General features: G+C 40.3%; 1 pseudogene; it reads left to right on the top strand.

The window, feature by feature from the left end:
* Positions 1-33,784: 33,784 nt before the first annotated feature.
* On the top strand, positions 33,785-66,274 carry LOC132229668 (E3 ubiquitin-protein ligase SMURF1-like; annotated as a pseudogene).
* Positions 66,275-72,089: the final 5,815 nt, after the last annotated feature.

Genomic DNA, 72,089 nt, shown 5'->3' with positions numbered 1-72,089 from the left:
TAATAGGACTATTATAGTAATTGTTGAGTATTAGTGATAAAATACAGATAGTAAAAATGTGGTATTATTCAGTATATTAGTCAACCATCTTGGCATGAGCCCAGTGTAGTGCTGAAAGGATCAACTCTGTGTAACAACTCACATATCCACCATATGAAATAGAAACTCATACAATTTTAGATATTTCAAAGCTTTGTTCAATATATGTATACATTTATATATAACTACTCTCCCTCCGATGACCACACACTGTACTCTTCTTGACCATCTACTACTTCACAAATCATTTCTAAAGTTTATAAGAGCTGCTGAAGATCAGAGAGACTGGCCCAGTGGGTGCTCCTTGAACACTTACTGAATAATGGAAGCGAGTTAAAGTCCTCACAAATCAATTATATATAGGAAAGGTCACACATTTTACTTTTCTTGTGCACAAATGTATTTAAATTGTCACTTCACAATTGGAGAAGAGAGCATTTTAGCATCCTAATGGTAGTCAATAGTCAATTTTTTTTCCGTCTGTGGCAAGACAGTTGCTAAATCTCAGAATAATTTATTGTCCATAAAATGTTTGAATATAGAGATGATCTCTATTTGTCTCTCTTGCTCTCCTTCTCTCTCTCTAAAATCAATCAACACATTTTTTAAATGTTTAGAAATGAGACATTCTCTAGAGAAACAGTTTATCTAACCCTTAGCAGAAGGATTATGTCTATATTTTGACACTTTTGCAAGTGCTTTCAAATCTCAGACAAAGTTTACAGTAGTTCCCAACTTTGAAACATCTACCCTCTGTTGATCCAGCTCAGCATGAATTGATTATCCTCAAAGACCAAAACAAATTTCAGAAATTGGTATGCTATGTTTAGGCAACTCTAAAAAGTCATTTTATTTTAATTCATATTTTAAAATATCTATGTTTATATTTTAAAACACATTTTATTTTTATTGATTAAATATAAATAAATTTCTCAAGTTATCTTATCAAAAATGTGCATGGAGGGAGAAAAAAGCTAAAAAATAAAAAGACCTTTCCAGCAGACTTAGCACTCAGAACTTAGCCTCTAATGCCAGTCTCCAACACAAGAAACCAAGGACTCCATGAAGACATGTCTGATCCTACAAGTGGGCAGGAAATGTACAAGAAGAACCCTGAGCATCTTATAGTTCCAGAAAGTAAAGAAGTGCAAAACAAAAACCAACAAACAAAAAACCACACACAATAATGGGATACATAAAACAGATATATGTGCCAACTGGAAAAGCTACCCATGGCCAAACCTGGAAAAATTTCAGGGAAAGAAAGAAAGAAAAACAGTTGGGGGTCACCAGGCCTGCAGGGGAGGGCAGTTGGTAGTGATTGGGCCAGCAGGGGAGGGCAGTTGGGGGCATTGGGCCTGCAGGGGAGCAGTTAGGCGTCAATCAGGCTGGCAGAGGAGTGGTTAGGGGGTGATCAGGCGGACAAGCAGAAATGGTTAGGAGCAGGCAGGCAGGCGGGCAAGCGGTTGCGAGCCAGCAGTCCTGGATTGTGAGAGGGATGTCTGACTGTCAGTTTAGGCCTGATTCGGTTGGACATCCCCCAAGGGGTCCACATTGGAGAGGGTGCAGGCTGGGCTGAGGGCCCCCCCTCACCCCCCCCCCCCCCGCCGCCAGTGCACGAATTTCATGCACCAAGCCTCTAGTATTTCTATAAATCAAAATGTTCTCAAATAAAACGTTATTTTTAAAAGACTAATTTAAATTATATTTGAGCAATTTAATATGAATTTCATGTTTCAAATTCAAGCAATTTTCATCAAAAGAAAAATTTTCTGTCATTTTCTAAAATCACACAATTATATAGTTTGATATCACTTACTTCCATATATAGACTCTGACACAATGATATTTAACAAATTATTTTAATGTGGTATAATTAAGCAGAAATGGTGTGTGTGGGGGGGTGGGGGGTACATTTTATGTATCACAAATGCAATTGCAATTGATTTCCTGTAATTCTCCCCCTGGGCAGAGTTGGTTTTGCATTTGAAAATTGCTCTTAGAGGAAAACTAAAGCCAAAAACAGACCTGCTATCTTATAATTGATATTTTAATGGAGAGGTAACCCTTGAAAAATTACAATTAATTGAATTTTCTTTCTCCATTCTTTTCCTCAGCTACATTGAAGGTAAAGGTGAGAGTGTAAGTACTTCTATCTGGAGAACGTTTTAGGAAACCATTCATAATAATTATTTTAACAGCAAGAACCCTTGTCTATATTATTCATTTTCCTGGAGCAATTTCTCTCCATATTTGGCTTATACAATTAACTGAAATGATAGTGAGCATTATGCCTTTAAAACAAAACTAAATTAAATGGTAATGCAGTAATCCATCAATTACAATGGGGCTACTGATGGATCCAAATGGCTTAGTATGAAAATATTTTGTTGGATTAATAATATATTTAAAACTATGTACTCGCCATTACAGCAGGGACTAAAATACTGTTTTAGTTAATCTCTTGCTGTCAGTGCCTGGAAGTTTTTACAATCAAAAGGATTATTCTTTACGCGCACATAAAGATGGGTGACATTATTTGACAGTCCCATTTAAAATATCTGAAATTCCTGATTAACAGTTACAGTAAATTGGGGATGGGGTGTCATTTGAATTTAACATCAGCTACCAAAATAACTATTTATGAGCAAATGTATTATGGTATTACATCCATATTCCTGGTTTTTTTTCCCCCATTTTAGTTTTCATAAGAAGTACTTTCAATGATTTGTGTATATATGTAACAAAATTCTAATATTTTTAGTATAGCTCTATAAACATATAACAATAAAATTCTGGCCTTAAATATGCTTTAGCTTAACATCAGCCCAAAATACCTACCCATGCACATTTTACATTTCATCCATAGATAAAATGGTTTTATTAATGTTTCCCCATTTCAACTAAACAACGGTCATTTTCATCAGAATTCTTTTTAATAATTCTAAAAGGTAACACAGCTCAGCAAAGGCTAAATAATATCCCCTGCAGCCTAGAATTCCCGGGAATATTCAAGGCCTTAAGTTGTTTTTAAAATATCTTTACTCCAGAATATTCAATACTTAAGGCCACATCTTATTAGCTCTGTTACATTTCCTGCAAAATTCAAATGGGGATGCTTCAAATAGCAAACCATATGGTTTGCTCCACATTTAGAAGTTCTTTTTCATTTCCAGAGGAATTTCTCTACATCAAATATGAACAGAAATATCTGAATGTACTTATTGTCCAGGAAAAAAGGCAAATTTGTATTTCTTTGCCCCTCCTTAACAATAAGACTATGAACATGGGTGGAGAGTCCGGAGGAGGGCTGTGGACTTACCAGTTCTTGCCATGGTTCCTACCAGCCTTGCAGAGCCCCCTCACCCACAGGAATAGACAAGCTCTGAACAGCATGCTCATGTTTTTTGTTTTTCCCCCAGTGAATTCCAATCATGGGTCACTTACAGTGAAATGAAAGGAAGACCTTTTCCTCCTTAATTGAAGAACACCAAAGGAGGAAAGGAGACACAAGAAAAATGACCACCTTGAAAAGGAAGTTAAAATTATTTTATTGAACTGGCAGCATTGCTAGCCACCCAGTGTATGAAGTAATAACCATCAGTCACATTATCACACATGATTAATAATTATGAGTGATCCTCAGCTCCCCCACCATCCATCCATCAGCATCTCAAGGAGACATTATCCATACTGCTCTCAGCATGGCTCTCTTCTGTGTTCACCTTCCTGGTATCACAGGTTGCAAAATGCAGGATTGAAATCCATTAAGCTTCGTAGAGAGTGGGGCTATTTTTAAATAGTGCACATAGCTTTTTAAGAGACATTGGGAAAATCAAGTAAATTGTAAAACCAAATTATTTTATTCTGAGGTGCACCTGAATTATTACACATGGATAAAATGTATCACCAAAGAACATAGTGAGAAAAAATTAAATTTTTAAAAATCTAAGTTTTTTCTTCTATGCCCTCACAAAACACTCTTGCCTTTGTTGTAATAAAATTTCATTTTTAGCAAAGTAGGGATTTAGGAATAGGTTTGCAATTGTCCTGGGTGTTCAGGATGCAACATTCTTTGATATTTACGGAAATAGCAGCCTTTAGTATTTGGTCAAATAATAACCCATAAGTTATGGGGTAATGATATTAGATTTCATTCGTACAATGCTTAAAGTTTCACAGTACTAAAAATATACTGTCTGATTTGGAAGCTAGGTTTTATTATTTCCCATTTTAAGTATGAGGAAAGAGAAGTTGAGAGATTATACTAGTATAACTAGAAAAGAATGAGTTTGTACTAGATCTCAGATCTTGACTATAAATTTTGAGTTATTTTCACTCCTTGATTTTTTTATGAACTGATAGAAGAAAAGCATTAATTTTCCATTATCTGTTTAAATTCAACAGAGAAACTTCTTCTGATTGTTCAGTATTTGCACATTGATTGAATTACTAAGGAGGAGAACCAAGATGGCGGCATAGGTTAACGCCGGAGTTTGCTGCTTTGAACAACTACTTCAAAAGTGAAACTAAAAGACGGAACGGACATCACGCAGAACCACAGGAACGCTGGCTGAGTGGAAGTCCTACAACTAGGAGGAAAGAGAAACGCATACGGACACTCAGAGGAGGCGCAGTGCTGAGGTCAAATTCTGAGGTGCAGAGTGCACGGAGCGGGCTGGCAGGGGAGGGCGCGGTTGGCGTTTTCAATCGGGAGGGAGTCGCAGACTCTGAGCTCCAGATACAGGCGAGTCTTTGGGGACCCAGACTCAGACGGGAGAGGCGGGACTGTCTGGCTTCGGTCAGAGCGAGTGCAGCTTTCTCTCCGAGCTTTGCAGCGGGTGCTGGAACTCAGAGAGGCAGAGCCCCTGGGGACAGGACTGAGAGCCGCCATAACTGCTCTCTCCGGCCCACCCTGTTGATCCTGTGCGACCCGCCCCGCCCAAGCCCTGCACAGAGGCATTTGCCGGATAGCCTCAGGCAAAGGCTAGATTAGCACCTCCCTAGAGGACAGAAGTTCTCTCACTGCTGACACAGCTGATTCTCATAGCCACTTGGCCTGGAGGTCAAACCCTCCCTGGAATTAGCTACAACAATCAAGATTTAACTATAAGACTGCGAACAAAGACCACTAGGGAGTGCACCAAGGAAGCATAACAAAATGCGGAGACAAAGAAACAGGACAAAATTGTCAATGGAAGAAATAGAGTTCAGAACCACACTTTTAAGGTCTCTCAAGAACTGTTTAGAAGCTGCCGATAAACTTAATGAGATCTACACGAAAACTAATAAGACCCTCGATCTTATATTGGGGAACCAACTAGAAATTAAGCACACACAGACTGAAATAACAAATATTATACAGACGCCCGACAGCAGACCAGAGGAGCGCAAGAATCAAGTCAATGATTTGAAATGCAAGGAAGCAAAAAACATCCAACCGGAAAAGCAAAATGAAAAAAGAATCCAAAAATGTGAGGATAGTGTAAGGAGCCTCTGGGACAGCTTCAAGCATACCAACATCAGAATTATAGGGGTGCCAGAAGATGAGAGAGAGCAAGATATTGAAAACCTATTTGAAGAAATAATGACAGAAAACTTCCCCCACCTGATGAAAGAAATGGACTTACAGGTCCAAGAAGCGCGGAGAACCCCAAACAAAAGGAATCCAAAGAGGACCACACCAAGACACATCATAATTAAAATGCCAAGAGCAAAAGATAAAGAGAGAATCTTAAAAACAGCAAGAGAAAGAAACTCAGTTACCTACAAGGGAATACCCATACGACTGTCAGCTGATTTCTCAACAGAAACTTTGCAGGCCAGAAGGGAGTGGCAAGAAATATTCAAAGTGATGAATACCAAGAACCTACAACCAAGATTACTTTATCCAGCAAAGCTATCATTCAGAATTGAAGGTCAGATAAAGAGCTTCACAGATAAGGAAAAGCTAAAGGAGTTCATCACCACCAAACCAGGATTATATGAAATGCTGAAAGGTATCCTTTAAGAAGAGGAAGAGGAAGAAAAAGGTAAAGATACAAATTATGAACAACAAATATGCATCTATCAACAAGTGAATCTAAGAATCAAGTGAATAAATAATCTGATGAACAAAATGAACTGTTGATTATAATAGAATCAGGGACATAGAAAGGGAATGGACTGACTATTCTTGGGGGGGAAAGGGGTATGGGAGATGTGGGAAGAGACTGGACAAAAATCATGCACCTATGGATGAGGACAGTGGGTGGGGAGTGAGGGCGGAGGGTGGGGCAGGAACTGGGAGGAGGGGAGTTATGGGGGGGAAAAAAAAGGAACAAATGTAATAATCTGAACAATAAAGATTTAATTAAAAAAAAATAAAATAAAATAAAAAAAAGATTTTTATCAATTATTATACATGTAATAATATTATTTTCCATAATTAACTTTATATAAGTGACATCATACTATATGTATCATTTTGAAAGCTTTTCCAGTCAATATTTTGTTTGTGACTTGAATAGTCATATTTGCATAGCTCTGGTTTATTCATATGACTGCAAAATATTATGCTGTTATACAAACATATCAAAATGTATTCATTCTCCTGAACATCCACATTAAAAAAAAAAAAGTATAGCACATGTAATTATGGTAGTAGCTATACCATCTAGGTTTGAGTATGTACACTCTATGATGTTTGGAAAATAATGAAACTGCCTAATGATGCATTTCTCAGAATATATCCTTGTTGTTAAGTGGCCTGTGACTGTAATTTTTGTATATGTTTTAAGCTCATGATTGAGATTCATTTTTTTTCCATAAGGCTATTCAGTTTCTCCGGCACCATTTGTTGAAAAGACTATCCTTTCCACCATTGACTTAATTAACTTATCACCTTTGTAAAAAATAAGTCAACCATGTATGTGAGCAGTGGTATGATGGTAAATGTTTAACAACTGGCTCTTTGGAAAAGGAGGGTCCTGATCTGTAGTCCAATTTCCTGATATAAATACTTGCACATGGATGACTTCAAGCTACTGAAATTTTAACAAATGGCTCTGTGAGCTAGTATATGCCAGCTCCAACAACTACTGTATGCAATGACCTATTTCTGAATTCTATTTTTCTTCTTCTTCTTCTTCTTCTTCTTCTTCTTCTTCTTCTTCTTCTTCTTCTTCTTCTTCTTCTTCTTCTTCTTCTTCTTCTTCTTCTCTTCCTCCTCCTCCTCCTCCTCCTCTCCTCCTCCTCCTCCTCCTCCTCCTCCTCCTCCTCCTCCTCCTCCTCCTTCTTCTTCTTGTCTGATGGCTGTGGCTAGGACTTCCAGTACTATGTTGAATAAGAGTGGTGAGAGTGGACATCCCTGTCTTGCTCCTTGTCTAAATAGAAATAGTTTTAGTTTTTGCCCATTGAGTATAATATGTTGGCTGTAGGTTTGTCATATAGGGCTTTTACTATGTTGAGGTATGATCCCTCTATTCCCATTTTGTTGAGAGTTTTTATCAAAAAAGAGTGTTGGATTTTGTCAAATGCTTTTTCTGCATCAGTTGATATGATCATGTGATTTTTGTCTTGTAATCTGTTTATGTGATGTATCACATTTATTAGATTTGCTAATAATATTGTACCAGCCTTGCATCCCTGAAATAAATCCCACTTGATCATGGTGTATGATCTTTTTAATATATTGCTGTATCTAATTTGCTAATATTTTGTTGAAGATTTTAGCATCTATGTTCATCTGGAATATTGGCCTATAATTCTCTCTCTTTGTAGTGTTTTTATCTGGTTTTGGGATTAGGGTAATGCTGGCCTCACATAAAAAGCTTGGAAGTATAGCTTCCTCTTGAATTTTTTGGAATAGTTTGTGGAGGATAAGTGTTCTTCTTTGAATGTTTGGTAAAACTCTGCTCTGAAGCCATCTGGAGCAGGGCTTTTGTTTGTTGAAAGTTTTTTCATTGCTGCTTCAATTTCATCAGTGGAAATGGCTATTCAAATTTTCTGATTCTTCCTGATTGAGTTATAGACAATTGTATTTTTTCAGGAATATGTTAATTCCATTCATGTTGTCCAGTTTGTTGGAATATAGTTGGTCATGGTATTTTTTATGATCCTTTGTATTTCTGGGTTCACTTTTTACTTTGTCTCTTTCATTTCTGATTTTATTTGGGTCCTCTCTCTTTGTTATTTCTTGATGAGTCTGGCCAGAGTTTCATCAATCTTGTTTATCTTTTCAAACAACCAGCTCTTGGTTTTATTGATATTTTGTTTGTTTGTTTGTTTTCTTTAGTTTAGTCTCTGTCATTTATTTCCACTCTGATCTTCATTATTTCCTTCCTTCTACTTACTCTGGGATTTTCTTGTTCTTTTTCTAATTCTTTAAGTTGTAGGGTTAGATATTTTCTGAAAAGTTTTTCTTGTTTTTAGAGGTAGGCCTGTAGTGCTATGAACTTTCCTCTCAGGACTGCTCTCACTGTGTCCCATAGATTTCGGTTATCAGGTGTTCATTTTCATTTTTTTCCAAGATGTTTTTTTTTCTTCTTTGATCTGTTTAGTTCCCCATTTATTGTAAAAAACATAGTATTTATCCTCTGTCTGTTTGAATATTTTTTAGTGCTTTTATTGTATTTGCTTTTTCATTTCATGTCATTGTGATCTGAGAAGATGCTTGATAAGATTTCAATCTTCTTAAACTTGTAGAGACTTAATTTGTGTCCTAGCATGTGGTCTATCATTGAAAATATCCCATGTGCACTTGAGAAGAATGTATATTCTGTAGCTTTGGGGTGAAATATTCTGTAAATGTCAATTAATTCTATCTGATCTGGTGTGTCATTTAGGATAGCTGTTTCCTTGTTGATTTTTTGTTTAGAAGATCTATTCAGTGATGTCAGTGGGGTGTTAAAGTTCCCTATTATGATTGCATTGGTGGTGATGTCTCCCTTGGTATCCTCCAGAATTTTTTTTATATATTTGGATGCTCCTGTTGAGTACATATATGTTTATCAGGGTTATATCCTCTTGTTGTATTGATCTCTTTACTATTATGAAGTGGCCTTCCTTATCTTTTATTATGGCCTTCATGTTGAGGTCTATTTTGTCAGATATGAATATTGCTACCCTAGGTGGGTTTTTTTTGTTTGTTTTGTTTTCATTTCAATTTGACAGGGAAATTTTTTTCCATCCCTTCAGTTTCAGTCTGTGTGAGACCTTTGTTCTGAGGTGGGTCTCCTGTAGACAGTATATATATGGGTCATGTTTTCTTATCCACTCTATGTCTTTTGATTGGAGTATTTAAGCCATTTTCATTTAAGGTTATTATTAATAGGTACTTAATTATTGCCATTCTTATTCTTTATGCCTGGGCTCTTCTCTTTCTATTTCTTCTTCTTACACCAGGCCCTTTAGCATTTCTTGCAGTTTTGGTTTGGTTATACTAAACTCTTTTAGCCTCTTTTTGTCTGCAAAGCTCTTTATTTCACCATTAATTTTGAGTCATAGCCTTGTTGGAAAGAGTAATCTTGAGTTCAGTCCCTTGGTTTTCATTACCTTGAATACTTCATGCCATTCCCTTCTGGCCTGAAGTATTGCTATTGAGAATGAGCTAACACTCTAATGGTAGCTCCCTTGTAGGTAACTTCCTGTCTCTCTTTTACAGCCTTTAGGATTCTTTCTCTGTTTTATTTTTTGCCATTTTCATTAATATATGTCCAAGTGGAGGTCTTTTAGGGTTCATCTTGTCTGGGACTCTATGTTTCCTGGACTTGAGTAACTTTTTCTTTCACCAGGTTAGGGAGATGTTCTGCCATTATTTCTCCAAATAGATTCTCTCTTTCTTTCTTGGATTCTTCTCTTCCTGGTACCCCTATGATATGAGTGTTATTATGTTTCATGTTGCTCCAGAGTTCCCTTAAACTCTCCTACTGTTTTTTAATTTTTTTTTCTATTTGCTGCTCTGAATGGGTGTTTTTTCCTACCTTGTCTTCTAATTCACTGATTTAGTCCTCAGCTTCTTCTAGTCTACTGATGATTCCTTCCAGGATGTTCTTTATTTCAGCTATGTTGTTCCTCATTTCCAATTGATTCTTATTTATTCTTTCAATCTCTCTTTTCATGTTGGTGTAACTGTCATTAAGTCACTTAATATCCTCATTTATTTCTTTATAATTCTTTTTGAGTTGCTTTTTGTTCTCACTGAATTGTTTGAGCACCCTTATTACCATTACTTTGAATTCTTTTTTAAAATAAATCTTTATTGTTCAAATTATTACAGTTGTTCCTCTTTTTCCCTCCCATAGCTCCCCTTCACCTGGTTCCCATCCCGCCCCATGCCCTTACCCCCCACCCACTGTCTTCGTCCATAGGTGTAAGATTTTTGTCTAGTCTCTTCCTGTTCCCCCACATCCCTACCCTCCCCCCGAGAATTGTCAGTCTACTTCCTTTCTATGCCCCTGATTCTATTATATTCACCAGTTTATTCTGTTCTTCAGATTTTTTTATTCACTTGATTTTTAGGTTAAGTTGTTGATAGATATGTATTTGTTGTCATTTTGTTGTTTTTAATTTTTATCTTTACCTTTTCTTCCTCTTCTTAGAGAATACCCTTCAGCATTTCATATAATACTGGTTTGGGGGTGATGAACTCCTTTAGCTTTTTCTTGTCTGTGAAGCTCTTTATCTGACCTTCAATTCTAAATGATAGCTTTGCTGGCTAGAGTAACCTTGGTTGTAGGTTCTTGCTATTCATCACTTTGTGTATTTCTTGCCACTCCCTTCTGGCCTACACAGTTTCTGTAGAGAAATCAGTGGACAGTCACATGGGTGCTCCCTTGTAGATAACTAACTGTTTTTCTCTTGCTGCTTTTAAGATTCTCTCTTTGTCTTTTACCCTTGGCATTTTAATTATGATGTGTCTTGGTGTGGTCCTCTTTAGATTCCTCTTGTTTGGGGTTCCCTGTGCTTCCTGGACTTATAAGTCTATTTCTTTCACCAGGTAAGGGAAGTTTTCTGTCATTATTTCTTCAGATAGGTTTTCAATATCTTGCTCTCTCTCTTCTTCTGGCACCCCCATAATTCGGATGTTGGTATGCTTGAAGTTGTCCCAGAGGCTCCTTATACTATCTTCATATTTTTGGATTCTTTTTTTCTTTTTGCTTTTCCTGTTGGGTGTTTTTTGCTTCTTTGTATTTCAAATCTTTGACTTGATTCTTGGGAACCTCTCGTCCGCTATTGGATCTCTGTATATTATTCTTTATTTCAGTCAGTGTATACTTAATTTCTAATTGGTCCTTTTTCATATCTTTCAGGGTCTCACTCAATTTCTTTGGAGGTTTCTAGAAGATTCTTGAGTAACCTTATAACCACTGTGGTTTTGAACTCTATATCAGTATTTTACTTTCCTCTATTTCTTTCATTTGTGAGTTGTTTCTTTGTCTCTGCATTTTGGCTGCTTCCCTGTGTTTGTTTCTATGTATTGGGTAGCTGCTAAGTCTCCTTGAGTTGATTGAGTGGCCTTGTGTGGTTGGTGTCCTATAGGGTCCAGCAGCTCAGCCACCCCAGTTACCTGAGGTGGACGCTCTTGGTGCACCCCTTTGTGGGATGTTTTCACAGTCTTATTGTATTAACCCTTGATTGCTGTTGGTATCACTGGGAGGAATTGACCACCAGGCCAATTGGCTGTGAGGACCAGCTGTGTCTACACTGGAAGATTTGTTGCACAGGAGACACCCTTATGGGGCAGGACTTGCTTCAGTGGGGCTTTGGTGCTCAGAGAGTCTTCCCTTTGAGTGTGTCTCTTATGGATGTAAAGAGTTGTAATCCGTTATCAACTCCAAGGAGGTGCAAGGTCAGCCACTGCAGCCATCTGCAGATTCCTCCTCTTTGTATGGAGTTTGGAAGTGCCCAGACAAGGACAGCTGTGGCACAAGGCCGCTGCTGCTACCAGGTACTAAGCCTTCTTTTGGAACCTCTGGGGCAATCTGACTCAGCTGAAGTTTGTTTTAGGCGAAAGGACAGGCAATTCATATGCAAAAGCCAATGTGCACAGCTTGGGTGGGGTTGTAAATTGGGAGGGGTAGGGTCTCTGGGAATCACCAGGGCAGAGCAAATAGCAATGGCTTCCCTGAACTAGAGAAGTTCCAGTTCTCCCCATCCCACGCACCTGTGTAGGAACAATGGTTGCTTTGAGCACCTCTAAGAGTGAGCCACCCTCACGTTCCTGTCCCAATGCCAGACAGTCCAGTTTCTCCCCATATGTATTTGGGTCCCCCAGAGTCTCGCCCATAACTGGAATTCAGGGCAAGCGGGAGCTTGCATCTCCCTCCCGCTTTAAAGAACAACATATCCAGATGCCAGCACTTTCTGTGCTTCGGCACCTCTTACTGGTCTCAATGTGCTTTCTTTACCTCTCTAGTTGTAGAATTTCCACTCAGCCAGCTTTCCAGTGGTTCTGAGTGGTAGCTGTTCTGCCGTTTAGTTGTAATTTTGGTGTGGTTGTGAGAGGCAGCAAGTATATGTGATTACCTATGCCGCCATCTTGGTTTCTCCCCTACTTTGAATTCTTTATCTGACAATTTGCTTGCCTCCATTTCATTTAGTTCCATTTCTGGCAATTCCTCCTTTTCTTTCATTTTTTCCATTTGTCACCCAATTTTTTGCTCTCCATTTTTATTTGTTTCTATGTATTAGATCATAGTGCTATTCCTCCTAGATTTTGTGGGGTGATCTTATGTAGTAGGTGTTCTGTGGGACACAGTGGTGCAGTTTCTTTGATCTTGTTAGCCGGGGGCTCTAGGATAGCCCTTTACCTGTGTTATTTAGGTTCTCCTATTATAGTTGGGTCTTGAATTTGTGGATGGACTCTCCCCTCTGGCTAACTATGTGGCTCACCCTTGACCACATCTCGAGAGCTGTTGGAGAAGTGCTGAAAAGGAACAAAATACAACAAAACAAAACACGAAACAGAAGAAACAAAACAAAAATGTATATAAGCACCAACAAAAGAAACCACTAGAGAAGAGAGAATTAAGAGAAAGAAAAGAGAGCAATGATAGAAAATAAGAAAGAAAAAAATTATAGGGAGAATATAATGCAAAACAAACAAACAAAAAGCACAAATAAAAAACAACAAGAAAAGGAGGGAAGACTATGTACATGCAGAGCTGAAATAAAGAAGATAAGAATTAAGAATTAGAAGAATAGAGGAAGGAAAAAGGTTTAAAATAAAGAGAAAGAAAAGAAATGAGAAAACAAGAAAAATTTTGAAAAGGAAAATAGAGGAGAAAGCAGATAGATCTAAAATAAGAAAAAGAAAAAAGATGAGAAAGCAGGAGAAAAAGAAAATAGAGGAAAATGAATAATGAAAGAAATAAAAAAAAATTGAGGAGGAAAATTAGATGTATGAATGAAACAACAGACTAGAATAAAAACAAATCAATAAAGCACATAGATAAAGAAGATAAATTAAAAAGGAAAAATAAATAAAGGAAAGAGAAACACTCAAAAAGGAAAATAGAATGAAAAGGGAGGAAAAAATAGAAAACAAAAGAAAAAAAAGTGAAGTGGTGTTTGTTTCAGCCAAGTTTAATGTCCGATGGGAGCTGGTGTTGGATCCCACTCTTCTGTTCTGTCTGCCATTTCTGGGCTTCCTGTTAGGTACTCAGTTGCTAACCACTGTCGGGAATTGGCTTTGGCTTTCGGCAACCTGCTTAAAGCTCCAAGTCATCCACTGACTCACCATTTGTGTCTGTCTCCACAAGACTTGGCTACAAGCAGGAGGGGCCAATCTGCCCTCTAAAGTAAGTTTGTTGGCAGCACAGGGCCCAAGGCTGGATCAGCACACTTCCCCTGGTTCTCTGGGCTCCACCTCTGCCTGCCTTTGCCTGCTAGGCAGCTGTCAGTCTTACTCACTCAATAGTCTGTTTCGAAAAGGCCTTTAGGTGGGGGAGGTGCTGTTTAGCTTTCAGGGAATGTGGTGGGTGTGTTTCCCTTTCCCAGAAATATTCCTCCGTGAGTGGCCCAGAATATTACTCTGCCCTTGGCTGGACAGAGATCCTTGTATGGAGACCAATGGGGTCAGCTGGAAACTGGGAGTTTTCATTAGTTCTCTCATGTAAGGAAAATATCAGCCTGGTTTCCAGGATATTGGGGTGCACAGCCCCTCCCCCAATCCAGTCACTGTAAAGTCCTTGAGATGGTTCAAACCCACAAGCTTGGCCACTGCTTTTGTTTCCTCTGAAAAGCTCAAAATGCAGGGTGTGGCGTGCAGAGCATCTGAGGGTGTAGCAGGCTGATCACCCAAGGTTTTTTCCCCTTTACCTGCCCTCTGGCTGGTAGGAGTGGCTAGCTCCTCTCAGGAAAAATGGCCATTTTAGTTTTGGGACTACAACCAGATGCTCCTGGCTGCTGCTGTCCCACCCAGTCTCCCCACAATGCTTCCCACCCAGCCTTTCCCCGGGCACCTAGAGTGCATATCTCCCTCCCTGCACCAAAGCCTTGGGTGAATAGTTGCAAATGAAACTCCTGGGCTCTGGGTATAGAGGGGAAAAAAGAAATCAATACTAATAAAAGAGAAAAATGGTAATTGGTGTACGACGATACCCTTTTCATTGGCTAATCAGGGCTATATGCAAATTAACTGCCAACTATGATTGGCAGTTAACTGCCAACTATGATTGGCAGTTAACTGCCAACTAAGATTGGCAGTTAACTGCCAACAAGATGGCGGTTAATTTGCATATGTAGGCACAATGCAGGGAGGCGAAAGGGAAAGCAGGAAGAAGCCCCCTGCCACTGACAGTGATCGGAAACCCAGGGGGGAGCTAAGAGCTGGGGCCGCCTTTGCCCTGCCCCCCAGCCATGATCAGAGAATCAGGCGCCTTTGCCACCCTGGCCAGTGATAGCAGGAAGTAGGGGTGGAGCCAGCGATGGGAGTGGACACGGTCGAAGCTGGCAGTCCCGGGAGCTAGGGGCCCCTTGCCTGGGCCTAAAGCAGAGCACATGATCGCGGGGCCGCTGCAGCTGCGGGTCCCAGCTGCCCGGGCCTAACGCCTCTGGCTGAGGCATCTGGCCTGGGCAGGGGCGGAGCCTACAACCGCGGGGAGCTGGGGGTCCCCTGCCCAGGCCTGACACCTCTGCCGGAGGCCTCAGGCCTGGTCAAGGGGCCGATCTGGTGATTGGTGATCGGAGGGTGATGAGGGTCAACTCCCCTGGCCGAGGCATCAGGCCTGGGCGGGGGGCTGAGCCTGGGATTGGGGGGATATGATGGTCCCCTTGCCCAGGCCTGAAGCCTGGGTCAGAGGCATCAGGCTTGGGCGGGGGGTGGAGCAAGCGATCAGAGGGAGATGGGGGTCCCCTGCCCAGGCATGATTCCTGGGCCAGAGGCCTCAGGCCTGGGCGGGGGCCAAAGCCAGTGATCGGGGGGAGATGGGGGTCCCCTGTCCAAGCCTGACACCTCTGGCGGAGGCGTCAGGCCTGGGCAAGGGGCCGATCAGGTTATCAGAGGGTGATGGGGGTCTACGCCTCTGGCTGAGGCATCAGGCCTGGGCAAGGGGCAGAGCCAGCAATCGGAGGGGTCTGGGGATCCCCTGCCCAGGCCTGATGCCTAGGCCAGAGACATCAGGCCTGGGCTGGGGGCAGAACCAGTGATGGGGGGAAATGAGGGTCCCCTGCCCAGGCCTGACGCCTCTGTGAGAGGCGTCAGGCCTGGGCAAGGGGCTGATCCTGCAATTGGAGGGTGATGGGGGTCAACGCCTGAGGCCTCCCAGTATGTGAGAGGGGGCAGGCTGGGCTGAGGGACACTCCCCCCCACACACACCCAGTGCACGAATTTCGTGCACCGGGCCCCTAGTACAAAAATAAAAATGAAACTGTCACTTTCTCTCCCACCAGCTCTGGTCTATAGGCTCCAGGCTCCACTGCAGCCAGCAGCCCTGCCACCTTTCCTGGCTGGATGCTATGGGGGCTGTGGGGTCTCAGCTCTGTTGCTCAAGGCTGTGGTACCCAGCCCAGGCTCTGGCCCTCTACCTTCTGAGGGAACAGACTCTCCCATAGTGGAGACTTCCCTCCTTCCTAGGCCCACCAACCTGCCACCACTGGAAGCTGGATCAGCTCCTCTTGCGACCTCGCCCTTCCTACCAGTTTCCAGGTGTTTTGTGTCCTTCCTTGATTTGTCTTCTCAGCAGGACCTCATTTGGTAATTCCAGGTAAATGTTCTCTAATTTAGTTATATTTCCAGTCTGGCCCTGGGACAAGGTGCATAACAAGTCTGCCTATTTCGCCACCATTTTCTCTCTCTCTAGTGTACAATTTAATTTATCATTACTGTATTGGACATAGCAATTTTATTTTATTTTTTTAAATATATTTTATTGATTTTTTACAGAGAGAAAGGGAGAGAAATAGAGAGTTAGAAACATCGATGAGAGAGAGAAACATCGATCAGCTGCCTCCTACACATCTCCTCCTGGGGATGTGCCCGCAACCCAGGTACATGCCCTTGACCGGAATCGAACCTGGGACCTTTCAGTCTGTAGGTCGACGCTTTATCCACTGAGCCAAACCGGTTTCGGTGGACATAGCAATTTTAAGTAAGTAATCTATTACTAGAAAAATACTCTTCATGTTTAGTGAAAGTATCTAGATGAACTGCTTTCTGAATCAATAACAATGATTGTTAAAAAAATCACAATTTTAGATGTTGAAATGTCATTTGGTATGCTATATTGCATATACATTTACTAATCAATTAAAAGAATGATATCTTAATTCTTTTTTAAAATAGTTTATTGATTTTAGAGAGAGAGGAAGAGAGAAGAGAACCTGCAACTCTGACATGTGCCCTGACTGGAATTGAACCAGCAACCTTTTGGTTCATGAGACAACACCCAACCTACTGAGCCACACCACCCAAGATGGTATCTTCATCATTTTAAACATCAGGGACAATTATCCTACTTTAAAAAATTATTTTTAGAAGTTGTTGAGATGCTTTGGATCAGTGAAACAGTTATAATGTTCTGACTCATGAGTCAAGGCTTAAAGTGGACTTATATCTATGATCATAGGAGGATGCATGCATTTATTTTTTATGAGAGCAATTAGTTGAGGGTTTTTTTGTCTTCCCTAGTTACTTCAATTATTTTTATGTAGATAATAAGTGTGATATGATAAATGATACCTTCTCTAATTAACTGTTTCTTTTAAGTACAATATTGTGATAATTTTCTAAAGTTAAACTTGCTTCAAATATTGCAATTGGATTTTTTTCAGATGTAGAGTGTTATGGAATAGACTCCTTTTGAAAAATGTTTTTCCAGTTTATAATTCATTCTCATTTTTCCCCCAAGTGGCACTAAAAGCCACTTCCCTAACTCAGCAATGTGGTCTTGGCTGCCTTGATTGTTCTAAATGACCCTGAGGAACAGAGATCGGTCAGAAGTTGGAGGAGTTTCCAGAAAAACTCCAGTATGCTTTTTTGAAGAACAAGAGACAGAGAGCTGAATAGAAAATCAATTCAATATTGTGTACTTTAATGTGGGTCTGGTTGACATTATTGACAATACATTTACAGTTTCTCCACTGTGTGATCCCCGCCCCCACCCCAGCCCCAATAGTATACATCTTCCCATAGCAAGCACAGAGAAGACAGATATTTGATTTTCTTTTGGTCATTCCCATGAACATGACTATCATCCCACAAACTCTTTGAAAACCAGTCATGTCATCACCTTAGCAATGTATATTATTGCCTTTCCTTTCCTAGTATTACAACTTCAGTTCACGACCTCATAATATTCACTTTACTCTGACATTCTATCTTAATTGGTATCCTTTACTCTTCATTTACCTGCCCCTAATTTGTCTTCTGTGTAGCTTTGTCATCTTTTTAAAATCAAATCATTTACTTTATTTCCAATTAAAACCTATATTATATACCTACAGGAAAAAGTACACATCCATTAGTATGACATTGAAGACTCCTATCCAACAGACTGTTCTTTCTTCCCCCTATGCCTTTAATTCTAATGCTCACTCTACCTCGATTGTCTTGATCTCCACTCTCAAATCTTGGCAAATAGCAGTGCACTACTTAAGATTCGCTGATACCAGCCCCTTTGTCAGTAGAGTGTTTCCTGGCTACCTCCAACCTTTCCTTCTGTCAGGCAGTGGCCAACACTGTTCTTTCAGTCTCCCTCATGCTGAGTATAAACTGCTTGTGGCACTGCATTGTACTGACTTATTTACATGTTTTTTCCCAGCTAAATGGCTCTTTAAGTGGTAGAATCTGTGTTATACAACATTTGACTTTGAGTACCTAGCATATTATGTGACAGTGATAGAAACTCAAAGTTCTAAGGATTCCTTAAACTTTGTAACAACAGGACAAAGGAATGTATTCAAATAATTAGAAGCCTGTGACTGGAAAAGACACAGTGGGTTTGAAATAGTGTGGAAATTAAGAGATGATACTGACTTGAGGGGTAACACAGTGCATTAAGGCATTCTGAGTGTGTGGACATAGAAACATTTTCAATTGAATAAGAGAAAGCTCCAAACCTCCTTTACTTCTGGCTCAGTGCTGATGATGTTGGACAGAGAGAGAATGCAAGGTGTCTGAGGCAATCAGGAGGTCCAAAACAAAGGAGTTAGTAATAGAGTTGGGTGAGTGCCTTTTTCTCTGAGACACTGGATATAACAAGAGGAGAAATGTTACCCCTTCCTCAATGTAAAAATCTCACAGCTAATTATTAATTATTTAAACATGCTTAGTATAGATATAGTAAAGATATTTTATGTATGCAGAAAATTTAATTTATATCATTTTTTTGGCCAAAAACATGCTTAAAATTTGAGAATTATTAGAGTCTACAGAATGAACAAAATTAATCCAATTATACTTTATAACATTTCATATATACATATATATGTATATGTATATGTGTATATATATATATATATATATATATATATATATATATATATATATATATATATATATATATCAGTAAAGCTAATATAGAACCAAACAACTCCTTTTTGGGCTTTTGTTTCAGAAGATGTTAATAGAAGTTCTGTCCAAAAATAGGACTCAGAGCTGAGCTATGATTAGGTAACTTCAGAACTCCCTAAGTCAGCGGTTCTCAACCTGTGGGTTGCGACCCCTTTGGCCGTTGAACGACCCTTTCACAGGGGTCATCTAAGAACATCCTGCATATCAGATATTTACATTACGATTCATAACAGTAGCAACATTACAGTTATGAAGTAGCAACGAAAATAACTTTATGGTTGGGTCACAACATGAGGAACTGTACTTAAAGGGCCAGAAGGTTGAGAACCACTGCTACGTGATCTTTTATTTTACATTCTATCTATCATTAGGAAGCATCAGGCAAATAATTACAATTATTCATTCCTTTGATGTTTAATGCTTTTTGTTGGAAGTTAATCAAAATAAATTAATTTTCTGCTGTTCTTCTATTGAAAACCTAGTTTATATGAAATGACACTGTTCTGTTATTGAGAGAACAATTTTGTTTTAAAGTATTTTGAAAAGTGCTGCTTGTTTTGCACCATAACATTGCCTTTTTTTCATTTGTATTGAAATGAGACAGAGAAAGAAACAGAGAGATCTATATGTATTTGAAAAGGCAATGTTTGTTCTTTTTGATTCAATTTTAAATGGAATTATTTTCTTAATTTATCTTTCTGATAATTTGTTATTAGTGTATAGGGACACAACAGATTTCTGTATATTAATAAACACCTAGAAATAGATTTAACCAAGAAGGTAAAAGACCTGTATTCTGAAAACTATAAGACATTGAAGAAATAAATTAAAGAAGATACAAATAAATGGAAGCATATACCATTATTAAAATGTTCATACTACCCAAAGAAGTCTATAGCTTTAATGTAATCCCTACCAAAATAGCAATGGAAATTTTCTCAAAACTAGAACAAATAATCCTAACATTTATGTGGGACCATAAAAGACCCCTAAAAGCCAAAGCAATCTTAAAAGAGAAAAACAAAGTTGGACGTATCATGTTACTTGATTTTAAACTACACTACAAAGCTATAGAAATCAAAGCAGTATGATACTGGCACTAAAACAGGCACATAGATCAATGAATGGAACAGAATAGAAAGCCAAGAAATGAAACTACACTTATACAATCAATTAATCCGTGAAAATGAGGCAAAAATACACAATGGGAAAATGAAAGTCTTTTAAATAAATGGTGTTGGGAAACTGTTCAGAGACATGCAGTAAAAGAAAAAAGAAAACTGGAACATTTTCTTACACCATGTAAAAAGATAAACACAATGGATTAAAGATTTAAATGTAAGACCTGAAACTATAAAACTCCTAGAAGAAAATATGGCAGAAAACTCTGACATTGTGCTTGGCAATATTTATTGGATATGTTACTCCCGACAAAGGCAACAAAGGCAAAATAAACAAATGGGAATACATCAAACTAAAAAGCTTTTGTACAGAGAAAGAAACCATCAACAAAATGAAAAGACAACCACATACTGAATGGGAAAAGATAATTCACAAATGATATGTTCAGTAAAGTTTTAATATCTAAAATATATTTTTAAAAACTCACATAACTCAGCATGATAAGAAACAAACAATCTGATTTAAAAATGGGTAAGTGGCCCTAGCTGGTTTGGCTCAGTGGATAGAGTGTCGACCTGTGGACTACAGGGTCCCGGGTGTGATTACAGTCAGGGGCACAAACCTTGATTGCAGGCTTGATCCCCAACATGTGGGGTGTGTATGGGAGGCAACCAATTGATGTGTCTCTCTCACATTGATGTTTCTCTCTGTGTGTCTTTCTCCTTCTCTTCCACTCATTCTAAAACTCAACGGGAAAATATCCTTGGGCGAGGATTACCAAAAATGGGTAGGAGGCATCAATAGACATTTTTCCAAAGACATATAGATGACCAACTGATACATGAAAAGATGCTCAAAGTCACTAATCATTAGGGAAATGCAAATCAAAACCACAATGAAGTACCACCTCACACCTGTCAGAATGGTTATTATTAAAGTCAACCAAAAGAAAGCGTTAATGAGGATGCGGAGAAAAGGGAAGCCTCATGCTTTATTGGTGGAATTGTAAATTGGTGCAGCCACTGTGGAAAGCAGTATAAACACTGCTCCAAAAAATTAAAAATGCAACTACCATAAGACTTGGAAGTTCCACTTCTGGTTACTTATCTGAAGAAAATAAAAACACCAATTCAAGATGATATATGCACCCCTATGTTTATTCCAGCATATTTACAATAGCCAAGATATGAAAGCCACCTAGATGTCCTTTGATAGATGAATGCATAAAGATGTGGTTCATATATACAATGGAATGATACTCAGCAATAAAAACTAAATAAATTTTACCACTTGCGGCAAGTTGGAGGGACCTCGAGAGTATTATGCTAAATGAAATGTCAGACAAGAAAAACAAATACTATATTCTCTCACTTATATGTGCAATCTATAAAAAGCAAAACAAACAAAACAAAACAGAAGTAGATTCCTAAATAACAGAGAACAAATGAATGGTCACCAAAGGAGAGGGAGGTGGAGGAATTGGTAAAAAGGTAAAGGGTAATAAGTGGCACAAACTTTCAGTTGTAAAACAAATAAGTCATGGGGATGTAATGTATAGCACAGGAAATATAGCCAATATTACTGTAATATCATTCCATGTTGAGATGGTTACTATACTTATGGTGATCACATTGCAAAGTATATGAATGTAAAAATGACCATGTTGTACTCCTGAAACTAATATAATATTGTATGTCAACCACACTTTACTTTTTTAAAAAAGTTGAGACACTTGCAAATAACCAAAAAGGCGGTACTTTGAATGATAAAACCTAACAATATATCCTGGAGACAGAAATATAATAAGATGTAAGGCAAACTTTTTAATATAAAAAAATAAATGACACAGTGTGACTTATGCAATAAAATTAAATCTAACTAAGACAAATATAAGAACATTAGTCTCTTCAGCTGTTCAGATGGATGAAAAGTGATTTTATATATTGCCATGCAAAATTCAATTAGCCTGCCTTGTTTCTATATGCGCTTAAGGGCTTCAGAATTAAAGTTTAATCACTTCCAGATTTTAAGCATTTGTTTTCACATGCAATTTATTTTTTAAAGCACACATTTTAGAATTATTTCACTACTTTTCTAATAATTAACCTTCACATCAAGATCAGCTGTTTGACATGGTGGAGGAACACGGCTTTCAGAGTAAGAAAACCTGGCTCAGTTCTTGCTTTTGTTTATCATCAGCATGTCAGTTGGTTTATATGAAACACAAGTTCTTTATATTTAAAAAAATATGACAAAGTAGAAAAATGGTTGCAAGGTGGCAGAATGTTTTTTAAGTGCATAGGATAAGGTAATGAATTAGCTTTGGAAGCTAGAAATTACTATAGACTTTAGTTATTATTGTCATTCCAGGAGCAAAAATTGCACAGAAAAGACAGTGCGATAGTTGAAGACCAAAAAATGAGCTTTGAATTCTGCTTCTACTTCCAGTCAGCCGCGGGCCTCTCAGCATTTGTGTCCTCAGTGAGGATGCTTCTAGAACTTATTTTATAGGTTCCTGCAAAAATCAGTTACTTATTTGTGACAGGTCAGCCATTCCCTGAAGAACATCTTAGGACCTCTATGACTAGCCAGGACTCAGTTTTAGGAACAGTGCAGCTAGGTGGAACTCAATTTGAAAGCCACATATTGAACTAATTTATCAAAACTATAACCAATTTTTTAAAGTTTAAAATTATTTTTAATAAAATATGAGAATGATCCACCAACAATATAGTCTTACAAATAAAAGAGATGATTGTTGAAAATAAAATATTAAAAGTGCTCTATGTACATTTCAATAGATTTATTTCACTCTATCTCGCCTGCACACACAAATACACACACAAACGTGCATGCATTCGATTTATTGTTCCTATACGCTGCCAAAAGTGGCCTGCTCTGCTAAGGCAAAAGGCAGAGGCAGCCTATTGTAGTTTCAACATAATACCCTTGAGCCATTTCATTTTCACGGGTCTTTTAGATGCCGTCATGGGGGATTGCACAAGCCAGCCTAACATGCAGAGCTGTATGTGCTGCTGAAGTGCCCCTTTTGTTTCCTAACGTGTATGCCTATTGTCTCTTCTGCTTGTAGCATCCCCTCCCTGGCGCAAGTTCGCCATGTTCACTGGGTAGCTGTAAGTCCACAGTGACATGTCAGCTGGTCCTATTTGTCTCATTAGTATGAATCTGAGCAGCATTCTTTAAAGGAATATAAAGAACGAAGTGTTAAAATACTGCTTTGACTATCTTTCTTTTTCTTTCCACAACACTCTCATAGTCTTTCATGGCAGATGCTTTAAAGTGATTTTTTTTTTTGGTAATTCATGTTTGTAATAAATTAATACAATGCTATTATAACTATTGTTATGGCATCAAACATTGGTATTATCATTCCTATAACCACAAATACTAATGCTGAACTACATTAGCACAGATGCTATGTTTAACTAAATGTTAACACTACACCTATCATTCCAAATCAGTAGCATAACTATGTTTTTCTGATCCTCAAAACATATGCCTTCATTTCATCTTTGATAACTGCTTATCAAATTTTGAAATAGAATTTCAAAATAGTTTGTCCGCCACTATTAAAATGCACATATCTGTGGAATATAACATCATATGCATATTCACTTATTCCAGAACTGAGACAGCTGATCCCATTGCTCTAATAAAAAGCACTAAGGACTTCCCATCTGAGACAGTGTTCAAAAGGCCTAGACAGGGCCAGCAGGTAGGACATCTCCTGAAGATGTGTCACTGAAGGGCCATGCCAGCACCTGCATTTTAAGAGAAAGCCAGAACAAAGCCAGAGAGAATTGTCTGAAATAAAGTCATGAAAATTAAAAGAAGAAAGTGAAGGGCAAACAAAGAAACAGAGTGGTTAGGGGATAGGGCTTGGAGGGGAAATAGTTACCGAGTGCAGATGACTGAGCTTGCCTTTATACCTGCATAGAGATAAACGGTGAGGCCTCCTGGGAGCAAAGAAAAAAATGGGAAGCAGATAAATCTGGAAGAAAAAGTGTCCAAAATATATTACAAGAAAGTGGAAAGGTCAGAAAAAGAAATTTAGATGCCATAGCTAGAGGGTAACTTCATTTCCCAGGATTGCCCAGTGTCTCGGGCCCCACTGAAGATTTCCCAGTACTGCTTTGTCCTCTGACTTCTGGACCCCGGTCAAATGCAATGTCTTTTTTATTCCTCACCAGCCCCTAGCACCACCATCAGAAACCATGGGGCTTGAGTCTTAACCCAACATGATCCAACAGCCCCGACACCCAACAAGATTGATTTGACTCTGTAGATCCATATACCAATACAGCAAAGATGAAATAACCACTAACTGAGAAAGACTCTAGACCTCTGTTACTCTGACATAAGTATTAAATTCTCTATAAAAATTGTATGAAATATTTCTATTATTCAGTCTGCCTTTAAAAAATAACAAGAAAAACCCCTTTGTAGCTCTTGAGAAGGAAAATGCCAAAAATAAGTGGGTCAAAAAAATCAAAGGAAAGCAAAAATATATTTTTATTAATTTCAGAGAGAGCAGGAAGGTGAGGGAGACATATCAATGTTAGAGAGAAACTTTGATCTGTTGTCTCCCACAAGCACTCCAAACAGGAACCAAACCCACAACCTGGGCGTGTGCCCTGACCAAAATCAAACCTGGGACTTTTCAGTGTGCAGGATGATGTTCGACCAACTCAGTCACTGGCGAGGGCAGAAAACTAGCTTTTAAAAATATCTAGTCCTTCACAGATGTTGTCCCCAGAGGAACTCCCTGAGAAGCCACCTGCATACCAATCTTAGAGTCTCAGAGAATGTTTCCTTGGGAACCTGACAGGCAACAATTGGCCCCAAAAATTGTACCAAGAAGCAAACACTAATAGAGGATTTTGGTGATAAATCACCCACATCCCCGCTATTATGAAGACATCTTCACTCAGGTGGAGCACTGAGATTATCTGGCACATAACATTCTACACGATTAAAATTAAAATGGTTAAGTTTTACCAGTAATGAACTGGGGATTGATACCAGTGGAAAGGAAAGGATTGTTTATTGTTGCCTCAGGTGTTTAAGAAGTGCTGGAAAGAAGAGTAATTATAAGAACAATGACCTTAGAGAATTATTTTTGGGGGTAATCAATGCACTGAATAAAGACATTAAAGATTGAGAGTGATTAATAACCAATTAAAGGCTAAGTGTGAAAGCCAGCAGAACTTCCTGGCAGGATAGAGAAACACTCATTTTTTGCAACCAGATGATTATTTTTCCTGGTTGGCACAGAGGACACTGTTAACCAAAATAAAGAAGATTGCTCTGGTGAGATGGGCACCAGAATCACCAAGAAACTCAGTTGCTGTGATCCTTCGTAGGGCAAAACTAACCGTATGAGATGCTTTTATAAAACTAGGCTCAAGTGGCTTGATGGGTACTCAGAATTCTAGAGCCAAGTGGTGTACTTAGTTGGAAAAGTCAGGTGTGTGCAATGATCTGAATGAGAGATAAGGTTGCAGTGACCGTCATGGAGCCTGACCTGATTGCTATGGGATGATTAATAGGACTAAAGAAACCTAGGTTGCCAAATAAATGTTTGTTCAATTTGTACAAGCATAGGAATTCATATATAGGTCAGAAGGCTAAGGGAAGCCTTCCCATTAAAAATTCACAGTCTTTTCCTAATATTCAGATCAGAGCATTTTTCAGACCAAGACTCACTGAATGAAACAGAGACTTTGTCCCCAAGAATGACCCTATACACAGTAGTTATTTTCCCAAACCTATTTTAAAAAGCAAGTAACCATATTGGGGAAAGGGATATACTCATACATTTCAAAGACCATTGGACATAGAATTTGTATCATTGAAGGTTGAATTCCCTAGAAAACAAAAATTATGGTAACATTTAATGTACAGTTTATTTAGGGTTACTGTATAAACCTGTGGGAATGAGAGCGAAGAAGCAAAAGTGTCAGAGTACAAGTTGAGTGTGGTGACAGCCCAAGGACAGACTTGACCAACCCTTCAAGGAGTTCTGGAACTAGAATAGCTCTTTAGAGTTGTCCTAAGTTGTGCTAATATGGTGGGGTCTTTATGCTCTCTCCTTAATGAGTCCCTGGAAGTGCCCCACCCTAAAAATGCTTATTGAAGGGGGTCTGCATGACATTTTACCATGTCCACCATAAAGTCAACTCTGATACTTGGTAATGATCCCTCAAGTCCTTCCAAACCGAGCTAAAATATTCTATCTCCCAACGTAATGTTAAAATTGAAAAACAAAAAATGAGGAATAAAAAGAGGAGTAAAGTAAAATATCAATTTATAGATACAACCATCGAAGTATGTATGCATGTACTCATGGGTGTATTATGAAAAGTGGTGTAGTCTAAGGGTTCAATGGGACTGGGCAGGAACCCAGTGTCTTTTTCAGTGCCAGTTTCACATCCCCTCTCTAAGCAATTCTGCCACTAATACCCCAGTATATGAAGTTGGTATAATTGTGTCTGTCAGCTTATAACTGCCAGCTTATTTTCATATCACAAAGTAATCTGAGCTTAATGTCACTTTTTTTTAGTGTAATATCAAATATTGTAGCATATTTAAGTATAAGATTTTACTAGAAAATCATGCTCTGAGTCTCTCTGTGCTCAGGGACTTTTTGCAAATTCATAGGAACCTAGTTCAGTTAAGTCTGTTATATATGACCAAGTCCATCTTAATTTTGCAGTATCTACAGCCTGTATTACATCTTTGACTTCTGTTTAGTTTCATAATTCACTTGAAATATGGTTATGAAATGAAAATCCATCCTGTAATATTCCAATACTAATTAAGTAATAGCCAGCTTCTTCTCTCAAGGATGTTTTTCACCACTGATTGATACATAGGTCTCTGACAGTAAAATGATTAAGTCCAAGACTTCGTCTCTCATTCATCCTTATGGGCAATTCATCAACAATCAGTGAAGTCTTGATTGCAACACTGAGAGTGGGCCTTTTGGTTATATTCATTGTGTATATTCCAAAATACAGATAAAATACAGTAAATAAGCCACTGGAATAAATAACAAAGTTTCTATACAGTATTCTTTAGTTATCTTTCACCCAGTTCAGTAGCTTTTCAGTAGTATTTTATTAAAACTTATGGTAAGAAATACAGTTTCCATTGCAACCCAGTATGCATAATTGAAGCAAGTCTTTTGATGAAACTTATTCCTAGAATACATGCAAAGCACTTTAATATTTTCATTTCTGTAGTTATGAAGTTAAAAAAAGTCCCTGTGACTTCTTAGTGAATTTCATTCTGTAGTTTGAAAATATCAAGCAACGTTATGTAAAAGAAAGTTATAGACTGTGAAGGAAAATTTCAAAAACAAAGGAAAAACACTGAGTGGGAATTACTCACTGGAAGTGGGGATTACTAATGTTGAAAACTGTAATAAATAGTTCAACATTTTCTCGATATATAACTCCTTAAAAACTCAACATTATGTACATATACTTTTCAATATAACAATTATGTTTCAATTCCCCATAAGGTGAGGTACTATGCCAAATATTACATTTTACATTATTGTTAATATTTTCTAAAGTATTTGATATTACCAATATTTATTTACTCTTGTTTATTCATACAAAAATTTGAAAATTGAAATATTAGATTTTTCTTTTCATTTTGACTTGATATCTTTACTACTTGTAAGTATAGTTAATAAACCAGTTATAACAATGTTTATTAAGAAACACTTTAAATACTACTGAAAAGCTACTGGACTGGGTGAAAGGTAACTAAAGAATACTGTATATAAACTTCGTTATTTATTCCAGTGGTTTATTTACTGTATTCTATTCTGTTACTTAAGTGTTTCTTAATAAACATTGTTAATACATTGTTAATAGATACATCCTGAATGTTAATTAAGAAGGTTCCAACTTATAAAATATGTGATTGAAGAATGAATTGTCTTTGACAATTGTCTTATGATAAACATCTGAGAAAAAAGCTTACCAGTTTGTCTTATATAAATAAATATATTTATATAAGACAAATAAATGGTTACACTTCATTTCATATAGCTGATATTCTATTGTGAATATTTTAATTGAATATGAAATATTCATCTATCCTAGAGACAGTGTTACACAAATAGGTTGGTATCATTACTGAAATTAAATAATACTATTTAATTAAAGATTTTTTCTTTTATTGGGTGTAAATATAGAAATTAACCATATAACTATTTCCAAAAGAACCTAATTATAATCATGCAAACAGCTTACAACTAGCTGTAAATAACTTTCTTTTATTTAAATTCTTACAGTATCAAGCATTGTGTGTGTGTGTGTGTGTGTGTGTGTGTGTGTGTGTGTAATCACAGGATGAAAATTACCTAAGAGAGTTCAGAGCAAAAAAAAAATCAATTTTTATCATCAGCTTCTTAGCATTCATTTTAATTTAGATGAATCTTTTGAAAGCAAACTACTGTCTTATCCTCTGATTATGAGCCTTTTTTCCTTGGTTAGATTCTCTATAACTTTTATAACTTCATACCTTTCTATGGATTTGTTTTCCTTTCTTCATATCTTCATTTCACATTAGACTATTTCTCCAGGGTAACACCAGATTGTCCAGATAAAACCTTATGAAAATTTAAATGATGTTTTAAGAATGGCTCACTTTAACTACTGAGGGAAAATACAAGGTGCTATTTGACAGAAGTCCAGGGATTCATCTGTTCTCTTTTTCTGTTATAAAACTATTGAGTTATTTTTAAATGTAAAAAACATATATTAAGAAGTCAGCATTTGTACAAGTGTAGATGTACAAATCCCATTGAATATGAAATTATTAATTTCTATATGTACACTCAATAAATTTGAAACTCTTAAATACTATTATTTAATTTCAGTAATAATGCCAACCTATTTATTGAACACTTTCTCTGGGACAGGTGACTATTTCATATTTAAGCCAAGTCCATCTGAAAATTTGTGGTTTATGTAGAAAAGAGAAATCCCTAGGTGTAGAGTTTGTCATTTTTGTACAGAAATTTAAGAATACGTTTCCCTTTAGCTGAGAATTTATTTAGAGTAAGATAAAGGATTTGAAGGTAGACTAACTTTTTAACAACAATAACAACAAGAATATATATATATATATATATATATATATATATATATATATATATATACATATTTCAACCTGTATTCAAAAACAAAAAGAGAACATTAGAATATCCAAAAGCAACCCATTTATTTGGCACAACACTGAAAATGGTAAACATTATGTGAGCCTCCAGAAAAGATGTCACTATTCTTAGACAATATACTTAAATATGCTTACAATATTATGTCTATTTTAAAATATGTATATGTATTTATATTAGCCTTCTCTATTTTGTTTTTGAAAGATTTATTGCTAATTAGTTCATAAGTTTCAGGTGCTTTCATATTTCAAAATATACATTTAATTGTACTGAAGGTAAAAGCTGATAACCAAGGTGTAATTTCCTCTGGCTCTTAGAAGTAATGACTTTTGACCTTTGTATAACCTCTTACTCTCAAGACTTCCACATACACAAACACAGAGTCAACCCCTGTCATCAGTTCCTCACTCACAACTCCAAAGCTGATTGGGCCCTGAGCTGCTCAAACTGAGATTCCCCAGCGAGTCAATTAGAATTACATGACCACTGAGAGGACAACATTTGGACATGGCATTTTTCCTAAGTTAGTGGCAGCTGACTTTGCCCTAGTTTGTCCATATTGCTTTCACTACTCCTGACAAAGCATGAGGTAAGATATTCAAGCAATTAAACTCGGTTTGGAGCTCACATTCAGTATTGACATTGAAGGTGTGCTTTAGCATTTGAAAAGCAAAGAAGCTATTTTTAAATTACTATAATTTAATTCACTAATTTCCCCCCTGTTAATTTATACAGACAAACCAATCTCAAAACTTCAATGAAAACTACTGAATTTAGTTAGATTTAAAAAAATTGCTTTGTCTATGTTAGAACATAAAAGTTTACTAATCCAGCAGAGACCAGCCTATGTTGCATAAAATCATTTGTGGCAACTCAACTTAGTTTTCCATACTATCAAGATTACTTTTGTCTGATTTAAGTTTAAAATTGATTTCTTTGGCATATAACTAATAATTTAATTCCATTTAATAAAGTCTTTACATTTTATATATTTATTCAGAAGTTCTTATGTTCTTTAGAGAGAGAAAGGGGAAAGGGAGAGTGAGAGAGAGAGGCATTGATTTATGCATATGTTGCTGTTTTTCTTGTATGTGCCCTGACCAGGGACCAAACCCAAAACCTTGGCATATTGGAATGATGCTCTAACCAACTGAGCTACCTGACCAGGACAACTCAGAAATAATTTAACCATAAAAAAACTAAAGCATCCATGATTGAGGTAACTAAATTTTTTAGTTGGATATAAATATCCTATATAATAAAAGCATAATATGAAAATCGACCAAACGGCTGAACAACAGAACAACCATCTGGACAACCATCTGGGACCATGCTATGACACCCACTGGTGCCAGGCCAGCCAAGGGGGGTGCGATGCAATTGGTCGGGGGCCCAGCCATTGCCCCATGATCACCCTGAAGAGGGAGGCCCAGGCCACCAATGACCAGAGGGCTGCAGTGGGTGGGTGGAGCCTCCCTCTGTGAGGGAGGCCCTTGTCCTCGATGCTGGCAGCCTGAGGGAAGAAAGGCTTACTCTTGCACGAATTTCATGCATCGGGCCTTTAATATATATATTACATATATATATATCCTCAACTTTATCTGTTTCAAATTCAGCTTTCAAAGATGGTGATCACAATGTGCATAAATATTAATCTCTTTCTTCATTCAAATATCCCCTTTTTGCTGATACTTTCCTCATAATCCTTTTTAAAATTTCAATGCCTCATCCCACTGCACTTCAAATGACCAGACTCCTCATTATTTCCTTTATTTCACTTACCATCATCTGACATGTTACATAGTTTTGCCTGTATATTGTCTGTCTCCTCCCATTAGAATGTAAACACAGTGTGGGCAAGGATCTTTCGGGTCTGTTCATTGGTACATCCTCAATGCCTAAAGCAGTGGCAGTAGAAGGCGCTCAATAAATATTTAATTGAATACATAAAAGATTCTTTTTTACAAAAAAGAATTTGCCTAAAATAAGGCATGCATGTTTGATGAAACTGATAATTAAAATTTAGCTCAATAACTCTCTTAGTAGGTAAGATGAAGTAAGCATATTTTACCTATTTTCTCCTAATGACTGCAGATATAAAATTTGTAAAGAATGCATGAAGCAGCCATTTGAAAACTCTAAAAAGTAAATAATAACAGGGAAATTTCAGTAAAAGGGAATTAAAGTACCACCAAGTCATTAGTAAATATACCTTCCCCCCACCCCTCCCTTTCAATATCTTCAAGCTTGGACTCAAGGCAGAAAAAACAAACAAAATAAAAAACAGAAGTAGACATTGGCACAGAGAGAGCACTAAGAGAAGCTCTAGTACTAGCTTGATGCATGGAAATGCATGTTATTTTCCAGTGTAGATGTAACATTAACCATAATAAGTAATATCCTGAAGATGTAAAATAAACCTTGTCAGAGGCAGCAGGAGCATTGTTCAGCACTGCTGCTCTGAGTTGCCTTAAGTTCATATATTCTTCTACATTCTTCCCAACTACGCCAGAGCTGTTTCCTTCTCGAACCCTGTGCACTGTACTAACTGTTGGGAACTTAAAGTTGAAGTTCTTCCTTTATCCTCTGCTTACTAGTTACAGGTGTCAGGTCTAAGCCCCTCTGCCTGGGACTGGATCTCCTAGGACACCGAGTCTTAGACGGAGGAGCCATGAGAAGTGGTGGGTGTATAAGAATGAATCTTTAGCCTTGACCAGTTTGGCTCAGTGGATGGAGCGTTGGCCTGAGGACTGAAGGGTCCCGGGTTCGATTCTGGTCAGGGGCATGTGCCTTGGTTGCGGGCACATACCTGGTGGGAGGTGTGCAGGAGGCAGCTGATTGATGTTTCTCTCTCATCGATGTGTCTAACTCTCTTTCCCTTTCCCTTCCTCTCTGTAGAAAAAGTCAATAAAAATATTTTTTAAAAAAAAGAAAAAAAATGAATCTTTATTACAGACGCCTGTGGCCATATAGCCATCAGACAAGATATTTCTTCATAGCAAAGTCCATACAGGCAGGGAGCCAGACACCGGCTGGTTAACATGTACATCTTTCCCACAAAGCAGCATCAGTCTCTGAACCCACAGCTATTATTGAGCACCTGCACGCTGCCTCTAAACGAGCGGTTCTCCACCTGTGGGTCGCGACCCCTTTGGCGGTCGAATGACCCTTTCACAGGGGTCGCCTAAGGCCATCCTGAATATCAGATATTTACATTACGATTCATAACAGTAGCAACATTACAGTTATGAAGTAGCAACAAAAATAATTTTATGGTTGGGTCACAACATGAGGAACTGTATTTAAAGGGCCAGAAGGTTGAGAACCACTGCGAGTCTAAACTCACTGCCTTACATAGTCGCGGCACAACCTTAGAGTTACAACCTCAGCAGCATTTCTTGCCTCTCTGGCTCAGCAGCTTCTCCTGTCTCCCCTGCTCAGCACACTGGCTGGTTAACATGGTAGCTACACCTGAGCTCTTTATGAGCTCCTGGCCTTACATCATGGCAGTACCAGCTCTCAGCTCCGTCTGAGCTCTCTAGCCTCTCCTGCACACAAGGAGCTACATTTCCTGTGCCTACTGCCTTTCTCCTCTGAGCTCTGTAGCCTCTGCTCAGCTCAGCTGCCTGCTCGCTCTAGCAGACTCCTGGTCAGTAACCTGTATGTTACTCCAGAGACAAAGAAGGCTAGCTGCCAACAGTGACATCAATCATTTGGGTTACAGAAAGGCACAGTGTACTGTGTGTCCTTGCACCCTATCATGGTATCTTGGTCTTGGGCACCACGATTTGGCTCAAGCTCAGAGCGGCTTTGGCCATTCTGGTGTATTGACAACAAGGCCTCTGTGCTCCCATTGGCCTTGACTATCCAGGGACTGGTGTGGTTCCCACAAACCTTAACACATCTAAAAGAACTTATGTCAAAGTATGGTCTTAAACCTTAAATGGAATTAAATTTGAAATCAATAACAAAAGATACAGAAAAAAAAACCTTAGAAATTAAAAAACATTAAATACCCATATGTAAAAAAGGGAGTCTCAAGGGAAATTAGAAAAGATTTTGAATTAATAATGCAACACAGGAGAACCAAGATGGTGGCATAAGGTATAGACCTGTGCGTGCTGCCTCCCACAACAACATTGAAACTACCAACCATAAGACAAACAGCTATCATTCAGAACCATGGGAAAGCTGGCCCAGTGGAAGTTCTAAAACCGGAAGGAAAGAAAGAAGTGCATTGAGACTGAGTAGGATATGCAGAGGCGCCAAGAACAGAGGTACGGAGTCGCGTGCCGGGCAGGCTGCAACTGGATGTGCGTTTTTTTTTCAATCAGAAGGGGTTACAAACTCTCAAATCCACTGAGCTTGTTTGGGGCAAGATTCTGAGGTCCCAGACCCCTACGGGGAGAGGCGGAATGGCCTTGCAGCGGGTCAGAAAGCGAGGGTGGCTCTTTCGCGGAGATGCTGGCACTCGGGGACGTGGAGTCACGGAGAGGCGAGGAGTCGCAGAGACGCCATTGCTGCTTGCTCTGCCCTGGTGCTTCTGCACCAGGAAGATGTGTAATCAGAAACAAATAGGTTCACAAAGGTGGATTTTTTTGTCTGAGACATTATTTTGCACCACAATTATAGCAGCACAAGTCTTTTATTCATTTATAATGTTACCATAGAACAAATCCCAACTCTCAATATTGCTTTTCATAATTTTGCTTATCTATAGGCTCTATAAGATGTCTCTCTTCCTGAAAGTCCTAGGCACTCCCCTGATAGATATTTTTAAAATGGCAATAATAATGCCATACTTCAATATCCTCTCCTCATATTTTTCAATCCTATCCCAAGATTTTTTTTAAAAAAAAATCTCTGCCAGCAACCTTTTTAAAAAAGTGAAAATTTTTTCTTTCCTCAGATTCTCTATGAAGTTTTGGTTTCTTATTGCTCTTATTGGGTTCTTGGGTTATTGCCCTTATTGGGTTGTCAGGACCTCTCATTGCTTATCAACTAGAATCAATAATAACCTATATTTAGTGCATGGATGAATTCAACCTACCAAAAACCATATTGGTATTAAGTCTCTTTTATCAAAGTATTTTATTATGTATATACCAGCATAAAATCCTAATTATATATGTTGATTGAACGTTATAATTGATGTAGTTATATAAAACGTTTTTTATTTTTCTTTAAAAACATGTTCAAAATTATTAATTCAAATATTTATTGAGCATGTACTATATGTCATTCACTATTATGGCTGCAATAGATATAGTAGTGAGCAAAACAAAACATCTATGTCCTCATAGAGCTTAGATCCTATGGCAAGGGCAAGGGAGATTATATATATATATATATATATATATATATATATATATATATATATATATATATAATTATTGTCCTGGTGCATGGACTTGTGCACATTGAAAGGAAATTAATTAAAAGAAATATTTTAATATTGCTATTCACCCTTTATCTATAATAGAAATGTCAACCAAATTCACGATCAACAATGACAGATCAAAACACACGGGTGTGCGTTTAGCGCCAGTGAGAGCTTTATATGTATCACACATGCACAAGTCAACTTAGCTTTATATATATATAAATAAACTTGCTTAATTAGACCTGTTTTCTGATTTAGCTAAACTTTTTCCAGCCCAGTGAATACCCCAACTTCTCTTTCAGGTAATTGTCAGCAGCACAGCAGTAAATATCAACACAAAGCAGATTATTATTGTAGTTCACACAGAGAGAAAAAAGGGTAAAATATTTAACTATAGCAGTGTTTGACTATATTCTGCACAGGGAGAAAATCTGAAGTCATTTTCAAGTTCCACCATTTCTTACTTCTTTTCAGTTGGGTCAAGTTTCTAAATTTTCTAAATCTCCATTGTCTTGCTAATGAAAATAGGATTCTACTGACTCTCCTATCTACCTACTCCAGGACTTCTGTGAGGATCAAATGAGATGAGGTATGGGAAAACATTTCACAAACATTTGGTTGAACTATAAAATGTTTGCACCTGGCTATAAAGCAAGTCATGTTCCTGGGCTGAAGAAACTCCAAGGAGGATAATCTCTAGGGAGAGGAAGCCAGGTGTTGCTATGTGACATCATTACCCGGCGACCACAGCGACCTTTTCAGGGCTGGGCTGGGTCATGGGCTGTATTTAGCACCATGGGGTCTTGACAACATTGGCTGTGATTTGGTGGAGTGTTGCTCTGGGTTGGTGGTGGGTCCTGTGTCCCACTTGGGGGAAACCAAGTGTTGGTTTGTCAGCACCAGGTCTATGGTACCATTTATTTTTTAACTAGAGGCCCAGTGCACAAAATTTGTCCAAGAGTAGGCCTTCCTTCCCCTGGCTGCTGGCACCAGCTTCCCTCTGGAACCTGGGACATGGGCTTTCCTTCAGCTGCCAGCAAGCACCCAGTACCTGGGCTGCCCTCCAGCCATTGGTAGGCACCTGGGACCTGGGCTTCCCTCGGTCTGCTAGCAGTCACCCAGGACTCAGGCTTCCCTCACAGCCCTGGCTTCAACAGGAAGGGCATCCGGAAGGACATTGGGTCTAATTAGGCTTTTACACTTTTATTATTATAGACTAGAGGCCCAGCGCATGAAATTCATGCATGGGGGGGGTCCCCTCACCCCAGCCTGCACCCTCTCTGATCTGGGACCCCTCGGAGAATGTCCGACTGTCTTAGGATCGGGCCTAAACCGGCAGTCAGTCATCCCTCTCACAATCTGGGACCGCTGGCTCCTAACTGCTCACCTGCTTGCCTGCCTGATCACCTCTACTGGGCCCCCTGCCAGCCTGATCACTCCTAACCGCCTCTGCTGCCAGCCTGGTCGCCCACAACTGCAACCCCCTGCCAACCTGGTCACCCCCAACTGCACCCCCTGCCAGCCTTGCTGCCCCTAACAGTGCCCCCACCAGCATGGTCGCCCCTTACTGCCTCCCTCTGCCGGCCTGGTTGCCCCATGTAGCCTGCTTGTTCAGTCATTTGGTTGTCCCTCACTAACACCCCTGAAGCCTGGTTTCCCCATGCACCCTAGTGTACAGTCATTTGTTTGTCCCTTACTAACCCCCCTGCCAGCCTGGTCACCCCACACAGCCTGTTTGGTTGTCTGTTCAGTTGTCCGTTCAGTTGCAATGGTTCCTGGCTCTTTACATATATATAGATGGCCAGCGTGCATCATGGCAGCTCCTGCATTGAGCGTCTTCCCCCTGCTGGTCAGTGCACATTATAGCTACTGGTCAGAGGGAAGGATGGACACTTAACCTTTTATATTCTAACTAGAGGCTCGGTGCACAAAAATTTGTGCACTCGGGGTTGGGAGAGGAGGTCCCTCAGCCTGGCCTGTGCCCTCTCACAGTCTGGGACCCATCAGGAGATAAGGACCTGCTGGTTTAGGCCGGCTCCCGGGTGGCAGAGGGCAGGCCTAATCCTAGGTGTAACCCCTGGTCGGGCTCAGAGCAGGGCCCATTGGGGAGTTGGGGCCCCGCCTCCTGTCATGCACAGAGCAGGGCGGATTGGGAGGTTGCGATGCCACCCTCAGTCATGCTCAGGGTAGGGCCGATTGGGGGGTTAGGGCACCGCCCCCTGTCACACTCAAGGCAGGGTCCATAGGGAGGTTGCAGCGCCACTCCTGTCATGCACAGAGCAGGGCCCATCAGGGGGGTTGGGGCTCCGCACCCTGTCACACTGATCCCGGTGCTGGGAAGCCTCGCTGCTCCGCTGATCCCAGGGCCAGGACGCCTCTCGGCTCCCCTGATCCCTGGCCCGGAGGCCTCTCAGCTCCGCTGATCACCGGGGCTGGGAGGCCTCTCTGCTCCGCTGATCACTGGGGCCGGGAGGCCTCTCGGCTCCGCTGATTACTGGGGCCGGGAGGCCTCTCGGCTCCGCTGATCGCAGGGCCTCCGACTCCGCTGATCACAGGGGCCGGGAGGCCTCTCGGCTGATCACCGGGCCGGGAGGCCTCTGGACTCCGCTGATCACAGGGGCTGGGAGGCCTCTCGACTCCGCTGATCACTGGGGCCGGGAGGCCTCTCGGCTCCGCTGATGGCGGGGCCAGGAGGCCTCTCGACTCCGCTGATCACCGGGGCTGGGAGGCCTCTCGGCTCCGCTGATCACTGGGGCCGGGAGGCCTCTTGGCTCCGCTGATGGCGGGGCCGGGAGGCCTCTCGACTCCGCTGATCACCGGGGCTGGGAGGCCTCTCGGCTCCGCTGATCACCGGGGCCGGGAGGCCTCTCGACTCCGCTGATCACTGGGGCCGGGAGGCCTCTAGGCTCCGCTGATGGCGGGGCCGGGAGGCCTCTCGACTCCGCTGATCCCAGGCCCTGAGGCCTCTCTGCCCTGCTGCTTCAGGGCTGTTTGGCTTCGCTCTGCTTGGAGCCTGAGTATGCAAATTAACCACCATCTTTTAGCTTCTATAATTAAAACATTGTATCTTTTGGAGTTGTTGCTTCAGGAGCTCAGAGCCCTGCAGCTGTGGGGATCCTTGACTTTCTCCATCGCTGTGGCAACCAAGCCTCCTATTCTCAGCTGCCTGGCTGCCAGCCGCCATCTTGGCTGACAGTTAATTTGCATATCTCGCTGATTAGCCAATGAAAAAGGTATCGGTTGTACGCCAATTACCATTTTTCTCTTTTATTAGTATAGGATATATAAAAAAGCTGGATGCACCACGACCGGAGTCTCGACCAACCGAAGTCAGTTCTGCAGTCAGTGCTGGGTTGCCTTGGTGACCCAGTGCTGACTGCTGTGGCTGCAGGCACAGTGACCCAGCACTGACTGCTGAGGGTTCTGCGAATCAGGCCCAGAGAGAGGCCTGAAGAGAGAAGCAGGGTCTGATCCATAGCCTGTGTGGCAGCTATTGATCATCACTTGTCTCTCTCTTTCTCTCCCTGCTGGGCCAGCAGCCGCGCCTCCATTTCTCTCCAGGCCTCCACCGGGGGTTCCGATCAGCCCCACCTTTCTGATCAGTCCCCATTGATAGGCCCAGAGCACTATCAGAACCGACCAATCAGAACCAAATCTGGGTGAAGTGTGGGAGCCAATGGCTGCTTAGGAGGCAGAGCTTTTGACGCTGACTGGCATAGAAACTGCCCAATCAGAACCAAATTGGCAGGCAGAGGAGGGCAATTGGGGGCAAGATCAGGCCTGCAGGGGAGAGCAGTTGGGGGCATGATCAGGCCTGCAGGGGAGGGCAGTTAGTGGCAATCAAGCAGGCAGGCAGAGGCAGTTAGGGGTGATCAGGCAGGCAGGCAGAGGGGCTAGGATCAATCAGGCAGGCAGGCAGAGGCAGTTAGGGGTGACCAGGCAGGCAGGCAGGCAGGTGAGCGGTTAGGAGCCAGGGGTCCCCGATTGAAGAAGGTGCAGGCTGGGCTGAGGGAACCCCCTCTCCGTGCATGAATTTTGTGCACCGGGCCTCTAGTATATAGATATTTGTTGTTGTTGTTGTTGTTAATCCTCACCCAAGGATATTTTTCCATTGATTTTTAGAGAGAGTGGGAGGGAGAGGGAGAGACAGAGAGAAGCATTGATGTGAGAGAGCTACATCAATTGGTTGCCTCCTGCACACACCCCAACCAGGGTCAGGGAACCTGCAACCAAGGTATGTGCTCTTGAATAGAACCAAACCTGGGACCCTTAAGTCCATGGACTGATGCTCTATCCATTGGGCAAAACCGGTTAGGGCAGTGGTCGGCAAACTGTGGCTCGCAAAGCCACATGCAGCTCTTTGGCCCCTTGAGTGTGGCTCTTCCACAAAATACCACGTGTGGGCATGCATGTACAGTGCAACTGAAACTTCGTGACCCATGCACAGAAGTCGGTATTTTGTGGAAGAGCCACACTCAAAGGGCCAAAGAGCCGCATGTGGCTTGCGAGCCGCAGTTTGCCAACCACTGGGCTAGGGCAAGGGTTATATTTTAATGAATGACTTAATTGTGTTGACACAGATATTATTATATAAAAACCTGAAATTATGATGAGCTTTTGAAGATGGCCAGTCACTTAACACATATTGCTAACTTTGTTAGTAAATTTTTCCTATTAAAACTCTGAAATTCATTTATTTATTCATTCTTTTAACAAATACATTTTTAGACTTACTGTGTGTTCAAACATTCTGCCCAATCCTAAGTAAACAAAGCTGACTAAATGAACAATGTCTTTTTTCCCCCAATAATAATGGCTCAAGAGAAAATATATGTTCAAAAATTTTAAAAAATTGTAAGCAATTTTATTTGTTGAAATATTTCTATTTTTTAAAATGTAATTGAAAATCTAAAAAATTAAAACTGTGACCTTATTAAATATCATAGATACTAGAGGCCCAGTGGATGATTTCATCCACTGGGAGGGTGTCCCTCAGCCCAGCCTGAATCCTATCCAATCTGGAACCCCTCAGGGGATGTCTCACTTCTGGTTTAGGCTGGATCCCACAGGGACATCCCTCTCACAATCCAGGACTACTGGCTCCCAGCTGCTCACCTGCCTGTCTGCCTGATTGCCCTAACTACTTCTGCCTGCCAGTCTGATCATGCCCTAACCACTCCCCTGCCAGCTTGGTCCCCCCTAACTGCCCTCCCCTGCCATCCCAGTCACCCCCAACTGCCCTCCCCTGCTGGCCTGTTTGCCCCCAACTGCCCTCCCCTGCTGGCTATCTTGTGGTGGTCATTTTGTGATGACATTGGGGCAACCATCTTGTGATGACATGGGCGTGGCCATCTTGTGACCACATGGGGGCAGCCATTTGTGAGGGCATGATGGTCAATTTGCATATTACCTCTTTATTATATAAGATGATATATATATACATAATGTATTTTTACGTATAATGGAAAATATATGCATATATGTTTACAGCCCATGGATTACTTTTATATGAATGTGGTGTCTCAGCTATTCACAAACAAACCCCACACCCCTTTCCCTAAACCCCTGTGCATCCATATGTACTACATATGGCAACAGACATGCTAAGACAAACATTGGCAGCTATGGCTCTTGTAAAGGAATTTCCAAAACAGTCTCTTGAGTAGATTTTTCTAAAGGAAACTAACAGACATTTAAAGTTAAAAAGTCAGATTTTAATTTTTACAAAGACTTTGAAGTTGGACACAAAAAATATTTTTCACCTTAGTCCCATTAGCTGACACTATGTTCAGGAGACCAAAAGATTAGAACTTGTGAATTACCTATTTATACAGCTGTAAGTTTTAAATTAAATATACTTAAAAGTCAGGAAAAGGTCATAAAGATTCTGTATGGATTAAAAAGATATATCATAACTTATTATAAGCTAACAAATTGTATATTCTTTCACAAAATAAGATGCAGCTGTTAAAAAGGAAACATAGCCCTGGCTGAGGCTCAGTGGTTAGAGCATTGGCCCCACAGACCAAAGGGTCAAGGGTTTGATTCCCAGTCAAGGGCATGTACCAAGTTGCAGGTTCCCCAGCCACAGTAGGGCACGTGAGGGAGGCAACTAATTGATGTGTTTCTCTCACATGGATGTTTCTCTCTCTCTCTCTCTCTCCCCCTTCTCCCTCCCTTCTACTCTCTCTAGAAATCAATGGAAAAAATATCCTTGGTGAGGATAAAAAAAAAGGAAACATAGATTTGTATGTGCTGAAACATAAATATCTACAGGATATACAGAGTGGGGCAAAAGTAGTTGTTTTCATGGAAAATAATACAATAATTAATAAATAATAATACAAGAATAAACTATGTTTCCCATATTCACAACTATAAACCTACTTTTACCTCACCCTGTATTAGTAAGTAAAAATGGCAAACTGAAGAACAATATATATATGAACCACTATATTTCTCGTTATAAAGAGAGAAGCAAGAAAAATTTATAACTCTAATTTATAACTCACAAGAATGTTATAAAGACAGAAATCAATAAGGAGTGGAATTATTTATACAAGGCTTTGGGACATTAGTGGAGAGTTTAGGGTTAACAATAAGGACAAAATGAGGCACAGGAAGGTTTTAAAAGAGATTGATATAATCTGATTAGATTTTTTAAATACATTTTTTAATTGATTTCAGAGAGGAAGGGGGGAGAGAGAGATTAAAACATCAATGATGAATCATTGATCGACTGCCTTCCGCACTCCCCCTAGTGGGGATCGAGCCCACAACCCAGGCATGTGCCCTTGGCTGGAATTGAACCCAGGACGCTTCAGGTCGCAAGCCAACACTCTATCTACAAAGCCAAACCAGTTAGGGCCTGACTAGATTTTAAAAGAAAATTTTATGCATTTGACTCACAGGCAAGTTTGCAAAAGAGTAAATGGGTGTAGTCCCCTGCCCAAAAAAAAAAAAAAAAAAAAAAAGTCAACATATATGAATCAACAGTTTCCAGACAATGGATATCAGTGAATAAAACACAGTGATCCCTGAGAAACAGGAACTGTTCAAATTTCACCCTATGCTTGCCCTAGCTGCCACCTCCAGAGGTTCCAGGCTACAGTGAAGAGGGGAAGGAAGGAAGAGCCAGGCAGATTTCCTGCACTGAGGAAATGAAGATGTGTATTTAGGGAGAACAAGGCAGCTAGAGTTTGCAGGACAAAGAACAATCATTTAACAATGGGGCACATTCTGAGGAATGTGTTATTAGGCAATTTTGTCCTCATGCAAACATTGTAGGGTGCACTTAACACAAACCTAGAATGTATAAGCCTTTTACACACCTAGTCTATATGGTTTAGCCTATAGCTCCTAGGTTCCAAACTTGTACATCATATTACTATATAAAATAGTGAGATTAAATTAAGCACAAGAGAAAATCACACAAATGAGACTTAGTAAACGAGATGTTATGAGGCTGCTGCTGGTGTAACATGACATACCTTTTACAACAAAATTTTTATATAAATAGAAAATGTACACTCTAAAATAATAAAAAGTATAGTACAGTAAATACATAAAACAGTAACATAGTTGTACATTATCATTTTCAAGTATTATGTACTGTACATAATTGCATGTGCTATATTGTTATATGATGACAGCACAATAGGTTTGTTTATACCAGCATCACCACAAACCCATGAATGCACTATGAGGTTACAATGGCTACAATGTCACTAGGTGATGGGAATTTTTCAGGTCCATTATATCTTATGGGACCAGCAGCATATATGCAGCCTGACATTAAACAATATGTCATTATGCAGTGCCTGACTGCTGGGTACAAGAGGACTTCATATAAAAACAATCCCAGAGATTGGCGGAGTCCCTTTTCAGTTTTCAGCTACATATTGATCACTTATGCATGAGAAGAAACTATACAAGTCTGGGGTAAAAGCAACCCCAAAACACAGAGGGAACAATGACCAGAGATCATACAGGGCTGTGAATAGTGGGAAAGCCACTGTCCACTCTAAAATAATTCATAATTCATGGAGCTGAGTATTCTAGGTCTTACCTTAAAAGTGGGGAAATTAACTTCATACTGATCACTGCTCTGGAAATGCCTAAAAGTAAAAAAAGCAAAATTTCAAAGGACAAAATTATTTCCTAGATAGTTAACTGCACTTTGAAACAGAGCTCAAGAATATAGGAATAAAAATATATCAATTCCCCAACAAAATTCATTTCACTGTGTCTTACATCTAACCAAATATTACCAAGCATTCAAGGAAGCAGGGAAATACAACACATAAAGAAAATAATCAGTTAATCAAAACTGAGCCAGAAATGACACATGTGTAATAATTAGGAAACAGGGAAATTAGAAGTTACTATAATCAGATTTCATGTTCTCAAAGTTAGGGAGAGACACAGAATATATAAACAGCACTTATATCAAACTTCTAGAGATGAAAACTACGAAGTTTGATGTGAAAAAATGCTGGACACAAATAATAACAATACAGACAAGTTGTAAGATTAATGAATTTGAACACATAACATTAGGAAATATGCAAAATAAAGCAGATAAAAAAAATTTAAGTGCATCAGTCTCCTGTGAGACAACTGTAAGCATCCTAATATACATATACTTATAACCCATAATAATAAGAAGACAGGAGGATAGACAAAATGTTTGAAGAAATAATTATTCCAAATTTGATGAAAACAATAAACCCACAATCCAAGAAGCTCAAGAAATCCCAATCACAAGAATGGGATTAAAAGAACAATAGGCACATCATAATCAAATTGATCAAAATCAATAATAAAGAGAAAATCATAAAAGTAGCAAAACAAAAAGACACATTACAGACATAGGAAAAAAGGAAGGACTATAGCTTTATCATTACAAATTATGTAAGCCCTAGCTAGTTTGGCTAAGTGGATAGAGTGTCAGGACTGAAGGGTCCCAGGTTTGATTCTGGTCAGGGGCACCTACCTTGGTTGCAGGCTCCTCCCCATCCCAATGTGTTTCTCTCATATCGATATTTTTCTCTGTCTTTCCCTCTCTCTTTGACTCTCTCTAAAAATCAGTGGAAAAATATCACTGAGGATTAAAAAAACAAAACAAAAACTAAACAAAAAAGTATGTAAGCCAGAAGATAGTAGGGCAACAACCTTAAAGTACTAAAAACATATTGTCAGTCTAGAATTCTATACTCAGAAAAAATATCTTTCAAGAAGAGAGACCAAATAAATATAATCTTAAATGCAAAAAAGCTGAAACAATTCATTGTCAGCAGAAAAATATAAGAAATATTAAAGAACATCCTCTGGCACGAGGACAATTATCCCAGATGGAAATATGAATCTAATACACAGGAATGAACAACTATGACATGATATCTTTGTGAATAAATACATAATAGTTTTTCTTATTATTGAAATGCCTTTAAACAATAACTGACTATAAACAAAATGTAACATAATGTGAAGATTATAACATCTATAAAACTAAAATTTTTTACAACAATGGAACAGATGTTGAGAGGGGAAAAATAGAAGTATGTTATCATAAAGTTCTTTTTTGGTTTATTTATTAATCCTCACCCGAGGATATTTTTTTTCAAAGATTTTAGAGAGAGTGGAAGGGAAAGAGAGAGGAAGAAGGGAGAGAGAGAGAGAGAGAGAGAGAGAGAGAGAGAGAGAGAGAGAGAGAAAGAAAGAAACATCTATGTGAGATAGACACATCGATTGGTTGCCTTCTGTATATGCCCTGACCAGGCCAGGGATCAAACCTGCAAACCAGGTACGTGCCCTTGACAAGGAATTGAAACCTGACCCTTTGGTGCATGGGCTGATGCTCTAACCACTGAACCACTGGCCAGGACAAAGTTCTCATATGTTATATGAAGTGACATCTATTCTGTGAAGAAATACTGTGAAAAGTTAAAGATACACATTACAAGTTAAGTAACAACCACCAAAATAGCAAAACAAAGAATTATAGCTAATAAATTGACAAGGAGATACATTGAAATAATAAAATATATGCATTTCAAAAGAGAAAGAAATACAAGAGAATCCATTAAAGGGTGGGGTGGGGGAAGAGAGCAAAATGGTAATGGAACAAATTAAAAGCAAACAGCAAAATAATAAATTTAAGAGCTAACCATATAAAAATCACATTAGATGGACATGGTCTAAACGTTGGATACCTTTGGGGTAACGGACAGGTTCAGCACCTGAGCTGTGGTTGCGGTTTACACAGTGTACATTTCTCCTCCCACGAGGACTCTGTCAACGCCATTTGTATAAATAGAAGTTAGTATAAAGCTCCCCTTCTTGGATCCTATTATAAATGCAGTTTATTTTATATAAATATACCACAATAAAGATGTTTTCTTTAAAAAAAATACAAAAGGAACTATTAATGATAACTAATGAGGATATGGAAGTGGGAGCAGATATGGCTAAAAAGATTTCTGCTGATCTTTTTTAGAATTTATCTTTCACTTTATACATTTGAAAATAAGTTATAAAATATATAATTTATAAAATGTTTAAATAGTACAGAAAAAGCAAAACAAATTAGTAGTATATCCATAATATAAAGGGCTGCATATTACCACATATATATAATAATCACATATATAAAACAATCTCATTGTAAAAAATGTCCTTATAAATTAATAATTAAAGAAAAGCAACATTTAAAATAGACAAAGAACACAAAAAAGCAATTTTGCAAGATAGAAGCAAATGGCCAACAAAAATATGAGAAATCACCCTGCTTTCTTCGCACTAAAAATGTATATTATGAAAATAGTGAGCCCTAGCTCATTTGACACAATGGATAGAGTGTCAGCCTAAGGACTGAAGGGTCCTGAGTTTTATTCTGATCAAGGGCCCATACCTAGAATGCAGACTCTACCCTTGGCCCTGGTGAGGGTGAGTGCAGGAGGCAACCAATCTCACATCAATGTTTCTCTCTCTTCTTCCTTTTCCTTCCACTATCTCTAAAAATCAATGGAAAAATATTCTTGGGTGAGGATTACAAAACAAAACAAAAAAAGAATTATTTAAAAATGAAAATAGTGAAATAACTCCTTTAATCTATGGGAATGTCAAAGACTTAAAAATAGATCATGTCCAGATACTAGGGAAAGAGTAAAATATATATAAAAACAATATAAATGTTTATAACAAAATTTAAATAAATGAACTGACAAATTAACTTCACTTCCAGGAATTTGTAGAAACTAATAAAATAGCAATAAAATGTATATAATCCAAATATGCATCAATAGAACTTGTGTAAATAAAATGCAATATTCCTCCATCCATAATATAGAATACTGCAAGTTGTTACAAAAAGAAGGGCAGAACTAGGTCTCCATCTGTATACCCACAATCCTATCTAATAAAAGAAAAACATGGTAATTGGCGTACGACCGCTACCCTTCCCATTGGCTAATCAGCAAGATATGCAAATTAACTGCAGGCCAAGATGGCGGCCGGCAGCCAGGCAGCTGGAAACTAAATTGAGGCTTGCTTGCTTCAGTAATGGAGGAAACCAACGTTCCCCGCCTGCTTTGCCGGCCTCTGAGCCTGCAGTTTAAGAAACATTGTAACAAATATAGAAGCTAAACAAAACCCCAGAAACCTGCTTTCAGCGAGGCCGGGATCTCAGAGCTGGAGTTATACAGTGTTTCGATTATAGAACAAAACAAACCAGATACCTTCTTTCAGCAGCAGAAGCCTCAGAGCTGGAGCCAGAGCTAAAGCTGACCCAGAATAAAAAAAAAAAAAAAAAGGAAAAAAAGGACCAGTTGGGAGCTTTAGTCACCCGTCAGCCTGAAAACAGCACTCAGCCCCTCACCCAGACTGGCCAGGCATCCCAGTGGGGACCCCCACCCTGAAGGGTGTGTGACCAGCTGCAAACAGCCATCATCCCCTCATCCAGGCTGGCCAGGCACCCCAGTGGGGACCCCCACCCTAAAGGGTGTGTGACCAGCTGCAAACAGCCATCATCCCCTCATCCAGGCTGGCCAGGCACCCCAGTGGGGACCCCCACCCTGGTCCAGGACATCCTTCAGGACAAACCAGCCAGGCCCCACCCATGCACCAGGCCTCTATCCTATATAGTAAAAGGGTAATATGCCTCCCAGCAACGGGATCAGCGGAGCCGCGAGGACTCCAGGCACTGGGATCAGCGTGACAGGGGGCAGCGCCCAAACCCTCTGATTGCCCTGCGGCTCTGTGTGTGACAGGGGGTGGGCCACAACCTCCCTATTGGCCCTGCTCTGTTCCTGACAGGGGAAGGTGCCCCAACCCTCTGATCAGCCCTGCTCTGTGCCTGATTGGGGGGAGCACCCCAAACCCTGATTACCCTGCGGCTCTGTGTGTGACAGGGTGCGGCGCCCCAACCCCCCCACCCCACGGGCCCTGCTCTGTGTGTGACAGGGTAGAGCCATAACCTCCCCATCGGCCCTGCCCTGAGTGTGAGAGTGGCGGCGCCCCAACCCCCTGTTTGGCCCTACTCTGTGGGTGATAGAGGGCGGTGCCCCAACCCCCTGATTGGCCCTGCTCTGTGCATGACAGGGGGTGGTGCTGCAACCTCCCCCATCGACCCTGCCTTGAGTGTGCCAGGGGGCGGTGCCCCAACCCCCCAATCGGCCCTACCCTGAGCGTGACTGAGAGTGGCATCGCAACCTCCCGATCCTCCCTGCTCTGTGCATGACAGGGGGTGGCTCCCCAACTCCCCAATCAGCCATGCTCTGAGCCCGACAAGAGGCTGCACCTAGGGATTGGGCCTGCCCTCTGCCACCCAGAAGCAGGCCTAAGCCAGCAGGTCGTTATCTCCTAATGGGTCCCAGACTGCAAGAGGGCACAAGTGGGGCTGAGGGACACCCCCCCCCCCGAGTGCACAAATTTTTGTGCACTGGGCCTCTAGTCCTATATAAGAAAAGAGTAATATGCAAATTGACCCTAACAGCAGAACGACCAGGAATGACCAGTCGCTATGACATGCAATGACCAACAGGGGGCAGATGCTCAACACAGGAGCTGCCCCCTGGTGGTCAGTGCACTTCCACAGGGGAAGTCCTGTTCAGCCAGAAGCCGGCTCATGGCTGGCCAGCACAGCGGCAGTGGCAGGAGCCTCTCCTGCCTCTATGGCTGCACTAAGCCGTTAGTCGAACATCCCCCAAGGTCTCCTGGACTGCCTGAGGGATGTCTGTCTTACTGCCAACTTATGCCTGATCCCCTGGGTGCGGGCCTAAGCTGGCAGGTGGACATCCCTTGAGGGGTCCCAGACTGCAAGAGGGTGAAGGCCAGGCTGAGGGAACCCCCTACCCCCGAGTGCACAAATTTTTGTGCATTGGGCCTCTAGTATACTATAAAGTTCCATTCCCAGTCAAGGTACATGCCCCAGTTGTGAGCTCAGTCCTTATAGGGAGCATGCAGAAGGCAGCCAATCAATGACTCTCTCTCATCATTGATGTTTCTATCTCTCTCTCCTTTTTCCTTCCTCTCTGAAATCAAATATATATATTCAATTTTATATATATAAATGCTAGTTTCCTTACTTTTAATGCCAAGAGGATATTATTTAGTGTCATCATTAAGTCTAAATAAATAATCAGGGTATTTCTTAAATATCTGAAGTACACCCAGGAAATGTCTGCACAGTACACTTGAACTTTCTGAGAATGCCATGCTTTCGAGATGAGACAAGGAAATCACTTTTCAATGTAGCATTCTGATATTTCAGAAACTATATCTGGAAAATGGGATCCAAGAAGGGGGGCCTTACACTAAATTCTATCTGTACAAATGGCATTGGGCAGAGTCCTCCCTCATGGGAGGAGAAATGGTACTGAATTCTCACAAGCTGAATATGAATAAATGAGGTGCTAAAACTACACAAATATATAACAAAAAGCAAAAGAGTTTATTTTTTTCCATGGGCATATGCCCTCTTCCTGCTGTCACACACAAGCAGGCAGCACACACTGGTACAGGTGGTCCTTTATAATTGTGTCTGCATAATAAAATAACTGAGTCATTTTCTGATTGGTAAATAATATGCAATGTCAGACTCTCCACACCATCTGTGTCACTCACCACTACAGTTTTTTGCAAAACTGCCAGCCGCACGAGCCCAGCACCTCACTGTTGGAGAAGTCATAGGAAGAAGTACTTGGCATCCTTGGCAAAGCTTAAATCTGTTCTCAGTATTGAACCTGACATATGCCTCGGAGCAGAACGTGTATGCTACCCTAATGATCTCTCCTGCTGTTTTGTAATCAGAGACATAGATGGAGGGAGTGCTGCCATTTTTTCCTCTTTGGCACTGGTCAGCCTCCTGGGCTCTCTTTTGGGCCAAAATATGCTTTCATATTTGGGAGAATTAATGTTTAGATTGCTAGCACAACTACCTCACTATTTCTATCACTATTTCCTAGATGTAAGATCATGCTTATTTCTAAATCCTTGCTCCAGCTTTCTCCAATTTAGGGATTTCTTGTCTATATCATTTGAAAGAAGAGTTGCTAACTGACAATTTAGACAGACTCCTTGAAGTCTGGAAGAGCCTGGCTGGTAGTTGCCTTGTCAAATTCTCTTTTCATCGAAGAAAAGGAGCCCCGAGTAAGGGTGCATATCTTGGCTTCATTCTCAAGACTTCTGGCATTGACAGAAGCTAAACATCAGAGCCGCAGCATGCACCGTACAGTAAAAGTCCTGGAAACACTTCTTCCATCCCTCTTTTTTGTTGTTTCCTTCCATATTATTTGCAATGAGCCATATCCATCTGGTGGTAGCCTCAGATCCAGGAGTAGTTAGATTTTGCCAAATCTCTTACATAAGGGCTTCCACTTTTATTTTTTGGTACAAAAAACAGTTTAAAATGTTAATGTGCCTTTGAAGACCCCATGATTTCAGAAGAAAAAAGATCCACAAAGAAGTTAATTTAATAGAGGGGGAAAGAGTTTTAATCATAATTATTTTTCAATAATCTACACAGAATTAACATGATTTTAAACTGTAGGTAGATTCCATAAGCAAGCACAACAGCTAAATAAAACTGATGATCTAGATCCAAGAAAATAAAAAAAAATTAAAGAAAAGGGGACACATATACACTCCCACAAATCTGATATAAATAAGCTTGCTTTTGGGATCACTATTTACCTTTTCTTCGTGTGATAAGAGTAAATGTCATGATTATTATTTTAATCCATCTAATACTCAACATGATTTGAAGTCTGTTTTACTAAAGATAACTGTTAAAAAGTAGAAACTATCATGACATTACTGTAAGAATACTATGTTTCTTATAAATGTGGACTAATCTAACCAAAAGTAAGAAAATAAAATTAAAGTTGCAATTATAAAGTTAAAACAAAATGCACACAAAAGCTATAGCCCTCAGCTTTGTAAACATAAACTCAATACCACACTAGTTATAATTTACATATTCCCATATAAGTCAGTAGAAATGATCTTTAGAAAGTATACACTCTAAATACAGAAATCATTAGGCTCACATTTCTATCAGGTCATGGGATGGTGTCCTTGACTATATGTTTTTATGAAAATCTAGCTCCTATATTCTTTTCCTTTCTCTAAATTGCTGGGATTTGTTGTTGTTGCTGCTGTTAGTTTGTGATTGTGGGTTTGTGGAGTAGCTTGCCCAGTGCCTGTCATTTAATGATCTGATGCGATGATTCACTGAGTGTCAGCACTAACTTGCCCAGGTTCTAACTGTCTGTTTCTCTGGGGGAGCTCGTTGGAGCTGCTCCTACTCCACTTCATACTCTCCTGCTGCTCTTGGCTCTTCAGGCAAGTACCTCCGGGCTAGGATTGTCTGAATTAAGGGTGTAATTAACCAGAAAGTTTTAGTGCATGTGGATATAGCTCTTACAATATAGTGGTCTACAAGGAAAGATCAGTGCCTGTGCATTAACCCTGTGTGATACAAAGAGGTGGGTAAGAGCCATCAACAGAGAAAAGTGGGGAAAGTATTCCATTCCTCTGGTATCTACAATAGCAGGTGAGGTCATTAGCTCCCTCGGTATCTCTTTGAAACCTAAACAGGTACAGCAACTCACCATTAAGATCAATCCATTACTGAATTAGAAATACGATTGAATTTAGCAACAAATTTATGCCAACATTACTTCTAGCAGCAGTAGGTTTTCAGCAGCAGATTGGCACCGTGACAGGGTCCATAATTTTCACAGTATGTGTTTCATAATTTGTCAGGCACACTCTGATTGCTAGGCATATTGGCAGAGTCCACAGTGCTCTCTAAATGTCACCAAACGCATTTGAGGATTTGTCATGCACGGTCTGAGCAAGTGACACAACACAGTGGAGTGGCCAGGTTCAGAGCTGATTTTTGCACTCACTGTAAGTGAGTGTGCTTGAGCTCAGCCACCGGTGATGAGGGCCGGGTGGGGGCCGCACAGCCCTGCTCTCAGAGCTGCTGGTTTTTAATTCTGTGTCAAGTGATCATATGGATGCTGCCGGCAGAAAATACTATTACATGGCAGGTGCAACATACACAGCACAGAATTTCTGCCTGCTAATATTCTTTGCAAGTCATTCTTTGCAGTGTAGTTTACATTTTCTTCATACAAACACAAAGAGCATTTCACAAATTTGGAGTAATAAATAAAAGAGAGTAATAAACATAAATAGAAGGTGGAGAAAGCTATATTCAAGACATTACTAAGTTAGTAGATAAAAAACAAAACAAAACAAAACAAAAAAACAACCCAAGATGTTTGCTGTATTTTACAGAAAGGTGGACCGGTGACGGGATCAAAGAACCTGGGCTAGTTGTTGTTCACACCTGGTTCCTGTAGGAACAACTTCTGAGTTTAGCCAAACCATCCATCCTATTTTTGGCCTCAATAAATAAGGAGGTTGAATGAGAGCACCTCTGAGGGTGCTTTCAGGTATAAACATTCCATTGTTCTAAGAGAGAAGCTTGAGTTTATTAATATCTTCCAGTCATCTCCACCATTTGCCTGCAATGACTGCATAATGCTTTCCCAGTGTTTGGTAAAAGCTTCAAGAGCTACATCTGCTGGAAGCTTTTAGTTGTCTAGGATTCCAGCCATTATCTTATCACTTTTAGTCACTGTCTTTTAAGAGAATAAAGGAAATTAGTCTTTTATATATTTGGGTTCCATGGATGCACCTGTTACTATGAAATCTGTTTGATGATAAATAACTCACATATGCTCCAGAGCGTTGCCTTGACATGTGCAGTGAGAGACCTTCACAGACATATGCTGTATAAAGCAGTAGATGTGACTTGGGATTGGCTCACAAATCAGCGTGAGCAGAGGAGTAAGTGAAGCCTAACGAAGACTGTTTGGCAGGGAAGGAAGCTGAGGATTTCACTGGGAAATTTTAAAAAATGTATACCTATTTACAATGCACAGAACACACACAAATGTAAAAAGCATACTTCATACACTACTCGAAATATACATACGCCTATTAGCCAAAGCTGTACTATATAAAAAGTCATGTGAAACATATGAAATTTATAATTTAAAAAAGTTCAGAGTAGTAGAATAATGTTTTAGCTCTGTAGCTGTACTTGTAAAACGTATTATCTCTTCTGAAAAGACCACCAAAACTTTGCTTTTATTGAAAAGGTTGTTTCTGTGGTCAACTTGAGTGGGGCAAGGAGAATCATCACTACTCTTTATCTCTAGGAAAAAGTTGTCTTTCCACTAAGCTTTTTTTTTAAATATATATTTTATTGGTTTTTTACAGAGAGGAAGGGAGTGGGATAGAGAATTAGAAACATTGATGAGAGAGAAACATCGATCAGCTGCCTCCTGCACACCCCCCACTGGGGATGTGCCTGCAACCAAGGTACATGCCCTTGACCAGAATCGAACCTGGGACCCTTCAGTCCGCAGGCCGCAGGCCGACGCTCTATCCACTGAGCCAAATAGGTTAGGGCCACTAAGCTTTTTATGTAGAGTTTCCCACCATTCATACACATACCAGCCTCTGCTGCAATCATGTGGCTGTTGAACCCTGTACTCAAATCTCATCATAGCATAAAACAGTAGCTGACGGTTCAATTAGGTCCTATTATTTTTTTTCCCCTAGTGTGTGATGAAAATTGGGTATCTTCTCAAATTTTGTTAGATTGATTCATATAACTGAGCCTATACTTATATATATATATAAGCCTATACTTATATATATATATATATATATATATATATATATATATATATATATATATATATATAAATTAATTTCAGAGAGGAAAGGAGAGGGAGAGAGATAGAAACATCAATGATGAGAGAGAATCATTGATTAGCTTCCCCCTGCATGCCCCATACTGGGGATCGAGCCCGCAACATGGGCGTGTGCCCTGAATGGAATCAAACCATGACCTCCTGGTTCATAGGTCGAGGCCTAACCACACCAACAGAGTTGATCTTGTACCTTTTATAAATAAACATTTAAAATTGATTTGTCCTGATAAAGAATCTGTAACTTACTACCATTCTCTTTTTAAATATTCTTTTAAAATTACATCACAAAGTAAAAGGTTCTATAACTTTCATATAGACGTAGATACTTTTTATCTGCAGGCAGTAAACTATCTGTAAATAATATTGACCTGAGTGTAGTAGTAAAAATAGGTTTAATATTTTTATGCAACAAATATCTAACCTAATCCCTTCTCTGAGGTACCATCCTCATAAAATATTTGTGAAGACACCATATAGATTCATAACTCCTACACGATTAGCCACACAAAGCCCTCATATGAATGAAAATATTTTCATAATGCATTTATAAAAAATACTCATCTTCACTTCTGCCCTAAATGTGCATACACACACACACACACACACACACACACGCACACACACACACATCTGTCTAAAATTAACAAATTAAGACGTTGAAGTATTTGCTTGATTTGAAATATTTTCTTTTAACTTTTTGCAATTTTCTCTATTCATGTTGCCTAGACAATGAACAAACAGAAAGCAGAAATCAAAAATATTTTAAGTGCCCTAGCTGGTTTGGCTCAATATAGTAGCCACTGACCACCTGTGACTATAAAGCATTTGAATTGTGCCTGGAGCAAATGATGCACTGATTTTTTATTGTATTTAATTTAAATTTAAATAACCACATATGACTAATGGTTATGTTATTAGACAACACAGGTACCAATCAAGATATTTCCTTAACCCTCACCAATGATTTGTACAGGAATGGATATTTGGCACAATTTTGGTTATTAGCTACTAGAAAGACAGCCAGAGGGCTTCTGGCAAACATATCCTTCTTTAGAAGGGTAAAGAAGAGAAAGACATTCTTCTCTCCTCTGGAGGTTGTGTGTTGACACAGTACTAAGAACTAGTATAGCTCTCCATCCATGAGGAGATAATCTTGAAGGCAAATCCTACAACTGAGAAGGGTCAATAAAAAAATAGGGAAGTAATCTGAGTGCTTAAATCACACCTAAAATAGGCTCCTGAATGTTGGAATCTCTTTTTTTTGTTTTGGATTTATGTGTATGAGATAATAAAGGAGTGCTTTTCCTTCACGAAATCCATACCATGGTTTGTAAGAAATATTTAGTTATTTAGTTGTATGCTTTTTGATCATCTATCCCCACACTAGCTTTTAGCCTCTGGACAACAGACATCAGGCATATGTGGCTCATCATTGCTTACCACATGTTTTGGTAGTATATGGGTGCTCAGCAAATAGATACTGACTTAATTAATTAACTAGTTAACTAATTAATTATAAAGTAGTTCTGATCATAATTCTGCTTTTTTAAATGCTTCCATTTTTCTACATAGATTATAGGATAGTTTCAAAATTTCCTAGTCTTACCTATACAGAGGCATTCACTGTCTGGCCAGGCCTACCTTATAGCCTCTTCAATCTGAGATTTACCGTAGCTTTATGAGCAGTTTCAGAAATCACTTACTCACCCTTCTCAGATTATCCAAGAATAACTCAAAGACATTTAGGGGGTGATTCTGCAGGCTGCTTAAAGTAATTTGCATACAAATTATTTACTCACATGTGAGGGACTCATTCAAGGAAAAAAAAAGATAAAGACAGGGTTAATAAGAGGGAACGAGGAGATGGGGGGGCTGTATGTAACCAGGGAATAGTGAACTTGTTTATTTATATATTTTATTAAACTGATTATTTTGCAGCTAGCAAAGAGGACAGTGTGGAAATTATGTCCTTGATTAATCTAAGGCAGCGGTTCTCAACCTGTGGGTCGCAACCCCTTTGGCGGTCGAATGACCCTTTCACAGGGGTCGCCTAAGACCATCCTGAATATCAGATATTTACATTACAATTCATAACAGTAGCAATATTACAGTTATGAAGTAGCAACGAAAATAATTTTATGGTTGGGTCACAACATGAGGGACTGTATTTAAAGGGCCAGAAGATTGTGACATTTATTAAATGTTTATTTAATAGACATTTTCATTTGCTGATGATTCTCTAAAAAGCCTTGAGAGTTTAGTTGTAGGAAAATACAAGAGGCTGACTCAATGTAGATGCCAGGGCCCTCCTGTCGACACCTCAACCTTAGTAAATCCAAGTTTCCATCATTTCTCTATCAGGAATTCTTAAGATTCATTATTAATCTCTCTTTCTGTGGAGGAGACACATTTCTCTTTCTAAATCTAGTACTTTTCAGCTGTAGAGTTTGGATATTTCATAGATGACCTCTAAAATCTCCATATCACCCTTCATACAATCATGCCCCACATAACCAAGGTCCAGTCAATGACGGACTGCACATACAACGATGGTGCCATAAGAAGCTAAAAAATTCCCAGTGCCTAGTGATGTTGTAATGCTGCATGGTGGTCAGGTGTTTGTGGTGATGCCGGTGTAAACAAACCTACTGTGCTGCCAGTCATGTAAAAGTGTAGCACATACAATTATATATAATATATAATACTTGATCATGATAAACAACTATGTTACTGGTGTATGTATTTACTACACTATAATATTTGTCATTATTTTAGAGTATACTATTTTTACCTATAAAAAGAAAATTTGCTGTAAAACAGTATGCTGTGTTTCCCATACATCTCATGTTTATCATGTCTCTTGATTCCATCATTTTCTGTTGTGCTTTATTTAATGTTGCTTTGTTTTATACAGTAACATGCTGTACAGGCTTCTAGCCTAGGAACATTCCTGTACAGCATGTTATAGCCTAGCTGTGTTGTAGGCTATACCATTGAGGCTTGTGTAAGTGTGCCATACGATGGTCACACAAGGACAAAATCAGCTAGCAACATGCTGCTCAGAATGGAACCTGCCCTGAAGTGGTGCATGACCAAATTGCCTAGCAATGCCCTTCTCAGAATGCATCCCCATGGTTCAGCAGCACGTGACTGTATTCCTTTTTATAATATACAACATGGTTCAACAAACATTTATTGAGCAACACTTAAAGTCTAGAATTCAGCTTAATGCTGGGATGCTACAGTAAACTAGGTGAATTCAGTCACTTACAACCTAGTGGTGGATAAACCCAATTTGAAAGGCAATTAAGAGTGAAAATAAGCCATAGTCTCACACTAGTACAATCTACTGGTAACAGCAGAGTTAGTGTAGTTAAGTACTGAGAAAAAACAATTAATAAGAAATTTTCAGTCTGGTCAAAATGTTCAGTCTGATAAGATCAGAAAGACTGTTCTGCTATTCAGTGAAAGCTAACTGCAGGGCTTAGGAAGTAGGTGAGCCTCCAACAAATAAGGTTGTTCTTCTTTTAGCCTGAGTTCCATGTAGAAAGAGAATCCATGATGACTTCAACAGGTTCTTGGATTTCAGCACAAAACCTAACTTTTTTAAAATTGATTTAAGAGAGAGAGAGAGAAAGGGAAGAGAGAGAGAGAAACATCAATTTATTGTTCCACTTATATATGCAGTCAGTGGTTGATTCTTATATGTTTCCTGACCCCGGATCGAACCCACAACTTTGGCCTATTTGGTGATGCTCTAACCAACTGACCTCCACAGCCAGAATGGCACAAAGCCTGCCTCTTAATAAGTGATGAGTTAAGTGATAATCTTTATTCTCCAAATATCCTTTACTACAAATTCTTGTAGGTGTGGGGCAAAAGGGATCTATCAGGTGCTGGAGAACCCTCAGTTGAGTTTCTGAGTCATTCAAAACTGTCTAGAAAGCACAAGTATTCCCAGAATTTACAGACTAAATATATCTCCCTCACAGCCATCCCATTTATGTTACTGCCCTCAATTTTTTTCTGTTGTTTTATTTCTAAAGTTTTTCTACCTCAAAGTTTGGGGTCATTGTGATAGGTGGTATTAATTATGCATAATTATTCATTTTTATTCCTGACTTTATTATACTTCCTTATAGTTGGAATTTGCTTGGCCACCTCACTGGCTTTGTTTGGGTTTGGTCACATGACTTTGGCCAATGGGACATGAGTATCCATGGACTTACAGCATTTTCAAGCAGGAACTTTAAATGTACTTTTGTGGTTTGGCTTTATCCTCTTGAGCGTCTGTCCTTTGCTGTGAAAAACAACATGGCCCAGAGAGTGGCTGTTCCTTCTCTCTGAAGCCTGGGGTGAAGGAGGGATAAAGGCCAGTGGTAACATAGAAACCCACACCTGAAAAATATGTTCATGTTGATCAATGTCACCCCAATAAATTTAATTAATAAATAAATAAAAATAAAATTTAAAAAGGCCTGTGAGCCTAACAGTGGCATAGTTAACCCACCATTCTCCTGAAACTTTTCTGACAAATACATATAAGGTGTCCAAAATAATGTATACAAACAAATTAATAATTATGAAGTCAGTGTTTATTAAAATACATTTCATTTTCAAAATTTAGCTATCAGCTTTTTAAGTGTGTATACATTTTTTTGGGACACCCTGTATTTGTTGTTACAACCATAAGACCTTGGAGTTGTTTATTGCTTCAACAAAAACTATTATAATTTTCCATTTTTAAAAATCTGCTAAGCAAATTAAATAATTATTATGGTTCATTTAAGCCACTGTTTTTTTCCTATAAGTTTTACACATAATTTGGGCTGGTTAGCAATATGCCTATTTTTTTGTAAGTAGGCCTAATTCAGTCTATTTTTTAAAAAACAATCGAGTGTTTAAGGAGATAATTTTTTTTTAATATATTTCTTTATTGATTTCAGAGAGAAAGGGAGAAGGAGAGAGAGATAGAAACATCAATGATGATAGAGAATCATTGATCGGCTGCCTCCTGCACAACCCCCACTGGGGATGGAGCCTGCAACCCAGGCATGTGCCCTTGGCCGGAATCGAACCTGGGACCCTTCAGTCCACAGGCCGGTGCTCTATCCACCGAGCCAAGCCAGCTAGGGCAAGGAGATAAATTTTTATGAGTCTTTTAGACAATGTTAAATTCTAGGCATATGATATTTAGGTATTTAACAAATCAAGATAAAACAATCACATTGCATTCTTAAGATGTATGTTTTCTATCGATTTCCTGCAAATAAGCACCTTCTAACGCCTAATACACCTTTCTCTGAGCCTAGTCTTAATCCTTCAAATCTTGAGATCAGTCATCTCCCTCCTAAACCTTCATAATTCCTCTCTAGGAAATCATGAAATTGACCATATAAACATTTTCCGCTTTCTTATCTCCCTTAACCCACAGAGAAAGGTAATATCTTTTAGGTGTTGACAAAGGTTGAAGTATTGAAATATTTGGGAAAATGTGATGACTCTGCAAAGAACACCCATCAAAATACTCATGAAACACAGACCTCCCTATAATTAGTCATCAGAAATAATAAATCGTCACCATGCATCAACCTTTACAGTCCCTGGCAGCACTGACCTGAAACATCGCCCATGCCCTGTAACTGCCAATCAAAGCGAGACAGCCCTGTCAGAGAGCTGAGCCAATACAGCAAGTGTGGAGACAGAATTGGCTGCACATTTAGTCACAGAAAATGCTCCAGAAAAGAGAGATCAAAATGTGGCAAAAGTTAGCCTAAAACCAACAGAAATGGCAACTTTTCAACACACTGTTGTGACCAGGTACTGATCGGAAGCGTCTGGGGAAAAATGGTCTACTTAGGAGGGGCCTGGGCATTGTTTTTCTTCCCTTTGGTTCCCTCAAATTCACTTTCATCTTCCATTATCCAATGTTCATGGGAATACTAGTGAGTACTTAAGAACTAAAGTCTAGCCATAAACAAACACACACAGTGTGAATGCAAATTTCCTCCCTTCTACTGGGACTTGAGGACCATTGCCCCCAGGCAACTGTCCTGCTGGACGACTGCAGCCTGCTGTGTCAGAGTCTGAGTTTGCTTTGAAGTCTGACACCTCACCTCAAAAATCTCCTACAGCCCCCACTACCTGAGCCTCAGAATTAGTCATTAATTTGGTTGGGACGATCTGAAGTGCATATGAGCATTATTACATATGTGCTCCTTTGTCCTGGTTATTATGGTAATTTTAATGGAGAGCGGTTAACAGCAGGGATATTTAGGTTTGAATATTCTAATGATTCTTCCCAGGAACTGAAATAAGATTTAAAAGAAGCTAGATCTAAAACTGACAGTCCTGAGGGTGTACTAAATTTGACCTTGACTTATTTTGCAACCTAAGGCTAGTGACAAAAGCTTTCAATCTCTGTCAGGGAGATGCTATAAAATTTTGATGAGATGCTATTTTACAAAGATTCTGAGAAATTAACCCTTTATCTTTCCCAGATATTTGCCAATTAATCCCTAACACCCAGTCCCCATCCCAACTTTCAGAGTTTTACACACACACACACATGTTTAGGCCTGCCTTGGTTCCAAAACACAGAAGCCATATGGCAAGAATCTCTGAACCACAGTCTAGAAGGAATGGACCTCAGTCCTATATAGTTTCTTAGCCTTTTTCCTTACAAGCAGACCAGATGAATCTAAGAACTCCACCCCCTACTCTCTGGTTAATTCATTAGGTCAGTGCTTCTGATGGCATCTACCTGGGTCAGAGAAGTAACATGACTTTGTGGTTAAGCTTAGGAGCTTGGAGCCTTCTGCTGGCATACAATCCAAGCATGCTCATTCATGAGCTGTGACGTTCTTTAGTTTCTGAACAGGTAAAATAATGCGAAGAATAAAAATAATGGAACCTACCTTTCGGGCTGCTAAGAGTCTTAAATAAATTAATATCTGGAAGTTCAAAGAATAATGCCCAGCATATGACAAGCTCTACATGTTTATTAAAGAAATGCGGTGACCATGACTGTTAGCTCTGAATGGCAACTTCCCACTAGACACTAAAAGCTTCCTTTACCTAGGACACTCCATGAGGCTTTTACTGAATTCAAGTCCATATTGCCTCTCTGAGTTCACTATAGATGTGGGCACAGTGCCTCACTTGCCTCTCTGCTTACTATACCTGAGTGTCTACCTTAATCCTTTGTTACACAACCAACAACATTGACATTACTTGGAAGCTTGTGAAAAATTCAGGATTTAAGACCCCACCTAAGACCTATTGAGTAAGAACTGGAGTTTAGATGCTCACCCAGGTAACTGAGGTATATGTGAATTTGAGCAACACTGTCTTAGAACTTCTTTCCTAGTCCAGATCTCCACTGAGTGAGTCTAAATAGGCCACACAGCTCTTGCCAGCATGGTTCAGTAGTTAGAGCATTGGTCTGCTCACCCAAGGGTCTCAGGTTTGATTCTGGTCAAGGGCATATACCTGGTTTGCAGCTTCCATACCTAGGTTGCAGGTCGTGTCTCCGCCCTGTTTGGGGCATAAGCAGGAGACAACCAACCGATGTGTCTCTCTCATATTGATGTTTCTCTCTCTTTCTCCCTTCTCTCTCTGTCTCCCCCTCTCCTTCCTTTCCACTCCCTCTGAAAATCAATGGAAAAATATCCTTGGGTGAGAATTAAAAAAATAATAATAATAAAAAGGCAATGCCTATTTGTCACTAATAATATAATATCAAGCTTGAAAATAGTCGTGAGAAAATAATTAGAGTTCATATAACTTATAAAATGTGGCCATTCTCCTTTCTTGCATTCCAATATAAATTTTCTTGAGTGAAGAGGAAAGAAAGAAGTAGAGAAATAGCTTGCCTACTAAGAACTGAGGTTAAGCCTGAGGACATGCAAGATGATTTGTCGGAAATGAATGCTGCCCATTCCACATCTCTCTCTGAAGGGCAGTAGAAGGGTTAAGAAGTGCTATCCTTATGTATGAATATCAATCTCTAGATGTTACAAAGAGTATCATTATTCAAACCTGGTCAAAAGAAATAGCACACTATTTATTTTCAAATGACATTTTCTACTCTTAAAATGGTTTCCTTCTCCCCCCCAAAATAACATAGGATTTACATGTTCATTTTTGAACATTTTTAAGAATAAACACAAGAAAATAAAAATATCACTTATATAAAAATAGATGTCAGATAAAACTTTATTAATATAATTATTCTGATGTAAATATACTCTGGTATCTACTTACATATATGTATATAAAGTAAATTCATGCTGCTTTGTTGTAACCTACTTTAAGGATTTAATAATGATAAATGTTTGGGTATCTTTTTAATATAAAATCTAGGTGCTTTTATAAACTATGCTATACCTACAAAGGCTAAAGTCACCAAGAAAAGTATTAGAGAAAAAAAACCACACAGACTATTTGCACATTAGAATGTGTTTATTAACAAGGAATATCTCCACATATTTTATTACTTTGTAATTCATCATCCTCAACATAACAAGGGAATTGCAGTTACTGCTCAATATCAGACTAATAGAAAGTTTGACCACAGAAAAAAAAATTACCTAAATTAAAAAATGACAAAACTAATTTGACTCTAGCTTCTAGTAAAATCCTATATAATAAAAGGCTAATATGCAAATAGACTGAATGGTGGAACAACCGAACAATCAAGCAACCGGTCTCTATGACTTGCACTGACCACCAGGGGGCACACGCAGAACATGGTGGGCATCGGCTGCTATGGGATGGTGGAGCAGGTAAGCAGGGGCACCAGACCAAGGTGGGGCACTGGTCGCTGTCATGGGGGGGGGGCCTCTGGTGGTTACTCAAAATTCTTTGTTCCTGCACACTGTGGTCCCACCCTGTGCTTGCACCTGCTGCTGGTGCTGGCTCCACTTGCACCCACTGTCAGTGTCCAGCGCCAGGCCCAGTCACTTAGCACTGTCAGCAGGTGCGGGTGGTGGCTGCCAGCCCCAATCGGCCCTGAGGGCTTCTCTACCTCCCCCTGCTCCTGAGGGCCGATCAGGGCAGCAACTGCTGCTCACACCCGCTGATGGTGCCAGCCCTGCTCACACCCACTGCTGGCGCTGGCCCCAAACTCTTCGCACTGTCAGTAGGTGCGAGCGGGGCCCACACTGTCAGTGTGTGGGAGTGGCAGCCGTGGGAGCAGGGTTGCCTGCAGGAGAACAGGGATGCCCGGGGCCACGGTGGGAGGGGTCAGGTGGGGGCATGGAGGATGGCCTGAGACCCTCCCCTGTGCCTACTACAGCCTCATAGCCCACAGTTCCTTTCAAGGTGCACAAATTCGTGTGCTGGGCCCCTAGTAAACAAATAAATGTATAATATAAAGAATGCCTTTCTCTCAAGCAGCAGTTTTGTGCTCTACATTCTACATTCTTTCCTGGAACAAATAGTTATGTTTGACTCACCAACCTGTAAGAGGCAGTATCAACAGAAAAAATGATGACAGGGCTATCATTGTAGTTTTAATATAGTACCCCAACAACTTGCTGCCAGGAAACTGTAATTCTTTTTAACGACAATAACATGTCCTGGTAGATCAACATGTCTTTCTTCCTTGGTCTACCATGTTGTTAATAGTAATTTTCCTGCACACTAAAAAGCAAACAAACCAAAAAATCCTCCAGGCAACATAAACAAGGAATACTTAAAATCTCCTACAAATAGAAGTTTTAAGAGAAAATTATATCTGGATTGTGGAATTCAAAAGGTCAACAAAAATTCATCAGGTATGCAGTTTGTGTTGATTATTAGTTCTGCCAATTTTAACATGTTAGCTAAACTGTGGTCACAAGATAGCAACTACCCACCACGGTTTGCCAACTGAGATGGAACATGCTACAGGCCATGCCTAAATCAATCCCAGGTGAAGAAAGGAGGCATTCATAATTGGGGCACTTTAATGATGTTTCACTGCCTGGGCCCGTGTCACTGTTGCCTCATTTTCCACCCCACCACAGCACTGAGCTCTGCTTAGGAGGTTGAATAAACAAGATGAGGTATCTGTTAGGAAAGAGGGAAGGTTTTGAGAAGTTGTTGGAAGATGAGCAATTTTACATGTTGCTCAGATGCCCAGCCCTCCACATGGGAACAGAACACACTCTTCCTCAAACTGTTCATCTTCTGGAGTAAGAAGTTTTTCACTCTGAAGCTATGATCTGAACCAGGCTCGAGGAGGTACTGTGCCTGGGATACAAAGAGATCACAGAACATTCACTTATTCATTTAACAATTGTTTATTGAACAATAATTGTGGCAGTTTCTGTAATAATGTTAGGCTTTTTAGCTTCGGGTATTTTGTAGCCTAATAGGAAAGACAGGCATGGAAACAAATAAAGATTGTTTGCTTACCAACTATACATAATAATAAAATCATAATCATAATCAATTACTATAAATAATTAATAAATTATGGATATCCAGTGTTTCCAATATGCCAGGAAATATTGTAAATACTTTACATATAATAACACATTTGAACCTTACAGCGATGCCATGAGATAGATACTATTATTATCTCATTTTACAAAATTGAGAAATAACCCTTTCCTGTGCTACCTCTTCTGAACACTTTGTTTATTATAAGAATGAAAGGATAGAAACATTTTGTGAAGTTTTTCTTGATTGTCTATTTCTAATCAGACTTGCTGGAATTAATCTCTCAATCATTTACCTGAGTATCTTTTCGAAGGTTTAGCAACCTATGTTTTCTTATTTATTTGAAACTGTGAATTTAAATGTTTACTATGTCAGTTTATATAACCTGCCTGATTGTTCCCAATGAATGCCTAATATTCTATAGTGTATATCTAAAATTTTATGTAACTTTCTTAATTGATGGTTTCCAACTTCATGCTATTATAATTAATACTCTGATCACTATTCATGAAAATGAATCTTTGCATACTTAAGCACCTATAAAATTAATTTGTAGAAGTTTTATTTCTGTGTCATATAATATATATTTAAAACTAGAGGCCCGGTGCACAAAAATTTGTGCCCTTGGGGGGATGAGGGAGGGGGTCCCTCAGCCCAGCCTGTGCCCTCTCGCAGTCTGGGACCCCTCAGGAGATAACGACCTGCTGGCTTAAGCCTACTCCCATGTGGCAGAGGGCAGGCCCAATCCCTAGGTGCAGCCCCTGGTCGGGCTCAAAGCAGGGCCGATTGGGGAGTTGGGGCGCCGCCCCCTGTCATGCACAGAGCAGGGCGGATTGGGAGGTTGCGATGCCACCCTCAGTCACACTCAGGGTAGGCCGATTGGGGGGTTGGGGCACCGCCCCCTGTCACACTCAAGGCAGGGTCAATGGGGAGGTTGCGGCGCCACCCCCTGTCACGCACAGAGCAGGGCCAATCAGGGGGTTGGGGCGCCGCCCCCTGTCACGCACAGAGCAGGGCCCATCAGGGGGTCGGGGAGCTCCCCCCTGTCACGCACAGAGCAGGGCCCATCAGGGGGTCGGGGAGCTCCCCCCTGTCATGCACAGAGCAGGGCCTATCAAGGGGTTGAGGAGCTCCCCCCTGTCACTCACAGAGCAGGGACGATCAGGGAGTTTGGGCGTTGCCCCCTGTCACGCTGATCCCGGTGCCGGGAGGCCTCTCGGCTCCACTGATCCTGGTGCTGGGAGGAATATTACTCTTTTACTATATAGGATAGAGGCCTGGTGCATGGGTGGGGCCGGCTGGTTTGCCCTGAAGGGTGTCCTGGATCAGGGTGAGGGTCCCCACTGGGGTGCCTGGCCAGCCTGGGTGAGGGGATGATGGCTGTTTGCAGCTGGTCACACACCCTTCAGGGTGGGGGTCCCCACTGGGGTGCCTGGCCAGTCTGGGTGAGGGGCTGAGGGCTGTTTTCAGGCTGACCTGTGACTAAAGCTCCCAACTACTCCTTTTTTTCTTTTTTTTTTTTATTCTGGGCCAGCTTTTGCTTTGAGGCTTGGCTCCAGCTCTTAGGCCTCCACTGCTGAAAGCAGGTTTCTGGCCTTTGTTTACCTTCTGTATTTGAAACAATGTTGCGATCCTGCTGGCTGAAGCCCGGAGGACTAAAGCAGGTTTCTGGGATTTTGTTTAGCTTCTATATATGTAACATAGTTGCTTAGAGTTGCAGCTCAGAGGCCGGCAGCGGCAGAGGCAACACTGCGGCTGGCTGTGTTCCATGGACACTACATAAATGGGGGTTTCACAGTCCCCTTTTATAAGCAGCTACTGGGGAAGCCCATCCAGCTCTCTGACTTGGAATCCGTGGACCCAGAACTACATAAGAGCCTAGTGTGGATTCTAGAGAACGATATCACGCCCGTGCTGGACCACACGTTCTGTGTGGAGCACAACGCTTTCGGGAGGATTCTCCAGCACGAGCTGAAACCCAACGGCAGAAACGTCCCTGTCACAGAGGAGAACAAGAAAGAATACGTCCGGTTATATGTAAATTGGAGGTTTATGAGAGGAATCGAAGCCCAGTTCTTGGCTCTTCAGAAGGGGTTTAATGAGCTCATTCCTCAGCACTTACTGAAGCCCTTTGACCAGAAGGAACTAGAGCTGATCATCGGCGGCCTGGACAAGATAGACCTGGGCGACTGGAAGTCCAACACGCGGCTGAAGCACTGCGCGGCCGACAGCGACATTGTCCGGTGGTTCTGGCAGGCGGTGGAGGCCTTTGACGAGGAGAGGCGGCCCGGCTCCTGCAGTTCGTCACGGGGTCCACCCGCGTCCCCCTCCAAGGCTTCAAGGCTTTGCAAGGTTCTACAGGCGCCGCAGGGCCCCGGCTGTTCACCATCTACCTGATCGCCGCCAACACAGACAACCTTCCGAAGGCCCACACCTGCTTTAACCGGATCGACATTCCACCTTATGAGTCTTATGAAAAGCTCTACGAGAAGCTGCTGATAGCGGTGGAAGAGACCTGTGGGTTCACTGTGGAGTGAAGAGCAACCAAAGGCAACAGATTCTAGCTCACGACCACCAGACCAAAGCCTGCCGCTTTCTGCGCGCCGCCTGCCAAGCAGGCTGAGGCACGGGATTCTCGAGGACCTGGGGGGGCGTCTCCCCGCCGCGGTGTTGGGGAGCGAGGGGCAGGGGACTTTGGTTCATGGCTCCCACCCACCTTTCCTCCTTATGACAGTACTCCCACCCCTCCATCACCCATCCAATAAAATGCAGCCAGGTTTAGATCTGGCTTCGCTCACACAGGAAAAAAAAAAAAACAAAAAAAAAAACAAAAAAAAAAAACAAACAAAAAAAAACACGTTGGAGTCCTCCATCACTGAAGCAAGGAAGCCTCATGTTAGTTTCAAGCTGCCTGGCTGCCGGCTGCCATCTTGGCTGGCAGTTAATTTGCATATTGCCCTGATTAGCCAATGGGTAGGGTAGGGGTCGTACACTAATTACCATGTTCCTCTTTTATTAGATAGGATAGATGACCACCTTGAGGATTGTAGTATGCAGGACTCTCCCTGGTAAATGTTTTTTGGGGGGCCCTATATAAAAAATTTGAGTCATCAAAATTTTAAGTCAGCATGTCATTCCCATTTTGACAGCCCAATTATGTGCTGGTCTGGCAACAAATACCCTGCAGGCGAACAATCTTTTTACTAGGCCATTCTTTCATAATTAGGGCCAATCTACAGAGCGCTGGATCACACCTTAGTCTCAATTTCTAGAATTCTTTTTTTTTAATTGATTTCAGAGAGAAATAGAGAACGAGAGAGAGAGAGATGGAAACATCAATGATGAGAGAGAATCATTGATTGACTGCTTCCTGCATGCCCCCTACTGGTGATCAAGCCTGCAACCCAGGCATGTGCCCTGACCAGGAATTGAATCATAACCTCCTGGTTCATGGGTCAGTGCTCAACCACTGAGGCATGCCAGCTGGGAAATTCCTTAAGGGGCCTCTAATTATACCATGAGGGTAAAAAGTCAAAGATCATCCAAAGAAGAGAAACAGGGACTAGAGCCCACACTGGTTCTTGTCTCAGCTTGGGGTACTTTGCTCAGAAGGTATTATTGCCCTCCAGCTGGCCCAGTTACTGGAAAGAGAGAGACTTAGAAAAATTTAAGGAAGTTACCCCAAAATGTAAGGTCTTCTGAGGAGTGGGGTGGGTCAGTGTTTCCCTACTCCAATGCTTTCCAGGAACAAAGAATGTTATTAACTGTGCCACCTAACAATGAAGCCATGGGAATAGATTAATTCTCTGAAAAAAAAATTGTCCAAATGAACACTTTAATCAAAAGTCAAGCTGAAAATGTTTACAGGTAGGGGAAATTATCTGCTAGAGAACTTCAGGTTGATATGCTAAAGATAAAGAGAACTAAAAAAGCAATTTAAGGGCCCTCTCCATTTCTTTCAGAAAATCATACACATTTCAAAAACACTCCTTCAGAAATATTTCTGTCCACTGCCTTACCATTTATGAGAGGCAATGGCAGAAAATGTTTTTCTTTTTTTTTTTAAAATATATTTTATTGATTTTTAACAGAGAGGAAGGGAGAGAGATAGATAGTTAGAAACATCGATGAGAGAGAAACATCGATCAGCCGTCTCCTGCACATCTCCCACTGGGGATGTGCCCGCAACCCAGGCGCATGCCCTTGACCGGAATCGAACCTGGGACCCTTCAGTCCGCAGGCCGACGCTCTATCCACTGAGCCAAACCGGTTTTGGCCAGAAAATGTTTTTCTAATAGAAAGGAAGGAAAAATCTCATGGAACTGGAGGAACCAAGATGGCGGCATAGGTACACACTTATACTTGCTGCCTCGCACAACCACATCAAAATTACAACTAAAAGACAAAACAGATATCATCCAGAACCACAGGAAGGCTAGCTGAGGGGAAATTCTACAACTAGAAGGAAAGAGAAAAGTACATTAAAACTGGTAGGAGGTGCAGAGGTGCGGAAGTGAGGAGGTATGGAGGCGAATGCGGAAACGGGCTGGAAACTGGGTATGCTATTGCCTTTTTCAATCGGGAGGGAGATACAAGCTCCCAATTGCTCTGAACTCCAGTTCCAGGTGAGACTCTGGGGACCCAGACTCATATAGGGAGAAACTGGACTGTCTGGCATCAGGCCATAATGTGAGGGCGGCTTTCTCTCAGAGGTGCTTGCAGCGATCATTGTTCCTGCATGGGGCCATGGTACACAGAGACCCCGGGACCTCTCAGAGGCAGAGCAGATTGCCAGCCATTGCAGTTTGCTCTGCCCTGATGATTCCCTAAGACCCCACCCCACCCAATTTACAACCCTACCCAAGCTGTGAGCAGAGGCATTTGCATATGAATGGCCTGTTCTTTTGCAATCTAAAACCTAACAAACTGTGGCTGGGTCAAGGAGTGCCACAGCTGGACCTCATCTGGGCACTTTCAAACCCCAAACAAAAACGAGGAATCTGCAGATCTCTTTGTAGCTCCTGCTGGGTGGCCTCAGGCAGTGGCTGACTTTGCATCTCATTGGAGATCCAAGAGCCAGTGTACCCAGTGGTCAGTGTGACACTATACAAGTGTATAACTCTTCACATCCATAAGCGACACACTCAAGGGGGCAGACTCAGTGAGCACCAAAGCCCCACTGAAGCAAGTCCTGCTCCATAAGGGTGTCTCCAGCACAGCAGTTCTCCCATTGTAGACACAGCTGGTCCTCACAGCCAATTGGCCTGGTGGTCAATTCCTCCCAGTGATACCAACAGCAATCAAGATTTAACTACAACAAAACTGTGCACACAGCCTGCAAAGGGGTGCACCAAGAATGTCCATCTCAGGTCATTAGGGAGGCTGAGCCACTGGGCCTGTTAGGACACCTAGCACACAAAGCCACTCTATCAACACAGGGAAGCAGCCAAAATGCAGAGACAAAGAAACATGTCACAAACGAAAGAAATGGAGGAAAGCAAACTACTGGATATAGAGTTCAAAACCACAGTTATATTACTCAAGAATCTTCTAGAAACCTCTGAGAAATTTAGTGAGACCCTCAAGGATATGAAAAAGGACCAATTAGAAATTAAGCATACTCTTACTGAAATAAAGAATAATATACAGAGATCCAACAGCAGACTAGAGGATTCCAAGACTCAAGTCAAAGTTTTGAAATACAAAGAAGCAAAAAACACCCAACCAGAAAAGCAAAAAGAAAAAAGAATCTGAAAATATGAAGATAGTGTAAGGAGCCTCTGGGACAACTTCAAGTGTGCCAATATATGAATTATGGGGGTGCCAGAAGAAGAGAGAGAGCAATGAAAACCTATTTGAAGAAATAATGACAGAAAACTTCCCCTACCTGGTGAAAGAAATAGACTTACAAGTCCAGGAAGCACAGAGAATCCCAAACAAAAGGAATCAAAAGAGGACCACACAAAGACACATCATAATTAAAATGCCAAGAGCGAAAGACAAAGAGAGAATCTTAAAAGCAGCAAGAGAAAAACAGTTAATTACCTACAAGCGAGTACCCATACGACTGTCAGCTGATTTCTCTATAGATACTGTGCAGGCCAGAAGGAAGTGGCAAGAAATATACAAAGTGATACCAAGAACCTAAAACCAAGATTACTCTACCCAGCAAAGCTATCATTTAGAATTGAAGGTCAGATAAAGAGCTTCACAGGCAAGAAACAGCTAACGGAGTTCATCACCACCAAACCAGTATTATATGAAATGCTGGAGGGTATTCTTTAAGAAGGGGAAGAAGAAAAAGGTAAAGATAAAAATTATAAACAACAAAGTGACAACAAATACATATCTATCAACAAGTGAATCTAGAAATCAAGGGAATAAAAAATCTGATGAACAGAATAAACTGGTGAATATAATAGAATCAGTGGCATAGAAAGGGAGTGGACTGACAATTCTTGGGGGGAAGAGGGTGTGGAGGGTGAGGGAAGAGACTGAACAAAAATCGTACACCTATGGATGAGGACAGTGGGGGGTGGGGTGTAAGGGCAGAGGGTGGGGTGGGAACCAGGTGGGAGGTAGCTGGGGGGGAGGGGAAGGAACAACTGTAGTAATCTGAACAATAAAGATTTATTAATAAAAAAAATCTCATGGAACTTTGATTTGACAGGAGTGAAAACTATTATCATCTAGTATGTTATACTTACCAACTGTGTGTCTATTATACCCCCAGGTAGTGTTGAAAGTTATACAATTCATTTCAGTGAAACTGACTTTTCTGTTGCTCAGATCCCATGACTGAGCTTTCAGGCCAGGACAGGTGGAACCTGAACAGAGTTTAGGTCCTCTCTGTAAAGCTTACTTATTCTCCTATTGTATTATTCAGATTGAGATTATCCATTGAGATTGAGATCATATATTGATAACAATAGTGTGATCATTAATTTTATGTGTCAACTTGCCTGGCCCACAATGTCCAGATATTTGGTCAAACAGTTTTCTAAATGTTTCTGTGAAGGTGTTCTTTAAAATAAGATTAACATTGAAATTAATGGACTTTGAGTAAGCAGATTATGCTCTGTTTTAGTAACTTCAGGGGGCTATGACACAATATCATAGACTGGGTGACTTATAAACAACAGAAATTTATTTCTCATTGTTTTGGAGGCTAGAAATTTGAGATCAGGGCACGAGTACGGCGGGGTTCTGGATTGCAACCTGCCAACTTCTCAGTGTACTGTATCCACACATGGCAGAGAGCAGAGTGAGGAAATGGTCTCTTCTTATGAGGGTACTATTCCCATTCAAAGACCTAGTCACCTCTCAAAGATCCCACCTTGTAATAACATCACAAAAAGGATTAGAATTTCAACAAATGAATTTTGGGAAGACAAATATTCAGACTATAACATCCTCCATAATGTGTGTGGGATTAAAGACCTCATACAAACACTTGAAGGTCTTATTACAACCAAGCCTGACCTCCCCTGAGCAAGAAGGAATTGTATCAGCGGCCTGCCTTTAGACTTGAACTACAACTATTCCCTGGGTCTCCAGCCTGCAGCCCTACCCTGCAGACTTTGAGCTTAGCAAGTCTTCACAATTGTGTGAGCCAATTCTTTACAATAAAATTTTGTATATACACACATTCTATCAATTCTGTTTCTGTAGAGACAGCTGACAAGTACAAATAGCTAATATTTATTGAGCATCTATTATGTGACAAGTATTTTTCCAGTTGCTTTACAGAGGTATTAATTACTTCATTTAATCCTCACAACTAAGAAGTGGCTAGTTAAATAACAGTTAAAGCCAGCTCTACTTTACGGAGAAAAAGGAGGCACTCCCCAATTAATTGGCCAAAATTCCACTTTTTGTGGCAAATTTGTTATGTAAACTCAGGCAATCTTATATTAGAGTCCATGCACATAATAGCTGTTTCATCCCTTGCCAAAATATAGGGAATTAGAGGAGACATATTATCAAATCTCTCAAAAATGGACACTGGTCAAGTAGAACAATTTTCTTATTGCACTCAGGAAATGCCAATCTTGGAAATATATATTTATGTTGTTAATTAATAGGGAAAGGATGTTTTGTACTAAGACTGAAATCAGCCTCATTCAAGACTTTAAAGTTTAGAGCCTGAATGGAGTTGATTGAAGGCAAGAATCAATGCTCATCAGACAATCAAATCATTCCATTTTTCCTAGACATTTTCTTACTTAACTGAACCATAAGTGACATCTTCAGAACAGATGCTATTTCATTTTTTTCCTCCTAGTTATGCCTAGTTGAGTCATTGTTGGCCAGCAAATGAGTCTCTACAACCTTGAAAAAGTCAATGACCTTATTGTAAGCTCTGACCTTGCTCGCAGCATCTTCCCTGTTGATTTGTTAGCTCTGAGTGTAGCATATTGTTTCAGTTGGGCACGGTCTTTGAAGCTCCACTTTTGCCACCACTCCCTCCCTAATGATTTCAAGCTGTTCAAAGAACAGCTTTGAACCACAGGCGGGAGCCAAATGTTTTATAGTAAAGCTGATCTAAAACAAGACTTAAATAAAGCTCGCTTTTAGGGAACTGAAGGGGGGTAGGATATGAATAAACGGACA

This window comes from Myotis daubentonii, chromosome 3 (genome assembly GCF_963259705.1).
Source record: "Myotis daubentonii chromosome 3, mMyoDau2.1, whole genome shotgun sequence".
Taxonomy (NCBI): domain Eukaryota; kingdom Metazoa; phylum Chordata; class Mammalia; order Chiroptera; family Vespertilionidae; genus Myotis; species Myotis daubentonii.
Note: the sequence above shows the minus strand (reverse complement) of the source record. Positions and strands in the feature narration are given on the sequence as shown.